Source organism: Oncorhynchus kisutch, linkage group LG30, assembly GCF_002021735.2.
Source record: "Oncorhynchus kisutch isolate 150728-3 linkage group LG30, Okis_V2, whole genome shotgun sequence".
Classification (NCBI taxonomy): Eukaryota; Metazoa; Chordata; class Actinopteri; order Salmoniformes; family Salmonidae; genus Oncorhynchus; species Oncorhynchus kisutch.
In genome coordinates, this window is record NC_034203.2 from 10052604 (window position 1) to 10124242 (window position 71639).

The 71639-nt window shown below is 41.6% G+C and overlaps 3 protein-coding genes and 2 long non-coding RNA genes across 8 annotated transcripts in view; 3 read left to right on the forward strand and 2 right to left on the reverse strand.

Moving 5' to 3' along the window:
- LOC109874892 (uncharacterized) overlaps positions 1–711 on the forward strand; it is a 1532-nt gene extending 821 nt beyond the window's left edge. Inside the window, exon 3 of the long non-coding RNA XR_004206391.1 lies at positions 82–711. This is a non-coding gene — a long non-coding RNA (uncharacterized LOC109874892). The remainder of the gene's footprint in view (positions 1–81) is intronic.
- A 7518-nt stretch (positions 712–8229) lies between these two features.
- LOC109874889 (zinc finger protein 644) lies at positions 8230–28492 on the reverse strand. 3 transcript variants are annotated; one of them, XM_031810481.1, is made up of 7 exons: positions 28189–28492; positions 27378–27479; positions 13916–16490; positions 10095–10661; positions 9806–9931; positions 9491–9596; positions 8230–9222 (listed from the first exon to the last, which is right to left on the reverse strand). In XM_031810481.1, exons 3-7 carry the CDS (start codon positions 16473–16475, stop codon positions 9027–9029), a joined length of 3555 nt encoding a protein of 1184 aa, XP_031666341.1. In that variant the 5' UTR covers positions 16476–16490; positions 27378–27479; positions 28189–28492; the 3' UTR covers positions 8230–9026. The 3 variants fall into 3 exon arrangements, with proteins under 3 accessions (XP_031666341.1, XP_020322530.1, XP_031666340.1); XM_020466941.2 differs by lacking the exon at positions 13916–16490 and having other exon boundaries at positions 28189–28440; XM_031810480.1 differs by lacking the exon at positions 28189–28492 and having other exon boundaries at positions 9107–9596; positions 27378–27485.
- Positions 28493–28890: 398 nt separating this feature from the next.
- On the forward strand, positions 28891–57199 carry LOC109875318 (probable ATP-dependent DNA helicase HFM1). 2 transcript variants are annotated; one of them, XM_020467636.2, is made up of 40 exons: positions 28891–29008; positions 29866–29970; positions 30085–30197; positions 30447–30732; positions 30991–31259; positions 31570–31611; positions 31763–31833; positions 31923–32055; positions 32309–32460; positions 33046–33123; positions 38734–38889; positions 39223–39423; positions 39548–39636; positions 39743–39786; positions 39922–40023; positions 41221–41366; positions 41559–41653; positions 45505–45638; positions 46093–46140; positions 46257–46337; positions 46619–46710; positions 46886–46992; positions 47079–47126; positions 47354–47451; positions 47584–47718; positions 48634–48719; positions 48960–49043; positions 49223–49380; positions 49697–49800; positions 49978–50187; positions 50336–50398; positions 51954–52078; positions 52286–52353; positions 52689–52795; positions 54706–54789; positions 55007–55474; positions 55735–55807; positions 56336–56441; positions 56645–56781; positions 56901–57199. In XM_020467636.2, exons 2-40 carry the CDS (start codon positions 29900–29902, stop codon positions 56965–56967), a joined length of 4731 nt encoding a protein of 1576 aa, XP_020323225.1. In that variant the 5' UTR covers positions 28891–29008; positions 29866–29899; the 3' UTR covers positions 56968–57199. The 2 variants fall into 2 exon arrangements, with proteins under 2 accessions (XP_020323225.1, XP_031666344.1); XM_031810484.1 differs by having other exon boundaries at positions 29546–29970; positions 56901–57197.
- Positions 37052–38737, reverse strand: LOC116358624 (uncharacterized). The gene is made up of 2 exons (XR_004206392.1): positions 38485–38737; positions 37052–37440 (listed from the first exon to the last, which is right to left on the reverse strand). It is a non-coding gene; the product is annotated as an uncharacterized LOC116358624 (long non-coding RNA).
- Positions 57200–71054: 13855 nt separating the features above from the next.
- The window catches only part of rpap2 (RNA polymerase II associated protein 2), a 12000-nt gene continuing 11415 nt past the window's right edge, over positions 71055–71639 (forward strand). The window contains exon 1 of the mRNA XM_020467637.2: positions 71055–71462. Within this exon, the coding sequence (XP_020323226.1) occupies positions 71408–71462 (55 nt within the window). The 5' untranslated portion in view covers positions 71055–71407. The remainder of the gene's footprint in view (positions 71463–71639) is intronic.

Here is a 71639-nt window from a genome sequence, read left to right on the forward strand (position 1 = left end):
ATTATTACATATGTGTCTTTTCTGTCATTTTCAATAGTTCATAGCAGGTACAGTATATGTAACCGAATCTTGTATCTACAGTGACTCTCTGGATCAGGACCCTCACGCTGAGAATATGGCTTGCCAAATCATGTTCAGGTATAGACTTAAGATCTGAACTTCAGTCACTTTAGTGTTTTTTGTGAGTTTACAATATTTGGTTTAGCCTCGGTCACTAGCTCCCATTTACAATCATTCACAATGAATGCATCCGTATCTGCCTGTCTGCTCTACATAAAGGCCATGCAAGTTAATTTTGAGTTGTTTTTCTGTAAGCCTTCTACCAACAGAAAAGGAACATGTATTAATTTGCATGGCCTGTGTTTGGAATAGAACCATGTGGAGTTGGCAGTATTCATTTTGAGAGCATGTGGTTGGGCTTTTAAAGTAGCTTGTAGAGGCACGCAACGAGAAATTGTGAAGCTTCGGGCAAACCATTTCCTCCTTCAATGCTTCCTGCGTGACAAGAAGAACAACATGTTTTACAACACTGGATTTAGGGACTACAGTACTCTAAAAAGTGTTTTTCTGACATTACAGCCAACAGCCGAGACCATGGTTAGATGTAGTCAGGTACAGTGCTTAAACAAAACAGATGAACACACACTTAGAGTTGGCTTTAAAGGAATGAGAAGCTTCTGTATTTTCCCCTGCCAGTGCTTTCACAGATGTTATAAATGGCACAGATATAAAAATGTGTTCTCTGTCTGTCTCTATGCTGATTAGACCTCTGGTCCACACTCCAGTCCTGTTGGTGGCGGTAATGCACTTTAAAGTTGGTTGCCAGCGGCCTTAAAAAATACACAGAAGAAAAATTATCTCTATTCTGCCACCTCCTTGCTCCTGCAGGGAGAAATTGAAAGTGGTGTTGTCTAATGTAGTTTATTTGTAGCACGAGGAAAGCTTGCTAGGCTTTTAGCCACCTGCAGCCACGTAAATGAGACAGTAATGGAATAGAAATATGAATATCCGTAATGCTTTGGACCGCGACTAGGATGTTGAAGGGACATTGGGCACATAATATGTTGTTAGCTAGTTAATCAAAAATTCTTAATAGCCATGTAGTTGATGATAAAGACGTCGATTGTTTTTTGTTTTGTTTTTTAAACGCAAATATGCCAGCAAAAATAATTAATGCAATAACATTAACTGTTAGCTAGCTAGTTATTATTATGAAAGGCCAGTTAGCTAACGTAAACTATAATCAGCACCGGCCTGTACCCTACCTGCGCTAAGCTCTCTCCTGGCCCCTTAAACTAAATCTGAATTTGTCCTGCTTGGTGACCTAAGCTGGGACATGCTTAAACGACCTTAACAAGTCCTAAAGCAATGGGACTTAATCAATCTTTCTCAGATTATTACCAATCCCACAAGGTATGACTCCAAAACCCCAGAAAAGGCTACTCTCCTCAATGTTATCCCCACAAATAATCCTGATAGGTATCAGTCTGGTGTTTTCTGTAATGACCTTAGTGATCACTGTTTTACAGCCTGTGTTCGTAATGACTCCTCAGTGAAACGACTTGTCCTGATTTGTCATAGACGCTTGCTAAAAGACTTTCATGAGCAAGACTTTCTTCATGACCTGGCTTCTGTAAATTGGTATAGAATCAGCTTGATCCCCTCTGTCGAGGAGGCTTGGACCTTCTTTTTGATATTTTCAGTGATATTGTTAACAAACACACCCCCATAAAGAAAATGAGAATTAAAAACAGGTTCAGTCCCAGGTTCAACCGTGGTCTTGCAGAGTTACTCCACCTCAAGAATTGCATTTGGTGAAAGGCTCAGCACACACATACTCAGGCTGACTGGCTCTTGTTCAGACAAATGAAAAATAAGTGCACTCGGGCTATCCCGAAGGTTAAAGTTAGTTACTTTAAGGAGCAGTTCTCTCTCTGTGGGTCTAACCCCAAGAAGTTCTGGAAAACAGTTAAAGACCTGGAGAATAAACCCTCCTCCTCACAGCTGCCCATGTCCCTTAAAGTTGATGATGTGGTTGTTACTGACAAGAAGCACATGGCTGAGCTTTATAATCACCAATTCATAGTCAGGATTCCTATTTGACTCAAACATGCCTCCTTGCCCATCCAACGTTTCCTCACCTCCCACCCCTTCTAATGCGACTATCCCCGATGCCCCTCTCTCTTTTTCCTCCACTACAAAGTTTCTCCCTGCAGGTGGTCATTGAGTCCGAGGTGCTAAAGGAGCCCCTTAAACCTGACAAAAAAAACATCTGAATCAGATGGTTTAGACCCTTTCTTCTTTAAGGTTGCTGCCCCTCTAATCGACAAGTCTATCTCTGACCTTTTTAACCTGTCTCTCCTCTCTGGGGAGGTTCCCATTGCTTGGAAGGCAGCCATGGTGCATCCTTTATTTAAAGGGGGAGATCAAGATTAATCCTAACTGTTATAGGCCTATTTCTATTTTGCCCTGTTTATCAAAAGTGTTGGAAAAACTGAATTAACTGACTGGCTTTCTTGATGTCCACAGTATTCTCTCTGGTATACTATCTGGTTTCCGCTCAGGTTATGGATGTCTCACTGCAACCTTAAAGGTCCTAAATGATGTCACCATTGCCCTTGATTCTAAGCAATGTTGTGTTGCTATTTTTATGGACTTGGCCAAAGCTTTTGATACGGTAGACCATTCCATTATTGTGAGTATTGGTGTCTCTGAGGGGTCTTTGGCCTGGTTTACTAACTACCTTTCTCAAAGAGTGATGTGTATCAAATCAGAACATCTGCTGTCTCAGCCACTACCTGTCACCAAGGGTGTACCCCATGGCTCGATCCTAGGCCTCATGCTCTTCTCAATTTACATATACAACATAGATCAGGTAATAGAAGGCTCTCTCATCCATTTATATGCAGATGATACAGTCTTATACTCAGCTGGCCCCTCTCCGGATTTTGTGTAAAATGCTCCACAACAAAGCTTTCTTAGTGTCCAACAAACTTTCTCTGCCCTTAATCTTGTTCTGAAGATCTCCAAAACAAATGTCATGTGGTTTGGTAAGAAGAATTCCCCTCTCCCCACAGGTGTGATTACTAACACTGAGGGTTTAGAGCTTGAGGTAGTCACCTCATACAAGTACTTGGGAGTATGGCTAGACGGTCCTTCTGTCAGCACATATCAAAGCTGCAGGCTAAAGTTAAATCTAGACTTGGTTTCCTCTGTCGCAATCGTTCCTTTTTCACCCCAGCTGCCAAACTAACCCTGATTCAGATGACCATCCTATCCATGCTAGATTATGGAGAAGTAATTTATAGATCGGCAGGTAAGGTTCCACTCGAGAGGCTAAATGTTCTTTACCATTCGGCCATCAGATTTGCCACCAATGCTCCTTATAGGACATCACTGCACTCTATACTCGTCTGTAAACTGGTCATCTCTGTATACCCATCGCAAGACCCACTGATTGATGCTTATTTATAAAAACCCTTTTAGGCCTCACTCTCCCCTATCTGAGATATCTACTGCCGCCCTCATCCTCCACATACAACATCAGTTCTGCCAGTCACATTCTGTAAAAGGTCCCAAAAGCACACGCATCCCTGGGTCACTCCTCTTTTCAGTTCGCTGCAGCTAGCGACTGCAGCAAGGAACCATCATTTAAATAATAATGAAGACATAAAAACTATGAAATAACACATATGGAAGCATGTAGTAATCCAAAAAGTGTTAAACAAATCAAAATATATTTTAACAGTCTTTAAGGAGTTCCCACATATGCTGAGCACTTGTTGGCTGCTTTTCCTTTACTCTGCGGTCCAACTCATCCCAAACCATCTCAATTGGGTTGAGGTCGGGTGATTGTGGAGGCCAGGTCATCTGACGCATCACTCTCCTTCTTGGTCAAATAGCCCTTACACAGCTTGGAGGTGTGTTGGGTCATTGTCCTATTGAAAAACAAATGATAGTCCCACTAAGCACAAACCACATGGGATGGCGTATCGCTGTAGTAGACATGCTGGTTAAGTGTGCCTTGAATTCTAAATAAAACTGACAGTTTCACCAGCAAAGCACCCCCACACCATCATACCTCCTCCTCCATGCTTCACGGGGGGAACCACACATGCGGAGATCATCCATTCACCTACTCTGCTTCTCACAAAGACACGGTGGTTGGAACCAAAAATCTCAAATTTGGACTCCACTAGTTTCCACTAGTCTAATGTCCATTGCTCGTGTTTCTTGGCCCAAGCTAGTCTCTTATTATTATTGGTGTCCTTTAGTAGTGGTTTCTTTGCAACAATTTGACCAATTTGACCAGGCCTGATTCACGCAGTCTCCTCTGAACAGTTGATGTTGAGATGTGTCTGTTACTTGAGCTCTGTGAAGCATTTATTTGGGCTGCAGACTGAAGTGCAGTTAATTGCCGATTTCTGAGGCTGGTAACTCTAAGGAACTTATCCTCTGCAGCAGAGGTAACTCTGGGTCTTCCTTTCCTGTGGCGGTACTCATGAGAGCCAGTTTCATCATAGCGCTCAATGGTTTTTGCGACTCCACTTGAAGAAACCTTCAAAGTTCTTGAAATTTTCTGGATTGACTGATCTTCATGTCTTAATGTAATGATGGACTGTCATTTCTCGTTGCTTATTTGAGCTGTCCTTGCCAGGATATGGACTTGGTCTTTTACCAAATAGGGCTATCTTCTGTATACCAACCCTACCCTACCTAACTACAAATCCTGAACAGCCTCGCTTCTAGTTCTCTGTATTGTTTCTTACATTGTTAGCCCTGAAAATCTTAAGTGTTATTACTTACAGCCGGCAAGAACTATTGGATATCAGAGCGGTGTCAACTTACCAGCACTACGACCAGGAATACGACTTTCCCGAAGCGGATCCTTTGTCTGAACTACCCAGGTCATTTTAACTGATTCCAGAGGTTGACCCAAAACAACGCCGCTGGAAAAGAGAAAGACAGAGGCACGCACACCACCCACCGCTTCCGAGTATATTACTCGCTAATGTCCAGTCTCTAGAGAACAAGGTCGACGAACTCAGGGCAAGGGTTGCTTTCTAGAGAGACATCAGGGATTGTAATATACTCTGTTTCACAGAAACATGGCTCTCTCAGGATATGCTGTCGTAGTCGATACAGCCACCTGGATTCTTATTGCGTCACACCGAAAGGAATAAACATATCTCCTGGAAGAAGAAGGGCGGGGGTGTATGTTTCATGATTAACAACACATGGTGTAATTGTAACAACATACAGGAACTCAAGTCCTTTTTCTCACCTGACCTAGAATTCCCTTGGGTTATTGTCACAGCCGTGTATATCCCCCCTCAAGCCAATACTATGATGGCCCTCAAGGAACTTCATTGGACTTTATGCAAACTGGAAACCATATATCCTGAGGCTGCATTTATTGTAGCTGTGGATTTTAACAAATCAAATTTGAGGACAAGGCTACCTAAATTCTATCAGCATATTGACTGTAGCACTCGTGTTGGAAAAACACTGGATCACTGCTACTCTAACTTTCACGATGCATACAAGGCCCTCCCCCGCCCTCCTTTTGGAAAATCTGACCCTGACTCCATTTTGCTCCTCCTTTCCTATAGGCAGAAACTCAAACAGGAAGTACCCGTGCTCAGGACTATTCAACGCTGGTCTGACCAACCGGAATCCACGCTTCAAGATTGTTTTGATCACACGGACCGGGATATGTTCCGGGTAGCCTCAGAGAATAATGTTGACGTATACGCTGATTCTGTGAGTGAGTTTATAAGGAAGTGTATAGGGGATGTTGTACCCACTGTGACTATTAAAACCTACCCTAACCAGAAACTGTGGATAGATGGCGGCATTCGCACAAAATTGAAAGCTTGCTTGCTTTTCAATCTCTCCCTATCCCAGTCAGCTGTCCCCACATGCTTCAAGATGGCCACCATTGTTCCTGTACCCAAGAATGCAAAGGTAACTGAACTAAATGTAACACTCAATTCTGTCATTATAAAGTGCTTTGTGAGACTAGTCAAGGATCATATCACCTCCACCTTACCTGTCACTCTAGACCCACTAGAGTGACACTCTAGACCCACTTCAATTTGTTTACCTCTCCAATAGGTCCACAGACAATACAATCACCATCACACTGCCCTATCCCATCTGGACAGGAGGAATACCTATGTACGAATGCTGTTCATTGACTACAGCTCAGCATTCAACACCATCGTACCCTCCAAGCTTATCATTAAGCTTAATAAGGCCCTGGTCTCAACCCCGCCCTGTGCAAGTGGGTCCTGGGACTTCCTGATGGGCCTCCCCCAGGTGGTGAAGGTAGCAAACAACATCTCCACTTTGCTTATCCTAAACTAATACAGAATACCTGTTTTACTTGAGTGTGAAAGATCCATTAGATATCAAGTAGTTGGGGACTTTTGTTTTATGTGGAAATTTTCATGCACAAACACCCATCTTTAACTGTGGACTTTAAAAAAAAATTCAGTTGGAAATTATTTCAATAGATATTATTGAATGCAGAGTAGCGCAAATCTTCAGTGCTACGGATTGAATCAAGCCCCTAGTTAATGAATGACAGCAATCTTTCCATCAATGGCTGCGTTTACACAGGCGGCCTAATAACGATCCTTTTGCCGCTAATTCAGGGTTTCCCTAACTCGGTCCTTGGTTTTTGCCCTAGCACTACACAGCTGATTCAAATAATCAACTAATCATCAAAATTGGATCATTTCAATCAGCTGTGTAGTGTTAGGGCTAAAACCAAAACGTGTGCACCTTAGGGTCCTGAGGACCGAGTTTGAGAAATGCTGCACTAATTGGTATTTTGACCAATCAGATAGTTATCCAATAATTGGGCAAAATAATAGGGCTGCCTGTGTTAAATGTAGACAGCGAAATTGCCACGAGTAGCATCATAGCTATTTAGATGAGTGAGATGCAAGACTTCTGTGCATGGGACAAAACCAGCTGAGAAGTTGAGCCTCAACTCTCTTAGCTGTTGCAGGAATCGACCCACAATGCTGTTAACTTTCTGCATCTATGTCACATAGCCAAGTCTACCTGTAAACGCAGCCATAGAGAAAATACACTGACCAAAAATGTGAACGGAACATGCAACAATTTCAAAGATTTTGCTGAATTACAGTTCATATAGGATAATCAGTCATTTTAAATAAATAAATTAGGCCCTAATCTATGGATTTCACATGACTGGGCAGGGGCGCAGCCATGGGTGAGCCTGGGAGGGCATAGGCCCACCCACTGGGGAGAAAGGCCCAGCCAATCAGAATGAGTTTACCCAACAAAAGGGCTTTATTACAGACAGAAATAGTCCTCAGCACCAAGTCCCCTCAGACAATCCAGCAGGGGAAGAAGCCAGATGTGGAGGTCCTGGGCTGGCGTGGTTACACGTGGTCTGTGGTTGGGAGGCAGGTTGGACTTACTGCCAAATTCTCTAAAACATCATTGGAGGTGGCTTATGGTAGAGAAATTAACATTAAATTATCTGGCAACATTCCAGCAGTCAACATGCCAATTTCATTCTCCCTCAAAACTTGAGGCATCCATGGCATTGTGGTGTGTTAAACTACAGTGGCCTTTAGGTGCACCTGTGTGATGATGTTTAATCAGCTTCTTATCAACACCCATCAGGTGGATTATCTTGACATAGGATAAAATGCTCACAAACAGGGATGTAAACACATTTTTGTGCATCATTTGAGAGAAAAAAAAGCATTTTGTCTGTATGGCAGTGGTGGAAAAAGTACCCAATTGTCATACTTCAGTTAAAGTAAAGATAGCATAATAGTAAATGATGCAAGTGAAAGTCAACCAGTAAAATACAACTTGAGTAAAAGTCAAAGTATTGGGTTTTAAATATACTTACAGTAAGTATCAAAAGTAAATGTAATTGCTAAAATATACTTAAGTACCAAAAGTCAAAGTATAAATCATTTCATATTCTTTATATTAAGCAAACCAGACGGAACGTATAGCCAGAGGCACACTCCCAATTTCAAACGAAGTATTTGTGTTTAGTGAGTCTGCTTAAGTAGTACTTTTTTAAGTAGTTTATACTTAAGCACTTTACACCACTGGTGTATGGAACATTTCTGGAATCTTTTATTCAGCTCATGAAACATGGGACCAACACGCGTTTATATTTTTGTTCAGTACAACAGTTGGCAACTGCTAAAGAAAACACCAACAGGTCAATCCAGATGACAAAACCATAGTTTTATTTAGTACATCAAAAAATTGTTTCAGCATAATATCGGTATGATATACATTTAAACAAATTATTTCAAAACATTAAATACAGGTGAGTTACTCATGAAAGGCAGCAACAATCCACACTGTGACTGCATTATCGAGAACACAAACTGTGACTGATAAACCCTATTAATTTAGGAGTTTGAGTTAATATGCAGATAACTGCTGTTTGACTCTCACCCCCCCCAAAAAAAATTCCATCCATGTTTTGAACCTTATGTTCTGTGATTAACTCACACGCCATACTTACCGATATTGATAGGAAATCTGCCTGACGATTAGTTGATGACTATCCATTTTTTTTACCCAGAACCCCCTCCACGCATAAACAAATGGTAGATTGTATTTGTTCCATTTTCATGTGTAGCATAAATGTCAATATATTATTATACAGAGAAAGGGTGCTCCCAAACTGGACCAAATTGACAGAGATTCAGTAATCTGAGGTAAGAGTTGTCTCTATTGGAAATGGCTTCCACACTACATTACTGCATAAACAAAGAAAACAGTCAGCCCACATGGAATCATATTCCTAACATGGGACATTTAAAATGCTGATAAAATGTAACAATATACCAAAAAAAAAAAATGTGTTTTAAGAGATTAGGTAGTCAAACTCCTGAAAGTGTGTTGTAATAGTGGCCATTTTTTTCTTCAACTGTATAAAACTGAAGGAACATCCAATGTTCAAACACATAAACTCAGCTGAATCAAAATATATACTTTTAAAAAACATTGGCTTAGGAGGCAGTGTGAGTTGCCAGTGACGGGGTCTGTCTGTCAGAGGTGGGGTAGGACGGGTCCCTGGGCAGTGAGGTGACCTCCCTCATGCCTGCTCCTGTGTGGGGGACACTGGCGTTCATAATGTGCCTTTGTAGATGCTTTATCCAGTCCTCCTGGACCGACAAGGGGCCCTGGAAGACCAGGTCACAGAATCTGCAGAGGATCCAAACATAGTAAGACCCCCCCATTCAGAAGTGGGCCTCAAAGACAGTAGAAGCTTCAACCAACTCTTTGAAATCAAATAACTTTGGTCAGCTTAACACTCCTTTTAAAGCATCACAACAAATAATGCATTGAATAGAGCTTCGCCCCAACTTAAAATCTGAGTAGTAAAAATGTAAATGAATAATACAATAATTTCCACCAATGGCATACAGTATGTGGTCAAACTTTGTGGCATATAAGATGAGGTACAGAGTACCTGCAGGTTAGCCTATACATCTCCTCTGGTGCGTGTGGCATAGTGGGGGACATCTTCTTCTTGGAACCAGGCCTTGATCTCTGCCTCCTTTGTTTACAGTCATACGCTGAAACATTAAGAACAGGGCAAGAGCAATAGGCTCAGGTAAGTTCAGTCTTGACTGGTGACCATGTGTGCACTTACGCAGGGAGTCTGTGTGAGGCAGTGACATTAAGGAAATCATTGTGTTCACTGTACAGTAGTAAGGCTGTAAGAAATGTGCAGTAGTGATGTTACTTTGTGAACATGTGCCGCTGATGATGCGAAGGCACTTACTTGTTCCCTCCAGCAAGGCAGTGCTCTTTCGTTTTGCGTATGCCCGCAAGTGATTGGACAGACTAACACCGCTATGGAAGGTTGCCTTGCAATGGACACACACCTTCCTGTTGAATTCACCTTTCTCTGTGAAACAATATTGAATGAAAATCGGTCACATTTTTGACCACATCGGGAATGGTTTTGCACGCAAACGTAATCCATTTGGCATTCACATCTTTCATGCTAACATTTTTGTCTTTGGTTAACAGCCCTTTATCCCAAACTTTACATTTAGCCTTGGTCTCACCCGATGTAGAGTTTGAGAGTGTTGAGTTGACTTGTGCTCCTCTACCATACTCGCTGGTGGAGGAAATTGCCAGGGCGCTTCTTGCAGTTTGAGATGAAGTCCTCAACTTTGAGTCCTCCTGACACTTCCTCTTCTTCAGAATTCCTATCAAGGCACTCGAGAGTGAACCCTTTACCTCCAACTTAGTCTCTGCCTGTTTATCCAATGTTTCCCCTGATAGAGTATACATGGGCACCAGTGGTTTGGCATTGTTGTAGAGGTTCTGAATGGGATTCCGTTTAGAGGGTGTCAGGTGATTAGAGGTGACCTGCTTTGAGGGGATTCTGGAATGGGAGGGGATCCGTTTCTTGCCCAGAATCTGCAGAGCTCTCTGGAACTCTCTCTTGTCACGCATCAGCTCCCGGAGCAACAACATTGGGGACTTGGACTTCGTGGCAATGGATTTTCCGAGCCGTTTCAGATGGCCCCGAACATGGTTAGATAGCCCAGTCTTATTATCAAAAGAGTCCCCACATAGTGGACAGGAATGCCCTCGGACAGGAGCGCCCTCAGACCCAAACTTGGGTGCTGAAAACATAGCAACACAACAGAAATAATTGGTCAAAACATTCTTTGTATGCCAAGGAAATTAATTCCCATCCCAATTCAAAATTAAAAAAATAAAAACGAATTATTGAGTAATGTTTTCCACAAGTACATAGAGTAGCTAGCCAAATGTTATAAGTAACCAGCCAGGTTCCCTGTGCCGGAGGGTGAGGAGCTTTTGCCGAAGGAGCTCTATTTTGGTGGCCTCTGGTACATTCTAATGTCTTGATTCCATCCGAAATACACAGCAAAATTAATTTATTTGTTCAGTGTAGTGTAGGGTGGCCAATCAAAAGCGCATCCTGTGAACAATGGTTCAAATAACATGTTAATTGTGTAGATAATCCTCTAAGAAAACAAATGGTCCAAACCTAATATCTCTTATCATAATCCATTAAAAACTTATTGGAGTTTTTACCCTTATAGAAAGGTCAAAATTAGGGTGCTTAAATCAATGGAAAACAGAGAAAAAAAAGTGGTCATATATCAGGAAAATAGCATGGCATCAGCTAGGCTGGATGCTGTGTGAGAATTAAGGCTACAGACAGGTTCACTGTTGAACTCGTCATCTTTCTTCTCAAATCTGGAGGACATAAAACAATATATAAAAAGGTAAGCTAGATGATGATTTTGAAACAAGACGTAGTATTTTCATATTTTAGTATACACTGTTCATATTAATGTTATTTTTCAAAGACATCTCACAAAAACAAGTGTATCTCTGTGAAATGTTAACGTGTGTACCCCACGCTTTTTATTTTCAATGCCTTTTACATTTAATTCAGCTTGTGTCATGCTAAATTTGCTATTTGCGACCCACGGAAACAACTTGGAAGACACAACCACAAAATGTAAAATCCTCCAAAAATCTCTTTAAATTCACTTACAGTTTTACTGCAATATATGCATTGCCACAATGTTTGTTCTTCAAATTATGTATTTTATTAAAAATGGAAAAAATAGCCCACATTTATCTTGAAAAATGTATTAAAAGGTTAAAATGAACAAATAAAAGGGTTCTCAGTCTTAAGTATTATATCTTTCTGATGTAACATAGCCTAACTGTATATAAAATTATTAGGTAGGGCCCTATAAAATCGTTTTTATTTTTTTTCCGATTCCATTTCTTGTTTTTACAGATTTCTGTTTTCCCATTTTTTCGCTCTCAAAATCACACTTGACTAGAAAAACAACAAAATTGGAGTCCACTTTCGAGGGCTGCGAAAAATCGTAGAAATGTATTTTTGTGTGTAGTTACCCTTTAATTCAAGTGTGCAATGAACAAGAGACTGTTTTTAAGCTGTGTTTTTATAGTGCACATGTGATGGTAGAGTTTGAAAAACAAATAACCACTAGATTGATGAAAATAATCCTGATATAAATCTGCCAGGTAAACATAGGCTACTTTGTAGTTAACATTTAATTGAGAAGGTTTTTGGGAAAGCCTATCAATCTACCAGAAGACTGTCTCCATTAGCATCATCGCTAATGGTTATACAATGTGTTAGACATGCGTACTGCACGCACACACACACACAGGAATTCTCGTTGCCTCTTCAGAAAGTTGCAGGAAATACGAATCACTCATGCATTCTATTCATGTCCTATGATAAACTTGGGCAAAATAATACATTTAGTGGTGTTGGGGAAGCTACTCTGAAAATAAACTCAGCAAAAAAAGAAAAGTCCCTTTTTCAGGACCCTGTCTTTCAAAGATAATTTGTAAAAATCCAAATAACTTCAGACCTTCATTGTAAAGGGTTTAAACATTGTTTCCCATGCTTGTTCAATGAACCATAAATAATTAATGAACATGCACCTATGGAACAGTCGTTAAGACACTAACAGCTTACAGACGGAAGGCAATTAAGGTCACAGTTATGAAAACATAGGACACTAGAGAGGCCTTTCTACTGATTCTGAAAAACACCAAAAGAAAGATGCCTAGGGTCCCTGCTCATCTGCATGAACGTGACTTAGGCATACTGCAAGCAGGCATGAGGACTGCAGATGTGGCCAGGGCAATAAATTGCAATGACGCCTAGGACAGCACTACAGGGAGACAGGACGGACAGCTGATCGTCCTCGCAGTGGCAGACCACGTGTAACACCTGCACAGGATCAGTACATCCGAACATCACACCTGTGGGACAAGTACAGGATGGCAACAACTGCCCGAGTTACACCAGGAACGCACAATCCCTCCATCAGTGCTCAGACTGTCCACAATAGGCTGAGAGAGGCTGGACTGAGGGCTTGTTGGCCTGATTTAAGGCAGGCCCTCACCAGACATCACCGGGGACGTCGCATATGGGCAAATCTGGTGCAGTCCATGAGGAGGAGATGCACTGCAATACTTAATGCAGCTGGTGGCTGCACCAGATACTGACTGTTACTTTTGATTTTGACCCCCCTTTGTTCAGGGACACATTCTATTTCTGTAAGTCACATGTCTGTGGAACTTGTTCAGTTTATGTCTCAGTTGTCGAATCTTGTTGTGTTCATACAAATATTTACACAGGTTAAGTTTGCTTAAAATAAACACAGTTGACAGTGAGAGGACGTTTCTTTTTTTGCTGAGTTTATTTATGTGTCCAGGTTAAACGTGGGACGTCCCTCATTATAAACAGTCGGTTAAATTCATGGTTATTGCATAATTTTCAGATCTATTAGAAGTGATTAATAGAACAATGTAATTTTACCAATTGACTGGCCAGAGATCAGGGCATTCATCAGCAAAGACGCAGTGCAAGCTGATAGTATTTTGGACAACCAAATTGAAGTAAAATGTTATTGATGAAATCGAAGTGTGTCAGCTATACGTTGATTTGCGATTCATAACTTACATTTTACCAGTACAACCAGTAGTAGTAGGCCAACCGATAACACTACAACGGAATGCGTTTGAAGTGATGATGCGCCACCAAGAACAGCTAGCATGTCCAGCAAAGTACATCGCCAGTGGCACGCACACACTTCGTGCAAATCAGCAGGTGGGGGATTTTCGTGGCAGCAGAGACGAGACAATCGAAGGAGGATGCGGTGAGCAAAGTTACTGGGCTCGAATTTAGTCACACTTGATCTATATAGATTGATGCTTCTAATTGTGCATGTTATAAACCACTTTTTTTTGATGATATGTTATTCTCTATGGCTGGATTTATGGATTTTTCCCCCCAATGCTACATTAATTTAGATCTAGGAAAATAAAGGAAAAAGATCATGGAAAATAGTACCTTTTTTCAGTCGTATTGCACCCATCTTTCGACGGATGCGAGGTTTCCTGTCTTGAGAAGCCACCTGCTCTCGTGATACCACATGGCGTGCATTGTAATTCAGTCCAACTCTATGCAGATGCCCTCTCACGTGATTGGATAATCCCACACCCGACTCGAACTCTGCAGGACAGTAAGGACAGGTCTTCCGCTCCCCACCCCCTTCCGAATCAGCATCTAAGAAGGGTTCACTTACTGGCACCGAGTTGGGCGCAAGGTTCTCGCCAAAAACCTGTGTTTCTATGCACTCTTCCTTGACAACAGGCTTCTGCCGATAATTCCTGTCTTGACCTTTATCAGACAGGTCTTCAGAGGTTCCAAGGACTCCTTTCATAGACATTCCTCTGCTAAAGGAATTACCAATGTACGGTTTCTCTTGCTTGATTTCACTTTTAGCGAGAATTTTATTGTTGGCATCTGTGCCATCACTATACTGGAAGACATCATTATTATCACCGTCTTCCAACACCTCCACCATATTTAGCATTTTCTGGCTTTGCAAATGTTTTGGTAAAATGAAGTAAGAGTCCTGGTCAACGGTATTGCGATAAGGGGTGGACATTTTTCTTTTGGAAGGTGATTTTTTCCTGACTGGCATTTCTACGACAAGTTTAGAGACATGCTTGCTGTTGAGGTCTGCACTATTACCTTCCCTTAAACTGGAATCACAGCCAGAATTTAAGATATTATTCTCCAACTTAGATGCCAATAAATGTTTGTGGCCATTTGAAGAAGAATTTGGATTTTCTGAAATTCCTGACAATGTTCGTCCAAAATCATGATCACCATTTGTGCCCTCGACAAAAAAAAAACCTGTGGTGACATCATTTTTTTCATTCCTCTGCTTGTCACGTCTTTGTCGAGACAATAGATGATTTATTGACTTGTCAAGTTTTGACTCTGTGGTTTGAGTCTTGAAGCCTCTTTGCGCTCTGTGAACTACCTTATCCTTTTTGAAAAGATCAGAAATGTCATTTGAATCACAAGGCAAATCTGTTCTTTTTCTGAAAGCCAGTTTTTTCACAGATAATTTTGATGTCAGCTCTGAAGCAAATGAATTTACTACTGTGGGTTTCCTAATGGGGAAGTGCTTCTCAGAAGGGGATTGTGCATCCTCATTTCTTTCTCTACTCTGGAAAACGTCATGTTCCTCGTATGTCTGATTATGACGAATCTCAAGATGATTTTTGAAGATGTTTTTGCTTGATGTGCCATAAGAACAATGGTTACAGGAGTAGGAATGAGGTGTTTTATCATCTTCCTTTGACCTAAACACTCTGGGTTTATCGGGCTCGTCAAGGTTTTTACAGAGACTGTGTTCTTTGTTCATGTGTCTCTCAAGTTCCAACACAGTCACAGCCATATAGTTACAATTCTTACAGTCGTAGTACCTCTTGTCCTTCTCATGAGTCTTGGCATGTTGAACAAATGTATTTGGACAATTTGTTCCAAAAGTGCACTGGGGGCACTGTAGCCTTGCATCTGTGCCCTCATCCTTCAATTCATTCATGCCCTTGATCTCCTCCATGAGTCTCTCTCTTCTCTCCTGGTGAATGGTCATGTGACGAAGGAGAGAATTACGAAAGCGGAACGACTGTCCACACTCTCTGCATATAAAAGGCTTTGGAATGTTGATCAGACTGGGCGGATCTGTGTGAGTCCTCATGTGCCGGTGCAAATGGTTCTTCTCCTTGAAATTGATGTTGCACTTTGTGCAAGGAAAAAACAATGGCTCCTCCTCTGAACAAGAGTCAGAGAGCGGTTTCCCTTTCAGCGTTTTAAGCCTGTGAGCCACGCTCGTCTCATGTGGATTTCTTGCAGGCGCGTTGAAGATAAGTTGCTTGATGGCCTCTACAGTTCCATTAGGATACGGTGCTTTCTTCCTTGTCAGTGATTGAGGTTTGCAGCGTTCTCTCAAGGATTGGACATTGTTGATGGGAACAGGGTCTTCTAGATCCTCATCAAATATGTCCTTTGTTGACTTGAGGCTCAAATCAGAGAACAGTTCCTCTGAGGGATCTACCATGACCACCATGTCCATTTTGCGTTTCCTCCTCCTTTGGCTGTTTGGGGGAGGATCTGCCGTTGGTGGCTCCTCCACAGGAGAATCATTGTGGTCGTCCCACAGAAACTGCATGAATTCTCTCTGAGGGTCCCAGCACAGGGGATCCTCATAATTATCCATTGAGTTCTCTGAAGATTCTACATCGAAACCCCATATCCCTGTAGTGTCAATGTCCTGCACAGTCTTCAACTGAGTAATACTCTTTTCCTCCTCCTTTTCTGTTGACAAGCTGTTGAGTTCATCTGATTCGAAGGCCTGGTGTGAAGAAGGTCCATTCACAGACAACACATTTGTGTTTGAGAGAACATCAAGGACACTATTTTCTCTCAGAGAAGTCGGAGATCTGTCCAACGTTTCTATAAACAAGGGCGTCTGATTTGTCATTAGATCTTGAAAGAGATCTAAAGGGTCAATCACATCTTTCTCTTCTTCATCAATACCGGTCAGAGCAGACATTTCGGCAGCTGAACTCTAGGAAAGAAAAAAAAGAAAAAAACAGAGCAGAAAGTTGTTTACTTTGCCCATCAATCATCTAGCTGGCTACACTTGCCAAATATGGTACCTCTCCTTTAAGAACTCTCTACCACCACCAGTGGTGCCTGCTATTGGTGCACAGCAACAACAACAAATTACTTCTGAGAGCTGCTGCAAAATCTGATCAATTGTATTTATGTACAGTACCAGTCAACATTTAGGACACACCAACTCATTCAAGGGATGTTCTTTATTTGTACTATTTTCTACATTGTAGAATGATAGTGAAGACATAACACATATGGAATCATGTAGTAACCAAAAACAGTATTAAACAATCCAAATATATTTGAGATTCTTCAAAGTAGCCACCCTTTGCATTGATGACAGCGTTCACTTTGCATTCTCTCAACCAGCTTCTTCCCTATATACATCACTGGCTACTTTAATAATGGAACACTAGTCACTTTAATAGTGTTTACATATGTGCTTTACTCATCTATGTATATAATATATTATATTCTACTGTATGTTAGTCAATGCCACTCGACATTGCTCATCCTAATATTTATATATTCCTTAATTCCATTGTTTTACTTTTAGGTTTGTGTGTATTGTTGTGAATTGTTAGATATTACTGCACTTTTGGAGATAGAAACACAAGCATTTCGGTTCACCTAAAATAACATCTACTAAACGTGTATGTGACCAACACAATTTGATTTGATGAGGAAGTCACCTGGAATGCATTTCAATTAACAGGTGTGCCATGTTAGAAGTTAATTTGTGGAATTTATTTCCTTCTTAATGCGTTTGAACCAATCAGTTGTGTTGTGACATGGTAGGGGTGGTATACAGAAGATAGCCCTATTTTGTAAAAGACCAAGTCCATATTATGGCAAGAACAGCTCAAATAAGCAAAGAGAAATTACAGTCCGTCATTACTTTAAGACATTGTCAGTCAATCCGGCAAATTTAGCAAAAACCAACAAGTGCTATGATGAAACTGGCTCTCATGAGGACCACCACAGGAAAGGGAGACCCAGAGATCACTCTGCTGCAAGAGTTAACTGCACCTCACAGGCTGACCAAACTGCCTGCGTCGCGTGCGCGAGCGTTGCAAAATACATTTAGAAATCTATGTTATTCAATTATTGAACTCCCACACTGCTCGCGAGCGTCTGCGTTGCCAAGGGCTAAAATAGGAATCAGTTCTATTTCTGACCTTGATCACGCTGCAAGTCCTGCCTCTCCCATCTCCTCATTGGTTTATAGAAGCAGGTACCCACGTGCCATCTCCTCATTGGTTATACCCACGTGGGTGACTGAAAGATGAACGAGGTCGGTGGCGGTAACGCACCTAATTTATGAAAGTTGCCAATCGCAATAAAGTCAAGAGAAGAAAAAGCTTGGAAGGAAGAGAGATGACTAGAGACGATTCAGTTGACCGTTTTATGTGTGGATTAATTGGCGGAGTAGAGGACCTTGTGCATTTCAGGTACAATAACTCAATGTTTATATCCCAGGACAAATTAGCTAGCAACAGCAAGCTAGCTAGCTAAATAGGACAAATTAGCTAGCAACTGCAAGCTAGCTAAATAGGACGAATTAGCTAGCAAGTGCAAGCTAACTAGCTAAATTGCCATAAGTGTTTAATGCATTTCAACCTGTCCCCAAATTAATATAATTTGTTCAGAGTTTTTATATTTTAACCTGTGTGTCGTGATCGCGTTTGGTGTGGGGGGGACAAAATGAATTTATGCACGATGGCGCACGCGCGCAGCTGGTTTGGGTTCCGTGTCAGATTGCAGCCCCAATAAATGCTTCAGAGTTCAAATAACAGACACATCTCAACATCAACTGTTCAGAGGAGACTGTGTGAATCAGGCTTTCATCAAATCAAATTGTCACATGCACTGAAAACAACAGGTGAAAACATTACAGTGAACTGCTTACTTAAAACGTCTTTGGGATAGGGGGCAGCATTTTCACTTTTGGATGAATAGCGTTCCCAGAGTAAACTGCCTCCCACCCAGTCCCAGATGCTAATATATGCATATTATTATTAGTATTGGATAGAAAACTCTGAAGTTTCTAAAACTGTTTGAATGATGTCTGTGAGTATAACAGAACTCATATGGCAGGCAAACACCTGAGAAAAAATCCAAACAGGAAGTGGGAAATCTGAGGTTTGTAGTTTTTGAACTCATCAAATACACAGTGGGATATGGGTTATTTTGGCTTCCACTAGATGTCAACCTTCTTTAGAACTATGGTTCAGGCTGCTCCTGTGAAGGGGGGCCGGATGGGAGCTGTTTGACTAAAGGACCTGCCTGCAGCCGCATTCTCAGTCACACGCTTTCACATGAGAGGCATCTCTCGTTCCATTGCTTTTCTACAGACAACGGATTTCTCCGGTTGGAACATTATTGGACATTTATGATAAAACATTCTAAAGATTGATTCTATACTTAGTTTGTCAAGTTTCTTCGACCTGTAATATAACTTTTTGAACTTTTCGTCCGACTGGACCTGAATGGATTTGTTTACCAAACACCCTAACAAAAGAAGCGATTGAACATAAATGGACATTATCGAACAAAACAAGCATTTATTGTGGAACTGCAATTCCTGGGAGTGCATTCTGATTAAATATTTATAATGCTATTTATGAATAATGTTGACTACCCAACATGGCGGATATTTCTCTGGCTGGTTTAGGCTCTGAGTGCCGTTCTCAGATTATGCTTTTTCCGTAAAGTTTTTTTGAAATCTGACACAGCGGTTGCATTAAGGAGAAGTTTATCTAAAGTTCCATGCTTAACACTTGAATTTATCAACATTTATAATGAGTATTTCTGAGAATTCATGTGGCTCTCTGCAATATCACTGCATGTTTTGGAACTACTGAACGTAACACGCCAATATAAAATAAGATTATTGGATAGAAATATGAACTTTACCGAACAAAACATACATGTATTGTGTAACATGAAGTCCTATGAGTGTCATCTGATGAAGATCATCAAAGGTTAGTGATGAATTTTATCTCTATTTGTGCTTTTTGTGACTCCTCTCTTTGGCTGGAAATATGGCTGGGTTTTTCTGTGAGTTGGTGGTCACCTAACAATTGTTTGTGGAGCTTTCGCTGTAAAGCATTTTTGAAATCAGACACTGTGGCTGGATTAACGAGAATTGTATCTTTAAAATGGTGCCCAATACTTGTATGTTTGAGAAATTTGATTGATGAGATTTCTGTTGATTTGTATTTGGCGCCCTGCAATTTCATTGGCTGTTGGAGAGGGGTTCCGCTAGCGGAACAGGGTTCTAGACAGGTCAACTGCATTGTTGGTTAACGGCTTGTAAGAAAAATACCCCAAAAAGATAAGAAATAAAACAAATAATTAAAGAGCAGCAGTAAAATAACAAGTGAGGCTATATACAGGGGGTACCGGTACAAAGTCAATTAGCGGGGGCAGCGGTTAGTTGAGGTAATTGAGGTAATATGTACATGTAGGTAGGGTTAAAGTGACTATAAATAGATAATAAACAGAGTGGCAGCAGCGTAAAATAGGGGGGGGGGGGGGGCAACGCAAATAGTTTGGGTAGCCATTTGATTAGATGTTCAAGAGTCTTATGGCTTGGGGGTAGAAGCTGTTTAAAAGCCTCTTAGACCTAGACTTGGCATGGTCGAATTGCTGCAAAGAAGCCACTACTAAAGGACACCGTGAGGCATGAGGTGGTGGTGTGATGGTGCTTTGCTGGTGACACTGTCTGTGATTTATTTAGAATTCATGGCACACTTAACCAGCATGGCTACCACATCATTCTACAGCAATATGCCATCCCAACTTGTTTTCACAATCATTTATTTTTCAACAGGAAAATTACCCAATACACACCTCCAGGCAGTGTAAGGGCTGTGTGATGGAGTGCTGCATCAAATGACCTGGCCTCCACAATCACCCGGCCTCAACCCAATTGAGATGGTTTGGGATGAAATGGACCACAGAGTGAAGGGAAATCAGCCAACAAGTGCTCAGCATGTGGGAACTCCTTCAAGACTGTTGGAAAAGCATTCCTCATGAAGCTGGTTGAGAGACCAGCGTAATTGAGAGAGTGTGCAAAGCTATCATCAAGACAAAGGGTGGCAACTTTGAAGAATCTAAAATATATTTTGATTTGTTTAACATTTTTTTGGTTACTACATGATTTCATGTGTTATTTCATAGTTGAGGTCTTCATTATTTTTAGAAAATTGTAATAACGAAAAACCCTTGAATTAGTAGGTGTCCCAAAACGTTTTACTTTTGACAGAAGTATAAAATGTAACATGTAAAGTACTGGTCCTGTGTTTAATGAGCTGAAATAAAATATCCCAGAAATGTTCCATATACACAAACAGCGTATTTCTCTAAAATGTTTACATCCCTGTTAGTGAGCAATTTTCCTTTGCCAAAATAATCCATCCACCTGACAAGTGTGGCATATCAAGAAAATTATTAAACAGCATGATCATTACATAGGTGCATCTTGTGCTTGAGACAATAAAAGGCCACAAAACACAATGCCACGTATGTCTCAAGCTTTAAAGGAGTGTGGAATTGGCATGTAGATTGCAGGAATGTCCACCAGAGCTGTTGCCAGAGAATGTAATGTTAATTTCTCTTCCATAAGCCACCTCCAATGTTGTGTTAGAAAATTTGGCAGTACGTCCAACCGGCCTCACAACCGCAGACCAAGTGTATGGCGTCAGGTAGGCGAGCTTTTTGCTGATGTCAGCGTGCCCCATGGTGGCAGTGGGGTTATGGTATGGGCAGGCATAAGCTAATGACAACAAACACAATTGCATTTTATCTATGGAAATTTAAATGCACAGATGCCGTGACAAGATCACAAGGCCCATTGTCGTGCCATTCATCCTCCTCAACTTCGATCAGCCATTGAAGAGGAGTGGGACAACATTCCACAGGCCACAATCAACAGCCTGATCAACTCTGTGAAGGAGATGGGTCGTGATGCATGAGGTAAATGGTGGTCAACCCAGATACTGACTGGTTTTCTGATCCACGCATCTACCTTTTTAAAAAAGGTATCTTTGACCAACAGATCCATATCTGTATTCCCAGTCATGTGAAATCCATAGATTATGGCCTAATGCATTTATTTCAATTGGCTGACTTCCTTATATGTTGCATGTTGAGTTTATATTTTTGTAGGTAAGGCTCACTTTTGCATTTGTAAACACTTTCACAATGGAGAAGAAATACTGTTATTTAGCCTAGCTGTAAATAAAATAACTGGTTTACAGAAATGTTTGATATTTTGTTGGATTACATTTCATATATAGTGCCTTCTGAAAGTATTTTCAACATTTTGTTGTGTTACAGCGTGAATTTTTTTATTTTATTAAATGCACTTTGTCGTCACTGGCCTACACACAATACCCCATGATGTTAAAGTGGAATTATGTTTTTCTAAACTTTTACAAATTAATTAAATAAATCTGAAATGTCTTTAGTGACCAAGTATTCAACCCCTTTGTTATGGCAAGCCTAAATAAATTTAGGAGTAAACATATGCTTAACAACTCTCATAATACACTACATGACCAAATGTATGTGGACACCTGCTCATCACACATCTCATAACAAAATCAGGGGCATTAATATGGAGTTGGTCCCCTCTTTGCTGCTATAACAGCCTCCACTCTTCTGGGAAGGTTTTCAACCAGATGTTGGAACTTTGCTGCAGGGACTTGATCCAGTCAGCCACAAGAGCATTAGTGAGGTCGGGCACTGATGTTGGACGATTAAGCCTGGCTAGCAATCAGCGTTCCAATTCATCCCAAAGGTATTCGATGGGGATGAGGTCAGGGCTCTGCCAGTCAAGTTCTTCCATACCTATAGACAAACTATTTCTGTATGGACCTCGCTTTCTGCACGGGGGCATTGTTATGCTGAAACAGGAAATGGCCTTCCACAAACTGTTGCCACAAAGCTGGAAGCACAGAATCGTCTATAATGTCGTGTATGCTGTAGGGTTAAAATTTCCCTTTACTGGAGCTAAGGGGCCCAAGCACGAGCCAAGTTTTTCCACTGCTCCAGAGTCCAATGGTGGCAAGCTTTTGTTCGGTACGGTTACATCGCTAGGTTCTTCTTTTTGTCATGCTATGTCCTTGCATGGTGAGGATGTCGTCCCTGGTCCCGATGATTGTATACTGCAGGGTAGATTGAAAAATTCAGTAACTGGATGTTTTAGATAGCCTTCTCGCTCATCTACCTGCTGATAGGCGAGACGAGTTGGTCGGTCTGATTCTAGAACACGATATTGGCATTGGGGATGCTGACCTCATCCGTCAGCGGTTCTATAGAGTTTCTTCAGAGAAACAGCGTTGTCTGGATGCTGAGATCAGGTACATGCTGGAGAGTGATATTGCAGAGCCTTCTTTCTCTAGCTGGGCTTCTCCCTGTCAGTAAACCGGATGGGACAAGCAGATTTTGTACGGACTACCGTAAGGTAAATAGTGTCACTAAGCCAAATGAATTTCCTCTTCCTCGGATGGAGGACTGCGTTGATCAGGTCGGAGTAGCGAAGTTTGTGAGCAGGTGCCACTGACGTGTAAGGCACACAAAATCTCTACCTTTATTACACCCTTCAGTCTGTACTCGTATTTGGTTATGAGTTTCGGCCTGCGGAACGAACCTGCCACAGCGCCTTATGAATAGGGTTGTCTCCGGTCTGGTCGGGGGCACTGTTTATCTGGACAATGTATTGGTTTATGCAGATACTTTAGGAGCATCTGTCCCGTATTCAAGCCTTGTTCGACCGCCTGGCTGTGGGTCGCCTCACTATCAACTTGGCAAAGTGGGAGTTTGCTCAGGTGACAGTTACGTTCCTTGGTAAGGTGATTGGACAGGGTGAGGTGCATCCTGTTCGGGCTAAAGCGGTAGCTATTGATGCTTTTCCACCGCCAACCTCTAAAGAACTGATGTGTTTCTTGGGAAGGATTGGTTATTATCATAGTTTCAGTAGGAACTTTTCTACCATAGTCGCTCCCCTGACAGATTTGCTGAAAGCTAAGTCGGTTTAAGTATGGTCTCCTCTCTGTCGCAGGATTTTGATGACGCAGAGAGGTTGCTTACCCCAACTCCAGTGCTAGTTACTCCTCGCGTGGATTTCTCATTCCTCTGCAAATCACATGTCCTGCTGCAAGCAGATGTGTCCGGTGTTAAGAGGCCCGTTTGAAAATAAACTAAGAAGTTTAACTGTTATCAGTTGAACTACTCCGTGGCGGAAAAAGAAGTGCTAGCACTCATATGGGCGCTACAACACTTTGAGGTGTACATCAGGTCGGGTGTTGTACCTAATGTGGTCTACGCCCACCATAACCCTCTCACCTTGAGGTCTATGATGTGTCCTAACCAGAGGTAATGAGATGCTGTTTGTTTTTACAGGAATTCCATCTCGATGTGTGGCACAACAGGGGGTCTGATAATGCCGTTGCTGACACTCTCTCTCGTGCACCCTGTTCCTGAACGCGTCTGGTCCTATTGATCAGTGGACATGCATTTTCTTATGCGTGTCGTCCTTGAGTTGTGATGTATGCGTGTCATTTACATGACCAGCTACTGCTTATTTTGTGTTGTCCTCGTTTCCCCTCCCCCTCTTTAAGGTTGCTTCCTGTGCACAAAGGTTGCTGAGGTCTGGGGAGGACAAGGTTGGCTGTGGCAGATGGGTTAGGGTTAACTAGAGCAGTATTTTGTTGGTGTTATATATAGTGTTGTTGGTGTTATTTATATATTTATATATATATATATATATATAGTGCCTTGCGAAAGTATTCGGCCCCCTTGAACTTTGTGACCTTTTGCCACATTTCAGGCTTCAAACATAAAGATATAAAACTGTATTTTTTTGTGAAGAATCAACAACAAGTGGGACACAATCATGAAGTGGAACGACATTTATTGGATATTTCAAACTTTTTTAACAAATCAAAAACTCAAAAATTGGGCGTGCAAAATTATTCAGCCCCTTTACTTTCAGTGCAGCAAACTCTCTCCAGAAGTTCAGTGAGGATCTCTGAATGATCCAATGTTGACCTAAATGACTAATGATGATAAATACAATCCACCTGTGTGTAATCAAGTCTCCGTATAAATGCACCTGCACTGTGATAGTCTCAGAGGTCCGTTAAAAGCGCAGAGAGCATCATGAAGAACAAGGAACACACCAGGCAGGTCCGAGATACTGTTGTGAAGAAGTTTAAAGCCGGATTTGGATACAAAAAGATTTCCCAAGCTTTAAACATCCCAAGGAGCACTGTGCAAGCGATAATATTGAAATGGAAGGAGTATCAGACCACTGCAAATCTACCAAGACCTGGCCGTCCCTCTAAACTTTCAGCTCATACAAGGAGAAGACTGATCAGAGATGCAGCCAAGAGGCCCATGATCACTCTGGATGAACTGCAGAGATCTACAGCTGAGGTGGGAGACTCTGTCCATAGGACAACAATCAGTCGTATATTGCACAAATCTGGCCTTTATGGAAGAGTGGCAAGAAGAAAGCCATTTCTTAAAGATATCCATAAAAAGTGTTGTTTAAAGTTTGCCCAAAGCCACCTGGGAGACACACCAAACATGTGGAAGAAGGTGCTCTGGTCAGATGAAACCAAAATTGAACTTTTTGGCAACAATGCAAAATGTTATGTTTGGCGTAAAAGCAACACAGCTCATCACCCTGAACACACCATCCCCACTGTCAAACATGGTGGTGGCAGCATCATGGTTTGGGCCTGCTTTTCTTCAGCAGGGACAGGGAAGATGGTTAAAATTGATGGGAAGATGGATGGAGCCAAATACAGGACCATTCTGGAAAAAAACCTGATGGAGTCTGCAAAAGACCTGAGACTGGGATGGAGATTTGTCTTCCAACAAGACAATGATCCAAAACATAAAGCAAAATCTACAATGGAATGGTTCAAAAATAAACATATCCAGGTGTTAGAATGGCCAAGTCAAAGTCCAGACCTGAATCCAATCGAGAATTTGTGGAAAGAACTGAAAACTGCTGTTCACAAATGCTCTCCATCCAACCTCACTGAGCTCGAGCTGTTTTGCAAGGAGGAATGGGAAAAAATGTCAGTCTCTCGATGTGCAAAACTGATAGAGACATACCCCAAGCGACTTACAGCTGTAATCGCAGCAAAAGGTGGCGCTACAAAGTATTAACTTAAGGGGCCAATCGTTTTTGAAGTGTTAAAAAGGTTTGAAATATCCAATAAATGTCGTTCCACTTCATGATTGTGTCCCACTTGTTGATTCTTCACAAAAAAATACAGTTTTATATCTTTATGTTTGAAGCCTGAAATGTGGCAAAAGGTCGCAAAGTTCAAGGGGGCCGAATACTTTCACAAGGCACTGTATGTGTATATATATATATATATATATATATATGTTGTTGAATATTTACATTTCTATTTTTTTGATTGGTGTGGTGTTCCAGTTTCCTTGGTGGTCCCCGGTTTTATGAGGAGTGACGAATTCTTTCTCTCTGCTCGTTTTTCTTAATAGGATGTTGGTGTGCGGAGCTGGGAGGGTCGTCAGCGAAATGGAACACCTTTGGGCTCGGGTGTGTCCCGGGGATAAATCCCCCCCCATACACCGAGGAGACTCTCTCCACGCAGACACGCTTATTTTTGGTTGCAGCATTTTAGGGCTTCTTCGTGTTAGTTTGTTTTGGCACCCCTCATTATCACCATCGTCGCACGCATCTACTCACTTACACTACTGACTACACACACACACACACACCATTGTTACTTGTATATAGTTTTACCTCCGCGTTGTCTCCCTCTATGTTAAGGGTTACGAGCCGGTTGGTAACAGCAGTAATTAATACATTTGCAAGATTTCTTTAAACTGACAATTCTGTGAACTGTCTTGTGCAAGTTTGACACAATTCCTGTTTAGCAAAGGTTTCAACGAGAAATTATTCAGCTAGGAGCTTGCAGGGATCTGTAGTCTTGCATGATGTCTTCTTTGATGCTAATGAGCATTTCGAATCTGAGAGTAAATAGACCCAAATATATTGGTAAGTCACCTTTTCAATGAGAGATTTAGATGGTTATCAAAACATCACGCCAGTGTAAGCCTACACGAAACACAGACCTTATTTTAAGTGTTTCTAAAATCCCCCATGGGAAAAATGAATGGTGGAAAAACAATTTCCCTCTTTGCCCGCTAGGTTTTATGGGTATTATGACACCTGCACTGTGGGGCTCTATACACCCCTGGTAAGCATCCCATGAGGGTTTGAATCCCCACAACAATCTATACAGATACATTTTCAATAAATGTGAAGAAAAAAAGAATTTTTCATGTACATAACGACAGCAAGGTGAGCGATGAGTGGGCTAAATATGCCTAATATGCCTACCTGTCAAGCAAGCCATAAATGCATGAATGTCAAAACATACATTTTATAATAAAATGCTAATCGATCACCCCTTACTCAAGACCGATGGGTAACGTTGTTGATGAGCAGTTGACAGTTATGCATTCTATAATAAACTTTCTAGCTATGCGTTGCAGAACTGTAGCCCAGCTATGCCAAAGCAAAGCGCAACCTTTACACTCGAGCACCAACATAGCGTAACCAACATAATCGTGGTCTTCCTCGAGCCCCATAAAGATCCAAATGTGCTTTACTTCTCTTTAAATCTTCCTGTTGTTGGACGCTTGTAATAGCCTAACGTTACCCAGTCCATAATGTCCATACCAAAACAAAAACCTCCACCAAAACCACACAAAAAACGCCGGACATGTTTGAGCAATACCGAGAGTTGACAATATTGTTAGAGAAGACTTGAAACGTTACCTTTGAACGGTGTAAATGCAAACGATATGCACTTTAATCGTTGCATTGAATTATTGCTCACTTTCGTCTTCCATCCATTTCACAGTCGCCATTTTCCTTGGTCTACGTAGGTTAAACCATTTTTTTGAGAGGGAATACAAGAACGACACAAATGCATTAGTGAGTGCACTTTTTAATTGCACAACATTTTTCCAGTGTAGAACTAGGGATATAATATAACATTCACAATGTAAGTAATCATTTCATTATACTTCCGTGATCTTTCATAAAACTTTTGTCACCGTGATATGCTTCCCCCGCAAGTGAAAGTGGTTTGTCCCAGATAGGCGGCATGAAAAATCCCGAGTTGATGATCTTCTACCTAGTTTATTATAGGTAGAAGATTGGGTGGACGCTACTGATAGCCGGTTTGAAATGGTTATTTTATTAAAATCGAATACATTGACATGTTAGATGGTAATTTCCATTCAATGTGTGTGTATATATATATATATATATATATATATATATATATATATATATATATATTATTTTTTTTTTTCTCTGTCTGGATCACATTTGGGTTTGTGAACACCTTGCGGATACAGTTATAGCTACTCAAGTCATAGTAGCACAAGATGACTGGCAATCAAGACAAATTACAGCCTCTTTATCCTCGCTGTGTAGTTACGTGTCAGCTAGGCTACGGTTGTGAGCTCTTACCTGTTAAACGTTGTAATATTTTTTTCCACTAATTCTACCCCCCCACCACCCACCCACCCCACTCATCGTCTTATAGGATATTCAAATAACGCATAAAATCTTCATGTACCTTTGTATAGCCAACACTCAATGCATGTTGTTTTGAAACCTGCCAGTCGTTTGTGTCAAGAGGCAACCCGCAACGCGCGGCACACCAATCGATCAGCAGGCCTATGGCTTAGATATTTAGCTAGTTGTCAAATACATAAACCAACGGTCTATCGAGCAGCTTGATTCGAAATAGATTTTTACAATACATTATTTTTGTGAAAAAATGCTAATAATGTTTTGAGTTGCCGATCAATCTGAGCTGGCAAACCTATCTCCACAGATATAACAATAAGACAGATATTTCACCGGATGTATAAATGTGAAGCGTCCGCTTGGAGTTTCCACTCTTTACCAAATATGGTAGTGAGAGGAAGCCCAATGCCCAGCAGTGGAGAAGTTGGAGCGAGATGGATTTTGGCCGACATTCTGCACATTTTCTCATCGATGAAACATTTTATCTCAATACAGTTTTCTGTTCCCAAAACTAGAATATGTTATGAACAAGGTGGATTAAGTTTTAACCCTTTAAAATCGCGCTGTTTATAAGGGGTGCAAAGGCGAGGTGAATTATTGCACACGCGCACTTCACAGAGGAAGAGTCCCTAACGGAAATATGCAGATGAGCTAGAACGCGCCAATAGGATCTCGCTAGCTCGTGCTTTGCTCTGCCCACCTCGTTTCTTGTTCTGCCCACAATCACTCATTAGTTCCCGTTGGAAACGACAGGCTGTGGTCTATCTTGGTTTAGTTATAGAAATATTTGCTCTCCCTCGAGCGGGTGTCATCTCAGTGTCTAGGCTCGAGACTAGTTAGTTATAGTAGTAACCCCACTGAAACAGGTAGGCTAAAAATGATTTTACTTACTTGAATTATCTATTTACACGCCACGGGTCAGTTTGAAATATAGTACGAATTAACAGGCTGTCATTCTTATGGTCATATAATACATATTTATATTTTGTCAAATAAGTCGCTTAACTACATGAAAGTGAGCCAACTTGCCTGCCTAGTTAGCTAACGTTAGCTTGCTAGGGGGGTTCCATTAGTTACCACAGCCACAAAGAAAATTTTATTATTATTATGTTATTTTAAAATCAGGGATTTTAGGTGGTTAGGTTTAAAATCAAATTTTAAGAAGATAAATTGTAGAAATAGGCGGGGTTAATGACTTTGTGGCTGTGGTAACTAGTAACGATATTTGCTAGTCCAGACCAAGAGACTGCCATCTTGCGTTGATCTGGTGTAGGGGTTTCAACACCTTAGGCCTTTGCACAAAAAACATTTAGGCTTTACAGTATGTTTACAGTTAAGATATTTTATGTGGTCTATTCAGGCTACTGACACTTTTTTTTAACCTTTCTTACAATCTCTCCCAGTTGCTGCAAACCTAGGCAGTACCTATAAAGACTTTCCTGTTGTGGCAACATTGTCTGTCTCCTTGGTGCCCTGAAATGCCTGTCGGTGTCTGCTGCATACAGCGCGTTTGGAAAGTGTTCAGACCCCTTGACTTTTTCCACATTTTGTTCCATTACAGCCTTATTCTAAAACAGATTAAATATCCCATAATGCCAAAGCGAAAACAGATATTTAGAAAAAGCAGAAATACCTTATTCCCATAAATATTCAGACCCTTTGCTCTGAATACTTTCCGATTGCACTGTATACCATGATTACGTCTAACTTTGTAATTCTACAGATGACTGTTGCATAGGCCTACATGACCTAATGAGATGTTGGACTCAGAAGACTGCACTTTGTCCCTGGATAACCTCTTCTTTGAGAGGCCAGTTGTCCACAAAGTGTGAGTCGTCAGAAACAACCTGCATCCCACAGTCATGCCCCACTGTATTTAGCAAGAGCAAAGTTCCTAGCCATGTTAAGCTTAACCCTTTTCCTGCCCTCCTCCTGTCTCCAGAAAGCCACTTTGTCAAGAGCAGAGTTCTTGGCAGTTGGAACCCCCTCTGTCCCTCTCCCAGATCCCAGCCACTCAGGACATCCAGAAAGAGGCAGAGGGTCTTTCATCATTCAGTAAGTGGCATTTGAAGTGATTAAATCATTTGAGTAAATTCAGTCGATACTGTAAGGGCCAGTTTCCCGGACCCGGACTAAGCCGAGTCCTGGACTAAAATGCACTTTCAATGAAAATGATCTTTTGAAAAGGATTTTTAGTTCAAGACTAGGCTTAAACTGGGTCTTGTTTTAAGTCATGTCCCTTCCTGTCAATCATTGCATTATCATGTCGTCTATCAAATCCCTTTCTGACCATCTCCAATGCAGGTTTCTCTCAGAAGTCCAACAAATTCCTTCCCCCTTTGAAAAGAGCAGCTGACGGTGATGGTTTCACTCCCAAGAATAACAAATTAAATCAGAATACCAGTGATGGAAGAAAAGAACCTGAGGCACAGGGCAGGTGTGCCCTTTGGGCTCGGGAAGACTTCATGAATAAATCCCAGGATACCAAAAAGGTTAGAGGTCAAACTAAAACCCCACATGAGTCTGGTCATGCACTGGAGCAGAAACATTTCCCTCTGGAGTTCAGCCAAAGCCCACCTCTACGGAGAAGGTAAGCCGTTCAAGTGAAACTAATGAGTGTGCATACTGTGCATTCAGAATACATAGTAAATGTCAGTGTCCCCCATCATGTGTCTTCATCAGATACTATTGTTTTGAAATGTAATGGCGTCTGTCAGAGCCCTTCTGAAATGGCACCTTCTTTATCAAATACATGGCTGTACTAGTTACATCATGATTATGTGGGATATCACTGTAAGCACTTATGATCTCTCTACCTATAAATTAAATAATCTCTTTGTTGTTACAGTTTGTTCAAACCTCCCAGTGGACAGGTGTTGAACAGCAGCGCAAACTCAAACAGAGGCCTCAACCAGGCACGACCCGGAGTGCAGCAAACGTTCGACCAGGTTTCTATGGCGACAGAGCCTCGGCTGGCAAAGCAGTCGGCAGCAGACTCCGGCCCCCTCACCGATCTGGGCCTGCCTACAGCCTGGGGACCACCACAGAAGACACAGGACAAGGGCACCAAGAGGGCTCATGTTCTCCCCATGACACCCCAACCCCTTCACATACAAAGTAGTACCGCACAGACTGAACCCAACACCATGTCTGTGTTTATATATATATAAATCATATACATATTGCTATGATGAGGTCTTGTAGCTGAAGAATGTACTCAGATGTAATGGTCATGGCTGCAGCCTGTCACTGTTCGTTAGAGCTTGATGAGGTGAAATGAGGTGAACGCTACCCAATGCCCTCTTTGCTGTAATGACAGAAAAATACCACTAGGGGGTGGACAATATCTGCCATTTTGACTGGGGTTGGGTTACCACTGTCAGTGCGAATGTAAAATGAAATGTCTATGGATTTGTTTTCATATTAGATACTTCTGGGCCTGGGATACTCCGACCAATCTCTGAAATCCGTATCCTTTCGCATCTGTTTTATCATCAGTAATAACACAAGGAATGAAAAGTTAATGAATACTTGATTGATGCATGCTTGATGATGACTACATGAAATCTAAGGAACAATAGTGGGCTGTTTGTTGGGTGTCCTTAATCAAATGAACACAGCTGCTAAATTTAGATCGGTCTTCAAAGAGTTCCCTTACTTCAACTACGTTCAATCAAAAGCCCTAGATGACGTAAGCATTCAGAATTGTCATCCAATTAAGAACCTTAACAGCAAAACAGTATCCTTGAGACATTTTTATGAGCCATGTATGTTTTTCAGGTTCTATACACGGGTAAGAACTTTGTGGCTTGTGCTCCTACGGGCTCTGGTAAGACTGTGCTTTTTGAGTTGTCCATCATCCGCCTACTGATGGAGACCACAGAGCCCTGGAGAAACGTCAAAGCTGTGTACAGTAAGGCCCTCCAATTACAGTACTTAGTATCCTTCTCAAAAGCACTAGGTAAAAAGCACTAAGACATTAAGAGCTGATTCATGCTACAGCCTGTATGCAGTCTTGATATCTGGTTTGTTGCTTACATGTAAGTAATTTATGACCTGACTACACCAATACATTCTACGTGTTAAAAATGTAAATTGATAACATTTTATAAAATGAAAACTGTATGATGAGCTGCATTGATTGAGAATGCTTCTGTCGTCTTCAGTGGCCCCCATCAAAGCTCTATGCAGCCAGCGCTTTGAGGACTGGAAGAACAAATTTGGGCCTCTGGGCCTGAGCTGCAAGGAGCTGACTGGAGACACAGAGATCGACGACTTCTTTGAGATTCAAGACGCCAATATCATCATGACCACACCTGTGAGTGACACCGTATCCCAGTGTACAGTATAGCCTGTCACTGGCGGACATTTCTATTTGTGTGTAATATGTAGCGCAATGAAGTGGGTGATCCTGTGACCATAGCAGACGTGATTTCCATGTTGGAATAGGGGTTTGTTAGTGATGCGAGGATGGATAAATTCAGTTGTATCGAGACAATTCAAGACCTGCAGTCAAATTACCTAGTGGCCTCATGGGTGGATTCTTATTAATATTTTTCATAATTAGTCAACTTTTTTTTTTTTACCAGACACAAATCCGGTGTTTCTATGTCAAATGGTTTTGTTATATTTCAGTCTTCTGTGATGTGTTTTTAAAGTGTAATATTGGGATGGGAGCTCAAAATGGAATACATTTCAACTCAATATCTGACATGGTACAGGTGTTTGTTTGTTTAAGCCCAAACTATGTGTGTGATGTGTATACTTTTGTTTCAAAGTAGATTTGTTTAAGGCTACCAAGAAACACTCTGTGTGACCTAGATTTAACCCACTGCAGGAAAAGGTTAACACTTTATTAACCAGTTCATGATAAAGCACAGACACATTTCTCTGTTTCTCGCAGGAAAAATGGGACAGCCTGACGAGGAAGTGGAGGGATAACTGCCTGCTGCAGTTGGTCCGGCTTTTCCTTATTGATGAGGTCAGTGGATACGTTTTTAGTATTTGATGTTCGGTTCAAAATACCCTCTGGTAGGACTGCAACCATTTTCAGTACTTGGCCAAATAACACTCTGAAACAGCTTGGATAGAGTGAAACATTCTTTATTAACAGATTGTGATCTATAGAGGGCTTGCAGATGCGTCATGTTGGAAGACAAAAGTCAGTCTGATGGAAGTCCTCCAATCGTCCACATGGCTGGCTGGGTTTTGCTACCACCGGAAACTTTGGGAATATTGCCCATTATTTAGTTTGTCTAAGGACCCAGAAAACGGAGACTGTGGGAGAACCTATTCAAGTAAGTAAATCTATTTTGAAAATGATCGAAAACGATGTATTATTAGCTAGCTTGCACCAGAAACTTAGTGTGCAGGGTCTCTCAAATGAGCTGCTAACGTAATGTTTGCTAGTTAGAAAAGTGTACATACTGTATAGCTAGCTAAGTAAAATTAAATATCACCAGCTTGCTAACTTCATATTAGCTAGTTAGCTAGCTATTGTGATGTAATTATTGTTGTAACTCTAAATGTATTTGTAGCGAGGTAGCTAGCCAACAGGCATGGAATAGGATTAGCTATCTGTCGCTGCTGTCAGAGAATGGAGAGTAGGCTACTCTGGATAGGGCAGGTACCTTTGTTGGAGGACATTTTTGAAAATATTCTCCAGTTCCAGTCCCCAGCTAAGTACAGAGAGATATATCTACGTAATATTCAGTGCTGTCTAATTTGAGGATAATGCGGCCTGTTACTTTGTAATGTCTTCTGTCCTCAGGTACAGAGAGCTGTGAAACCCTGTCTGCAGATGGTCCCAAGAGAATAAGGGGCCATTCTTATACAGATGGTCCCAAGAGAATAAGGGGCCATTCTTATACAGATGGTCCCAAGAGAATAAGGGGCCATTCTTGTATACCATGGATTATATGTGTATGTTCAAATTTCGTGAACAAAAATACAGTCTTTGTCACACAAAGTCAAACAATGTATAAACCTATTACAACTGGAGCAGGCCAACCCTGCTGGGTGTGCAGGCTTCTGTTTCAGCCCAGCACTAACACACCTGATTCAAATCCTATTTTATTTGTCACATACACATGGTTAGCAGATGTTAACAGTTCCCCAACAAGTACCTAATACACACAAATCTAAAAGGGTGAATGAGAATATGTACATGTAAGTATATGGATGAGCGGTGGCCTAGCGGCATAGGCAAGGTGCAATAGATGGTATAAAATACAGTATATACACTACCGTTCAAAAGTTTGGGGTCACTTAGAAATGTCCTTGTTTTTAAAGAAAAGCACATTTGTCCATTAAAATTGATCAGAAATACAGTGTAGACATTGTTAATGTTGTAAATGACTATTGTAGCTGGAAATTGATCATTTTTGATTAAAGAATAAATAAAACTGGCCTTCTCTAATACTACTTGAGTATCTGGAGCATCAGCGTTTGTGGGTTCGATTACAGGCTCAAAATGGCTAGAAACAAATAACTTTCTTCTGTTTTGACATTAACAATGTCTACTGTATTTCTGATCAATTTGATGTTATTTTAAAGGACAAAAGATTTGCTTTTCTTTCAAAAACAAGGACATTTCTAAGTGACCCCAAACTTTTGAATGGTAGTGTACATGTGATATGAGTAGTGTAAGATATGTAAACATTATTAAAGTGTCATTGTATAAAGTGATTAGTGATCCATTTATTAAAGTGGTCAGTGATGTAGACAGCAGCCTCTCTGAGGTAGTGATTGCTGTTTACCAGTCTGATGGTCTTGAGATAGAACCTGTTTTTCAGTTTCTCGGTCCCATCTTTTTGGCCTTCCTATAGGTGTCATGCAGGGCGGGTAGTTTGCCCCTGGTGATGCGTTATGCAGACCGCACCACCCTCTGGACAGCCTTGCGGTTGAGGGCGGTGCAGTTGTGACACAGCCCGACAGGATGCTCTCAATTGTGCATCTGTCAAAGTTTGTCAGGGTTTTGGGTGACAAGCCAAATTTATTCAGCCTCCTGAGGTTGAAGAAGCGTTGTTGCGCCTTCTTCACCACACTGTCTGTGTGGGTGGACCATTTCAGATTGTTTGTGATGTATATAAAACTTTCCACCTTCACTGCTGTCCCTTCGATGTGGATCAGGGGGTGCTCCCTCTGCTGTTTCCTGAAGTCCACAATCATCTCCTTTGTTTTGTTGAGTGAGAGGTTGTTTTCCTGACACCACACTCCGAGTGCCTTCACCTCCTCCCTGTAGCCTGTCTCATTGTTGTTGGTGATCAAGCCCACTACTGTTGTGTCGTCTGCAAACTTGATGATTGAGTTGGAGGCGTGCATGTTCACGCAGTTGTGGGTGAACAAGGAGTACAGGAGGGGGCTGAGCACACACTCTTGTGGGGCCCCAGTGTTGAGGGTCAGCAAAGTGGAGATGTTGTTTCCTACTTTCCCCACTTGGGGGCGGCCCCTCAGAACGTCCAGGATCCAATTCACAGGGAGGTGTTGAGACCCAGGGCCTCCAGCTTGATGATGAGCTTGGAGGGTACTATGGTGTTGAATGTTGAGCTGTCGTCGATGAACAGCATTCTTACATAGGTATTCCTTTTGTCCAGATGGGATAGGGCAGTGTGATGGCGATTGCGTCGTCTGTGGACCTGTTGGGGCGATATGCGAACTGAAGTGGGTCTAGTGTGACAGGTAAGGTGGAGGTGATATGATCCTTGACTAGTCTCTCAAAACACTTCATGATGATAGAAGTGAGTGCTACGGGGCAGTAGTCATTTAGTTCAGTTATCTTTGCCTTTGGTACAGGGACAATGGTAGCCATTTTGAAGCATATGGGGACAACAGACTGGTATCGAACATAATTAGTTAATAATCAAGTGTGATATTACTGGCCTGGAACAAGTCTGCTCACCCAGTAAATCAGGAGTCAGTGGAGCGAGGTTAGCCACTTCTGGTATTGACTTTTTTTTGTTCCCTTGAAATTATGCTTTAATAGTAATAGCCTGCTTGTTACTAAAATGTCAAACCTTTACATATGAGTTAGCTTACTTATACACTTTGAAATTATATGAAATAGTGTTGATTCTTTGAAGTGTTTAAAGTGAACTATTATTCAAGAATAACTAGTGTCGATGTTGATTAATCACAATCCTGCAATAAAGAGGGGACTATGTCTCTAATTTGTGTTGTTTGTGTTGTATTCTCAAATTAACAGTACCTTTTTGTTCAGTCATAAGCTCTCCAATAAGTTTTATTTGATTGTCATAATTTTTTCAGGATATGTGAACCCATTTTTTAGCTGATAATGGCATGCAGTGCCAATGCAGCCATATGCCTACAGTAGTGGTTTCCTAACTCCAGTACTTGAGTACCCCCAACAGCACATATTTTTGCTTTAATCCTGGACAAACATACCTGATTAAATTCATAGGGCCTGATGATTAGTTGAAATAGGTGTGTTTGTCCGGGGCTACAAAAAACTACTATTGGGGGTACTCGAGGACTGGAGTTGGGAACCACTGGCCTACAGTATGATGTCATTAGCCTTATGGGCATTTGTAATGCACCCCTTGACATTGTGCATCTGAAGCAGAGAATAGCTTATTAACTCACACATTGTTTACATATTGTTCAGCTCTTTGTCTACTGGTATTGTTTTTAAATTGAGAACAATGTATGAAGCTAATCAGTGCAAATCCATGCAAATTCATGCGCTGTGCAAATCCAACCATTGTGCAAATCCAACCCTTGTAAATCTCGGTGGAAGCAGATAATGGGATCCTTCGCTTCAAACACACACAACTACTACCACCAAGTTCAATACCAGATACTTTTCTCCCAGAAGGTCTGAGTGGCTACACAGCAATTGCAGTGTCTCTGCTAAATGTGTTTAAATTGTAAAAGAAAGAAAATAGTTGGGCTATAAGAAATATTTTTTATTCAATGGGGCTAGTCAAAGCATAGATGACAACACTTTTCATTTCACCCATACAACAATACAGCCTATTATTAAAGTAGAGTATGTTTACAATATCATAAACAATAGTATTTTACACGCTCCAAAGGACATTTTATATATCCACATGGTCTAAGGAGGCACTTTTGTCATGACGACAAGGAGAAGGCGCTCTACTCAAATGACACAACAGGATTAATTGAAATTGTCCAAAGCACAGCATATGGCAACCATCTCGTATAACTGAGCGATGTTTCCTAAAGTAGTAGACGCTGATGCTGCTGCAGCACTGCTCATCTTCACAGTGGGAATCCAGTTGACGTGGGTGTCTTGATAAGAGGTCAGCTGGTGAACCTACAGTAGTACATAAACCAATTAAAAGCACCCCTAATGTTAGAATAGCACTTATTTAGGTCACCTATACCACCAGGGCTCTTAATTGTTCGATTGTGTTTAATTCATTCAGGTGTTTTAGTGTCACATAAAGATTAAATCTATTGTTGGGATGGAACAACCAATAGTCAACAAGGCAGGTTGTCCTATCCCATTGAGGCCTCTGTCCTATGATGTAATGTCCACACATTTTCCCTCTTATGAATAAAGTTCTCAACAAAATATCATTGGTTTATCATATGAATATTTTGAAGTTATTTTGGTCAATAATTGTCCTCCAATTGTCCTCCTCTATATGGACGTCATATGTTACAATTTGCATCTCCCCTTTTCATGGTCATGGCTAGAAGGGATCAAGCTTTTGTCAAATTAGTGTCATATTCTAGATTACATGGTTGCATTCGAGACAAGGTCGTTTTTCTTGATCTGTTGTCAGTAGAGTAGGCCATCGTATCAAATACTATTCTGCTAATGTCTCCAGTCCTATAAAGTGTAGAAGAATTGCATCAAATGTATATCAACGGCCACATTTTTTCCCGGTGCTAAGCGTTTATTTATAGCCTAAATGATCACTATCCAATCTACTCATCACATTAGGAATAGAATACTTACAATAGTCTGCAAATGCAATGATAGAGGCATGCAATCCCTTGTTATAAAGCTGCCTTTCTATGGTGAAAAAATTGCTTCCCCAAAATGTGAAACTCACTACACATGCTAATAGCTAGACTACAAGCTATCTAGTTAGCTACTTTTGGGTAACTTAAGTGTTGTTAACACCTGGATAGCATAACAGCTAAACTAAATTCGAAATTGATCAGACTTGATTTACCAGTGATGAAATGATCGTAGCAGACCCTGTACTGAGAGCTGTCTGGATTCAGGTATTGACGGGCAAAAAGGTTTCTTCGCATTTCTGACAGCTCTCGAGTCTTATTTCATTGGCGTAACCAATTGGGTTTCATGATTGCGGGGAACATATTTTTCCCCCGTTGTCTTTCCTACCTTGTTAGAGCAGCAAACGAATCCACAGAAAATGACCGTGGTGATGAATCAACTAGTTTTAGGCACTGTTATCGTGCAGTTTGGGGTAGCAACTCGTCTGTTGACGGAATTAATTCGGTGGTCTTCCAATATGGCCGCCAGGAGGCATCGTATGTCAACTTGCAAGCCCTCTAATATCTGTCTATTATTGTGCTATACATGTGTTAGATTGACAACTAAATATAATCCATCTTGGCTCTGTGTTTCCAGGTGCACGTGGTGAAGGACCCTATGCGCGGAGCCACACTAGAGGTGGTGGTGAGCAGGATGAAGGCGGTCCATGCCTACCGTGCAGCAGAGAACCCTCAGGAGGACGTCTCCATGAGATTTGTGGCCGTCTCCGCCACCATCCCCAATACCAAGGATGTAAGTGGCTGAGGGTCAAAGAGGGGTGATGTCACACTTTGGCCATATGCAAATACTCTAAAGAGACTTCCTTCACTATAGTCATTCTTTCCCTTTCTGTTCATCATTTGCCATTCTGACACATGCATCTCCGTGTCTTGTTATGTTGTTATTATGTCCGCAGTCCTGTCTCCTTCAGAAAGAGTAAGGGAATAGGAAATAGGAAAGTAGTATTAGCATTAGTATTAGTATTAGTAGTATATAGTAGTATTGCTAGTTACTGATTATCATTAAACTGAGCATTTATTTGAAGAAATTACTTCTCCTTACTGGTTCAATGGTTTGGCATGGCAGATAGCAGACTGGCTGTGTGACGACAGAGACCCTGCTACTTGTCTGGAGATGGATGAGAGTCACAGACCGGTGAAACTGAGGAAAGTAGTGCTGGGTTTCCCCTGCAACAGCAACCAGACTGAGTTCAAGTTCGACCTGTCACTCAACTACAAGATGGCCAACATCATCCAGACCTACTCGGACCAGAAACCAACACTTGTTGTGAGGAACACTCTTTGGGTCTCTGAAATGTAGACTTGACCAGTACCATATTTATACATTTCAGTAAGTATTGTCATTGTTAATATTTCACATATAGGATTTTTTGCCATGTATTTTTAAACAGTTTTGTTCAACAAGGAAAGGAGTCCAGCAATCGGCCACGGTTCTGGCCAAGGATGCCAGGTTCATCATGAGTATTGAGCACAAACAAAGGTTGAGCTACTTCCCTTTTCATTATTTAGAAATGTACAGGTATTCAATACACATTTCCTGCTGTTTAGTTTTATCTGATTGAATTGATGGAATCCGCTGTTTGCAGGTTGGTGAATTATGCAAACTCTCTCCTGGACTCAAAACTCAAAGGTCAGTGGAGAATTTATAATAATTTATATTCCTTCTCTTCTGTACCATGTAGGCAAACATTGCACATTGATTTGAATATAGCTATTTTTGCGTTAGAAATGTGAAATTACTAGCCCAGTGTTTTCTCTTTTCCAGACTTGGTGTCGTTTGGAGTTGGTTTCCATCACGCCGGAGTTGACGTGTCAGACAGGAAGCGAATCGAGGAGGCCTTCAACATGGGAGACCTGCCTGTGCTGTGTGAGTATCTGCGTCGTTCCATGAGTAGAGTACACGCTAAAACAGTTACAGAGTTTAATTGCTGTTCGCCAGACATTGGGAGATTCATCCACCTTTCAGCAGGACAATAACCTACAACACAAGGCCAAATATACAGTGGAGTTGCTTACCAAGAAGACAGTGAATGTTCCTGAGGGGCCGAGTTACAGTTTTTACATAAATCTGCTTGAAAATCTATGTCAAGACTTGAAAATGGTTGTCTAGGAATTATCAACAACCAATTCGAAGAATTTTGGAAAAAAATATTGCCAAATATTGTACAATCCATGTGTGCAAAGCTCTTATTAGAGACTTATCCAGAATGAGTCACAGGTGAGTCACTCAGTGCTCTAAATAATGAGGTAAATGAGATATTTATGTATGTAATTTTCAATACATTTGCATACCTTTCAAAAAAACGTTTTACTTTCTCATTATGGGGTATTGTGGATAGATGGGTGAGGAAAAAACATATTTAATCCATTTTGAATTCATGCTTTAACACAGGAAAATGTGGAATAAGTCAAAGCTGGTTCTACTCTTTTTGGCAATTTTCTGGGGTTTTGTGGTGGAAATCTGAGAATAAAGAGAATAACACTTCCCATAGGCTAGAAATTTAAAAAAAAAAAGGATTTTTCTTTTTTTTAAGCTGTTACACACAACAAGCTTCACAAGGGGATTATGGCTGGTTTAAAATGAAAACTGTAATCCCGGTTAGTTTCATGGCACTTACTGAAGTCCTTTTATTTAACCCCTTGAGACGGGAAAGCATGTTTTTTATGAAGTTGAACATCTGCTCTTTATGAGAGAATGTTAAAATGAGATTAAAAGAATAGTTGTGTTTTTTTTTTGTATGAAGTTACACTACCTAAAATGTACTCTATTCGTGGAACGACCCTTCTATCCTCCATTACAGGCCAACCATATGTGTTACCAGTCACAGTCATGCCAGTAAGAGAGGGTTTAATAAAGATTAGTGTCAAAATATACTGTGGATGTGGCTAAATATAGAAAAGCTTTTTGTTATCTCAGCCTATATTTAGTGCATCCTTCACCGACAATCTTCCTCCATACTTCAGGATCAGAAACATTATTGACCTTAACATTGTCATGGCACATGTTTATGTAATATGAAATACCAAAGAAATATTGTGTAAAGTTATTGGGGAAATGTCTCAGTTACAACTAGTACTCTGGCGATGGGGGTGAACCTGCCAGCCCACCTGGTGGTAATCAAGTCCACCATGCACTACATCGGGGGCGCCTGTGAGGAGTACAGCGAGGCCGACATGCTGCAGATGATTGGCCGAGCAGGCCGGCCACAGGTACGGAGCACAGACAAACCCTCAAGTAGCCCCAGACTCCCAGCATGCTTAGCTCGTCAGTGTACTGTACAAGTGCCCAGTCTTAAAACAGCCCTTTTTGCATCTTTTCAGTTGCTTTGTGATCTGTTTGTGTACCGCTCACAAAAAGCATAACCTCTATCTCCAGCTTTGCCTTCGATGTCTCCTCTCTAGTTTGATACATCAGCGACCGCAGTGATCATGACCAAGACTCAAACCAAAGACAAGTACATGCAGTTCATGAATGGAGCGGAAATCATCGAAAGCAGGTATGGGGACATTACTTTTTACAGACCACCAAAACCTAATTCGACTTAATTTTGTGTTAAATTAATTTACAGGTGAAGTCGAAAGTTTACATACACTTAGGTTGGAGTCATTAAACCTTGTTTTTCAACCACTCCACAAATTTCTTGTTAACAAACTATAGTTTTGGCAAGTCGGTTAAGACATCTACTTTGTGCATGACAAAAGTCATTTTTCCAACAATTGTTTACAGACAGATTATTTCACTTATGATTCACTGTATCACAATTCCAGTGGATCAGAGGTTTACATATACTAAGTTGACGGTGCCTTTAAACAGCTTGGAAAATTCCGGAAAATTATGTCATGGCTTTAGAAGCTTCTGATAGGCTAATCCTCCAATTGACATTATTTGAGTCAATTGGAGGTTTACCTGTGGATGTATTTCAAGGCCTGCCTTCAAACTCAGTGCCTCTTTGCTTAACGTCATGGGAAAATCAAAAGAAATCAGCCAAGATGTCATGCCCTGACCATAGAGAGCCCTCAGGGTTTTCTATGGTGTTTTAGGTCAGGGGGGTTTCTAGGTATTATATTTCTATGTTGGTGTGTGTATGGTTCCCAATTAGAGGCAGCTGTCCTTTTTCCCACCTGCTATGTGGGATATTGTTTTGTATTTCACGATCGTTATATCTTTGATGTTTTGGAAGTTTCACTATCGTTAAAATGTGGAACTCTACTCATGCTTCGCCTTGGTCCAATTATTCATACGACGGTTGTGACAGAATATCCAACCTAAACAGGACCAAGCAGCTTGCCCAGAAGGTGATGGAGAGTTGGTCATGGGAAGAGATATTAGGTGGATACGAGACTCTTCCTTGGCGGGAGTCGCCGAGGAGTAAAGGAGGACAGCGACGACGCCGGGGTCCGCAGCCATAAACAACCCAAGGGCAACCCTAAGATTTGTTTTGGGGGGGCACAAGGGGCGGTCGGCCGAGCCGAGGAGAGAGCCAGAGACCGTCTGGGAGTCGATGGAGCAGTTTGAGGAGGGATATCGGAGAGAGATGTTGGCTAGGACCATGCTGCAGCGCAGGTGTTTTGAGGAGCCTGTCATCAGTCCGCTGCAACCTGTGCTAGCTCCACGCACCAGGCCTCCAGTGCGCCTCCCCAGCCCGGTATGTCCTGTGCCGGCTCCCCGCACTCGTCCACCAGTGCGTGTGTACAGTCCGGAGTCTCCAGTGACGGTCTACAGCCCGGAACCTCCAGCGACGGTTCACAGTCCAGAGCTTTCAGCAACGGTTCACAGTCCAGAGCTTCCAACGACGGTTCACAGTCCAGAGCTTCCAGCGACGGTTCACAGTCCAGAGCTTCCAACGACGGTTCACAGTCCAAAGCTTCCAGCGACGGTTCACAGTCCAGAGCTTCCAACGACGGTTCACAGTCCAGAGCTTCCAACGACGGTTCACAGTCCAGAGCTTCCAGCGACGGTTCACAGTCCAGAGCTTCCAACGACGGTTCACAGTCCAGAGCTTCCAGCAACGGTTCACAGTCCAGAGCTTCCAACGACGGTTCACAGTCCAGAGCTTCCAGCGACGGTTCACAGTCCAGAGCTTCCAGCGACAGTTCACAGTCCAGAGCTTCCAACTACAGTTCACAGTCCAGAACTTCCAGCGACGGTTCACAGTCCAGAGCTTCCAGCAACGGTTCACAGTCCAGAGCTTCCAACGACGGTTCACAGTCCAGAGCTTCCAGCGACGGTTCACAGTCCAGAGCTTCCAGCGACGGTTCACAGTCCAGAGCTTCCAACTACAGTTCACAGTCCAGAACTTCCAGCGACGGTTCACAGTCCAGAGCTTCCAACGACGGTTCACAGTCCAGAGCTTCCAACGTCGGTTCACAGTCCAGAGCTTCCAGCGACGGTTCACAGTCCAGAGCTTCCAACGACGGTTCACAGTCCAGAGCTTCCAACGACGGTTCACAGTCCAGACCTTCCAGTGACGGTCCATGGCCAGAGCCTTCCACTGTGCCGATGCCCAGTCCATGCATGGCGTTCAGTCCTGCTCCATGGCCGGATCCGCGGTCTGAGCGGGTGCTACGTCCCGCACCGGAGCCGCCACCGACGCTAGTTGCCCACCCTAGCCCTCCCCATCTAGTTTCAGGTTTTGTGGTCGGAGTCCGCACCTTTGTACTGTCACGCCCTGACCATGGAGAGCCCTCTGGATTCTCTATGGTGTTTTAGGTCAGGGCGTGACTAGGGGGATTTCTAGGTATTCTATTTCTATGTTGGTGTGTGTGTGTATGGTTCCCAATTAGAGGCAGCTGAATATCGTTACCTCTAATTGGGGATCATACTTAGTGTGTCCTTTTTCCCACCTGCTATGTGGGATATTGTTTTGTATGATTGTTATATCTTTGTTGTTTTGGAAGTTTTACTATCATTAAAATGTGGAACTCTACTCACGCTGCACCTTGGTCCAATTATTCATATGACGGTCTTGACACAAGACCTCAGAAAAAAAAATGTAGACCTCCACAAGTCTGGTTCATCATTGGGAGCAATTTCCAAACGCCTGAAGGTACCACGTTCATCTGTACAAATAATAGTATGCAAGTATAAACACCATGGGACCACGCAGCCGTCATACCGCTCAGGAAGGAGACGCGTTCTCCATGAGATGAATGTACTTTGGTGCAAAAAGTGCAAATCAATCCCAGAACAACAGCAAAGGACCTTGTGAAGATGCTGGAGGTAACGGGTTAAAAAATATCTATATCCACAGTAAAACGAGTCCTATATCGACATAACTTGAAAGGCCACTCAGCAAGGAAGAAGCCACTGCTCCAAAACCGCCATAAAAGAGCCAGACTAGGGTTTGCAACTGCACATGGGGACAAAGATCATACTTTGTGGAGAAATGTCCTCTGGTCTGATGAAACAAAAATAGAACTGTTTGACCATAATGACCATTGTTATGTTTGGAAGAAAAAGGGGATGCTTGCAAGCCAAAGAAAACCATCCCGTCCGTGAAGCACGGTGGTGATAGCATCATGTTGTGAGGGTGCTTTGCTGCAGGAGGGACTGGTGCACTTCACAAAATAGATGGCATCAAGAGGATGGAAAATTATGTGGATATTTTGAAGCAACATCTCAAGACATCAGACAGGAAGTTCAAGCTTGGTCGCAAATGGGTCTTCCAAATGGACAATGACCCCAAGCATACTTCCAAAGTTGTGAAAAAATGGCTTAAGGACAACACAGTCAGGGTATTGGAGTGGCCATCACAAAGCACTGACCTCAATCTCATAGAAAATTTGTGGGCAGAACTGAAAAAGCGTGTGCGAGCAAGGAGGCCTACAAACCTGACTCAGTTATATCAGCTCTGTCAGGACGAATGGGCCAAAATTCACCCAACTTATTGGGGGAAGCTTGTGGAAGGCTACCCAAAATGTTTGACCCAAGTTAAACAATTTAAAGGCAATGCTATCAAACACTAATTGAGTGTATGTAAACTTCTAACCCACTGGGAATGTGATTTAAAGAAATAAAAGCTGTTTGACCCAAGTTAAACCATTTAAAGGCAATGCTATCAAACACTAATTGAGTGTATGTAAACTTCTAACCCACTGGGAATGTGATTTAAAGAAATAAAAGCTGAAATAAATAATTCTCTCTACTATTATTCTGACATTTCACATTCTTAAAATAAAGTGGTGACCGTAACTGACCTAAGACAGGGAATTCTTACTAAGATTAAATGTCAGGAATTGTGAAAAACTGATGTATTTGGCTAAGGTGTATCTAAACTTCCGACTTCAACTGTATATGATACTTGTGTAGAGGATGGTGATGGTGATGTCCTATTGTTTGACCACTCAGCCTGCATACCCACCTGGTGGAGCACCTGAACGCTGAGATTGTCCTCCACACCATTTCAGACGTCAACATGGCCTTGGACTGGATCCGCTCCAGCTTCCTCTACATCCGAGCTCTGAAGAACCCCAGACACTATGGTCAGGGAAAAGGAGAGACACTGGACAGACCCCGGTCTCTATTAGTATTAGCCAGCAAATGTACAGCATGGATACAGCATTAGCATGGGTGCTAGTCTATTACATTACAGTTATTAGCCTGTGCTTACATCTCACAACATAGTGTCAAACAGTTGCTCAAAAGACCTGAGGACATACAGTACCAGTCAAAACTTTGGACACACCTACTCATTCAAGGGTTTTTCTTTATTTTTACTATTTTCTACATTGTAGAATAGTAGTGAAGACATCAACACTATGAAATAACACAAATGGAATCATGTAGTAACCAAAAAATTTGTTAAACAAATGAAAATATTTTTTATATTTGAGATTCTTAAGTAGCCACCCTTTGCTTTGATGACAGCTTTTCACACTCTTGACTGGTACTGTACATGAGGAGAAAACAACTTACTGTCCGTGCGTTTTTATGCAGGCTTTTCCACTGACTTGGACCGATGTGGAATCGAAGCCAAATTGCAAGGTGTGGCATTGCTGTTTTTGTCTTTGTTGTATGGACTTCTTATCTGAGAAGACAGAATATCTCCATCACGATAGCATTTGTGTGACTGAAGAATCTCTCTCCCCATCCTGCTTCAGAGCTCTGTCTGAAGAACTTGAATTCCCTGGCCTCCATTGGTCTGATCTCCATGGATGAGGATGTTAACATCAAAGCTACAGGTTGAGAGCGGCTGACCATTTTGGTTCAAGAGGCTACTAATGGCCATTTACTGTTTGTTACATTGTTTATCGTCAGAAGTGTAAAACAACGTGCAAACCCTGTACATGTTTGGTGTTATTCAATGATACAGATAGATATCTCCTTAATCTTGGCATATTTCGAATTTCGTCAGGGGAAGGGAACATTTGACCCATAGACTTGCATGTGCTTTCCAGCATCCCAAAGCCATTAACTGACATCTGTTATATCCTTGACATGTAATTGTGTTCATCCCGTACAGAGGCAGGCAGGCTGATGGCAAGGTACTGTGTTGCGTTTGACACCATGAAGCAGTTCAGCAAGGTGACAGGCACTGAGACCTTACCTGAGCTGGTAGGTATACAGTAACACTGTAGCGTCTCTCATTATGCACATACACTGTTTATATTGAGTGTCTGTATTGTGTTGTTTGTGGCATTTGTGTTGTTTGTTACACAGGACATTTCAATAGATGAGTTGAGTAGATTCTGTATTCCACTCAAATGGAAGCTGGGTCTTCTTCACACAGATAGAATTGATGGTGAAGGGCAGAGAGTTCACTGACGTGCAGCTGAGAGTGAACGAGAAGAGAACCCTGAACACGTTGAACAAGGACAAGAACAGGATCACTATCAGGTTTTAGTGGAATTCAATCAATGATATTCCAATAAAATGCCCTGAAGATGGTGTAAATGCTGATATCTGGGCTTTTGTTTATCCAGGTATCCCATGGAGGGAAAGATCAAAAACAAAGAGATGAAGGTGAACTGGTAGGTCAAGCAGAGACCCCTACAGTGTACCAGCATGAGAAAATGGAGGGTGACATTGGAGAAGGCCATGTATTCTCTTTGGGTGAATCTCAAAAGTCTTTCCTTGAACCTTGGGTCTTTTCTTCCCTTGCGTTTTGAGGCGGAGACGAGGAATTAGGCACATGAGGAATCAAGGAAAGACCTTTGAGATTCATCCCTTCTGTCTCTCTACCGGTCTTCCCCCTCAGTTTGATTCAAGCCCAGTTTGGCTCCATTCCAATCCAAGAGTTTGGACTTGCACAGGACACAGGGAGAATCTTCAGAAATGGAGTCCGAATCAGCAGATGTAAGTCATCAATCACTTCACATTAACAATAGATGATTAGCAGTGAGCCTCATTTGATAGACAACCTTGATAGACAACGCTTGAAAAACACTCTTCAGTAAGATAATGTCTATGTGTTTTGAACTACATTAGGCTTGGCAGAGTTCCTGAACCAGCGCTCCAAGACAGGCTTCTCTGCTCTACTCAACTCCCTGATACTGGCCAAGTGCTTCAGGGCCAAGCTGTGGGAGGACTCTCCTTACGTCTCAAAGCAGCTGGAGAAAATAGGTAAGGAGACATAGAATACTGTCAATGAATACAGAACGTGTGTGCAAAATACTGTCAATGCTTGTAGAACAGTAGTATGTTATCCTACTGTTGCTACGAGACCACAGGAGGTTGGTGACACCTTAATTGGGGAGGACGGGCTCGTGGTAATGGCTGGACGCGGAATAATGGAATGGTATCAAATACAGCAAACGCACGGTTTCCACGTGTTTGATGCCAGTCCTTTCGCTCCGCTCCAGACATTGAGTTGTCCTCCCCTCACCAGCCTCCACTGTCAGACACCCCTTTTACAAACGGAGTGACTGCAGTTCCGACATATTTTTTTTTACTCCTGCGCATTTATATATTCTCTACTTTACGCACAGAGAACAGGCTACTCAGGCGAATGGGGCTTGTTTAGTCAAGCTAGATCAAAGCCGAATCAATGTCTGCAAGGTCACATAAAGATAGTATTCTACATAACAGAACCCAACATAATAGCATAGTGTAACATTACCGGAAGACTGGAAGCATTTCACTGTAAGCATTTTCTCTCATGTGGCCAATACTCAACAGCGCGCCAATACTAGGAAAATACACAGGTCGGCTAATCCATCTGCTCCGGAATTCGCTCACTGTACATCATTCGCAACGACACTGTAGGCTACTTCGAAGCAACACGGTGTATCTCAAGAAGATCTAAATGTGTATCGCCATCAAACTGATTGAGATCAAATGGTCGGTATGCAGATGCCGCATCCGCAGCCTTTTAAAAACCCATTGACTAACTGATTTTGTTCCCAGACAAATCAAAGGCATGAAAATTGCTGTAACCATAGACATATGACACTGAGATTGAGTTGCTAAAAACTGAGATTTTATTTATAATATCATTTTATATATATATGGCTGTAATAACACAGATATCTGATCCAGGGTTGTCTCTGTCGACGGCCATGGTGAACGCTGGGCTCACCACCTTCAACAAGATAGAGCAGACCAACGCCAGGGAACTGGAGCTGGTGAGAAGAGCATCAACTGAGAATGACTGTAACTACAAAGTCATTAAACAACACTGTTGTCTCGATATCTCCAAATGGTTTATTGACATTTCCCCTTGAGACCAACATGCAGTGTCACGGCTTTCGATCAAATCAGTCAGTTAAATGTTTTGCTTAAAGACCTTTTTACATCAACAGTTGTCACAATGTGCTTTCAAGTACAATAAAAGCAAATATTTGTTGTCTGTTTATGTTTTCTAGATTGTCAACAGACATCCTCCGTTTGGAAACCAAATCAGAGACGCTGTCATCAATCTACCCAAATATGAAGTTAGTTTGGAGCAGGTAAAAATGTTTGCTTTGGTAGAATTGTAGTTTGAACGGAAATGGTCATCAAGGTGAATCGTTGTAGAAATATTTGGTAGCAGGACGTAGCAGAATATTTTCCATACTTGTATCATTTAACATCAATGAATACATCTCCCCCACAAGCTTTAATTTCGTTTTTATTTTTCACGTTTTAGCTTCCAAGATACAACATCGCCACCGCAGAGATTGTCGTGACCGTGAATGTGAAAAACCACGAACAGCTACTGTCAAAGAGAACCACTCATGACCACCACTATGTCACAATGATCATCGGGGACTGTGACAACAACGTGGTCTTCCTGCAAAAACTCACGTAAAGATTAGGACTGGCATTTCCAGAAATGTCGTCACACACAGACACGACCTGATACACACATGCATAGAGACACACTTTACCTAAAGCTTGTAGGTGGAGACAGAACATATTAAAAGTGTATTATAAAACATTTTAAAGGGTCATACATGCTTATAACAAGTTATAAAGCATTGTACCTGCAGGCTTTAAGTAAAATGTTACTGTTATACACTTATAGAAGGAAAACAGTGAAGGAAAGAGAGCAGAAGAGAGAGAGAACATGAAAGGGAAAGAAATATGTAAGGGAGAGCGACTGTATTGTGTGTTCATCCAGAGACTTGATGCTGTTGAAGTCGGGAAACTGGTCAAAGAAGATCGAAGTGGCGAAAGCCTTCAAAGGAGAGGAGATCAGCGTGAATCTAATCAGCTCAGAATACGGTCAGGCAGTTAACTGTCAGGATTTTACGTTTGTTATTGTTCAAAATACACTTGTACAAACTACATAAAACTTCTAAAAGGCAGTTTAAGTCTAATTAAATTGTTTCAGTGAGAATTGTAAAAAGTAAGAATATACACCTCCTTCTATTAACTACTCTGAGATCTTCCTCTCTGCAGTGGGGTTGGACATTCAGCAGAAGTTTAGTGCCTTCTACTCTGGACCAAAGAGGTACGGAGGTGAATCATTCACACCTGAGCAACATGACACGATGCACATAGCACAGGCTAACGCTCAGAGATCACAGGGTGCAACACAGAGAACACAGCCAACAGGTCAGCAAACACAGGCTACGGCACAGAAGAGAAACTCCACATCCACAGAAAATGGTAGGCTGATTTTACACCAAACATTAGAATGCTTTGAGCTATTACTAAGTTGTACTTGCAGACTCACAGGACTGTTTTTGTTGTTGTTTTGAAACAAAATGTGCAATATCTTTTTTCCCCCGCTGAAATTCCGGTTCCTCACAACCAGTTCCAGGCAAAAGACAATGTAACCACTTCTGCAAAAACAAGGATCAGTGTGGCCACGACTGCTGTGAGTCAAGTTTTTAGTCCTCAAAAACTGTCCATTCCATTTCTCAATTGACACTTAGAATAATTTAAATGTTTGATGAATGTATTATAGTGTACCATGCCTTCAAAGTATTCATACCCCATGACTTTTTCCACATTTTGTTGTTGTACAGCCTTCTCATTGATTTACACACGTTATTTACCCCATAATGACAGTGAAAATATGTTTTTAGACATCTTTGCAAATGTATTTAAAGTTAAATACAGAAGTGTTCACACCGCTAATACTTTGTAGAAGTACATTTGGTGGAAATTACAGCTGTGGGTCTTTCTGGGTGAGTTCTAAGAGCTTCTCACACCTGGATTGTGCAACATTTACCCATGTATTATTTTCAAAATTCTTCAAGCTCTGTCAAATTGCCATAGATTTTCAACTCGCCCACTCAGGAACATTCACTGTCTTCTTGGTAAGCAGCTCCAGTGTAGATGTGGCCTTGTGTTGTAGGTTATTGTCCTGCTGAAAGGTAAATTCATCTCCCAGTGTTTAGTGGAATGCAGACTGAACCAGGTTTTCCTCTAGGATTTTGCCTGTGCTTAGTCCTTAACGATTACAAGCATACCCATAACATGATGCAGCCACCACTGTGCTTGAAAATGTGGAGAGAGGTACTCCCTAATGTGTTGTATTGGATTTGCCCCAAACATAACACTTTGTATTCAGGACAAGAACTTAATTGCTTTGCCACATTTTTGCAGTATTACTTTAGTGCCTTGTTGCAAACAGAATGCATGTTTTGGAATATTTGTGTTCTGTACAGGCTTACTTCTTTTCACTCTGTCAATTAGGTTAGTATTGTGGAGTAACTACAACATTGTTGACCCATCCTCAGGTCTCTCTTATCACTGCCATTAAACTCTGTAACTGTTTAAAAGTCACCATTGGCCTCATGGTGAAATCCCTGAGCGGTTTCCTTCCTCTCCGGCAACTGAGTTAGGAAGGATGCCTGTATCTTTGTAGTGACTGGGTGTATTGATACACCATCCAAAGTGTAATTAATAACTTCACCATGTTCAAAGGGATACTCAATGTCTGCTTTTTTTCATTTTTACCCATCTACCAATAGGTGCCCTTCTTTGTGAGGCATTGGAAAACATTCCTGGTCTTTGTGATTTAATCTGTTTTTTAAATTCACTGCTCTACTGAGGGACCTTACACATAATTGTATGTGTGGGGTACAGAGATGAGGTAGTCATTCAGCAGTCATGTTAAACACGTACTGCACACAGAGTGAGTCCATGCAACTTATTATGTGACTTGTTAAGCACATTTTTACACCTGAACTTGTTTAGGCTTACCGTAACAAAGGGGTTTAACACTTATTGACATATTGAGTAAACTTTTCTAAAAACACAGTCATTCCACTCTGATATAACGGGCTATTGTGTGTAGGCCAGTGACAAAGAATGTAAAATGAATACATGTTTTATTCATGCTGTAACACAACACAATGTAGAAAAGGTCAAGGGGTCAACTTCCTGAAGACGCTGTATTTTCATCTCCTAATTATGTTTCCCAGGTCAAAATGGAGTGCCGGTGGTTCTGAAGAGGCCTATGAATCAGCATTCGAGTTTCTCCTCCTACCTCCAAGACCTGAAGACCAGGAGTGATACACTGACGGAGACTCCAGTCAAACGCCTAAAAGTGAGAGAACACCTGACAAGAACTGCAGCAGTCCTTTAAAATATAACCCCTTTGGGCTGAATTCTAACTTAAGAGACTCACACAAGACTCATTCATACTTTGGCATAAATCATGCATTGAAATCAAAAGCGTGACATGTTTTAGCTTTTTTAAATGTTTTATGTGTCAACTGAATGTGTTTTGTCTGCCTGTTGCTTGTTCTTTTAGATGAGAATGAGTGGTAGGACTGGGGCTACGAACATTCAGCACTTTTCTTATACGCCTGCTGCTTGCAGGTACATACACTCTTTTTCCACACCCAAAACATACAGTTCATCAGGTTGGAGTTAAAATAAAATAAAAATGTCTAAAGTGTTTACCTTTATTTTACTAGGCAAGTCAGTTAAGAACAAATTCTCATTTTCAATGACGGCCTAGGAACAGTAGGTTAACTGCCTTGTTCCGGGGCAGAACGACAGATTTGTACCTTGTCAGCTCGGGGATTTGAACTTGCAACCTTTCGGTTACCAACGCTCTAACCACTAGGCTACCCTGCCACCCAGATGTTAATTGATTACCAATGCAAACTGCATCTGACACTGTCCTCATCGTTTCTTAAAATGTTTTGAAGGTTTGTAGGTAATCATTATGGCGCTTCAACAATACAACAGAGTGTGGAATCAGCTGAGGACTTTGCAATGCCCCAAGAGATGGCATATCTTGAGAACTATGACCATGGTAGGTTTAGTATCAGAATCCTTCTAGAGAAGAGATGGGCAACTTTGATGGGGTGGGGGCCACAAAAAATCTGAACTCATCATGAGGAGCCGCAGTGGCTCTGCGTACCCTCATCCATACCCACACATGCAGTCAGAGCTGGCCCTAGCTTTTTAGTGGCCCCCCAACTCGACAGTGAGAAGAAAAAAATAAGTTTTACAGTTCATTTCCTGCAATCCTACACATTTTGCCATGGGCGTAGAGAAACATTGAGTTTTTAATACGATATCTGAGTGAAAGTAACTAGCAACATCAATGGGGGTTCCCCAGTGGGTAATTTGACCATGATTACTACAAGTTTAGATAGCTTTCCACTAACTTACCAATCTATACTGAACAAAAAATATAAACACAACCTGCACAATTTCAACGATTTTAGTGAGTTACAGTTCATATAAGGAAATCAGTCAATTGAAATAAATTCATTAGGCCCTAATCTATGGATTTCACATGATTGGGCAGGGGTGCAGCCATGCCCACCCACTTGGGGGCCAGTCCCACCCACTAGGGAGCCAGGACCAGTCAGTCGGAATTATTTTTTCCCCACAAAAGGGCATTATTACAGACAGAAATACTCCTCAGTTTCATCAGCTGTCCGGGTGACTGGTCTCATACGATCCCGCAGATGAAGAAGCCAGATGTGGAGGTCCTGGGCTGGCGTGGTTACAGGTGGTCTGCGGTTGTGAGGCCAGTTGGACGTACTGCCAAATTCTGTAAAAAAAAACATTGAAGGTGGCTTATGGTAGAGAAATGAACATTCAATTCTCTACCAACAGCTCTGATGGACATTCCTGCAGTCAGCATGCCAATTGCACACTCCCTCAAAACTTGAGACATCTGTGGCATTGTGTTGTGACAAAACTGCACATTTTAGTGGCCTTTTATTGTCCCCAGCACAAGTTGCACCTGTGTAATGATCATGCTGTTTAATCAGCTTGTTGATATGCCACAAGTGTCAGGTGGATGAATTATCTTGGCAAAGGAGAAATGCTCACTAACAGGGATGTAAAAAAAAATGTGCACACAAAATGTGAGAATCATTTCTGGGATCTTTTATTTCAGCTCACAAAAGATGCAACCAACAATTTACATGTGTGTTGTGTTGTGTTTATGTTTTTGTTCAGTATACATTTTCTTTGCTTTCAGTGACTGACATAAGAGAAAAGATACTGATGCACAACCAAATTTCGAAAATTGCACCTTGTGTATTCTACTATTGTAACTCTTTACTATTTATATTTGACTACTTTTACTTCACTACATACCTAATGAAAATAATGTTATTTTTACTACATACAATTTCCCTGACACCCAAAAGTACTCAGTCATTGCATTATGAATGCTTAGCTGGACAGGAAAATGGTCCAATTCACGCACTTATCTAGAGAACATCCCTGGTCATCACTACTGCCTCTGATCTGGTCGACTCACTAAACTTTGTTTGTAATTTATGTCTGCGTGTTGTATTGTGCCCCTGGCTATCTGTACATTTAAAAAACTAGATAATGGTGCCAGCTGGCTTGCTTAATATAAGAAATTTGAAATTATTTATACTTTTGATACTTAAGTATATTTTTGCAATTACATTTACTTTTGATACTTAAGTACATGTATATGTAAAAACCAAATACTTTTAGACTTTTACTCAAGTAGTATTTTACTGGGTGACTTTCACTTTTAATTTAGTCATTTTCTTTTAAGATCTACTCTCAACATATTTCTATTAATTATTCTTTTCTTTTTTTGGGGGGGGGGGGGGGGTTGATTGACAAAAAAGGGGCCATGCGGGCTGCCAGTATACAGCAGTGTGGGAAATTAATGGTAGTTAATGGACCCTTGAGAGGAGTAACTCAAAAGATATCTCTCTACAGAGTATAATGACTACCTGGAAGACATATATCAGACAATGGGAGAAGAGGAACCACCACCTATTCAAACCCCTACAGAGTCACAAAGTAGGTCTTCTAAGTTACTAAAACTATGTCATACTATATATATATTTTTTTTTTACAATCAGATCCCATGATTCCAAGTCGTACTCCATTGTAGATTCAATACTGTATGCACATCATATTATTTCCCAGTAGACTACTTACTTCAAACACTGCAAACATACATACATTTTACATCAACATCTCATCTCTCACCATTAATCAACATCTATGTTTTCAGGCACTTCAATGTGGAGGAAACCCAGTGCATACAACGGAGGGTCACTCAGCCACAGCACCCCCCAAAGCCAGGGTATGGGTTACTCCCAAAGCCACAGCACTACTCAAAGCCAGAGCACGGGTTACCCACAGAGCCACAGCACCCACCAAACCCATAGCATGGGTTACCCCCAAAGTCATTTTCCCCTTCAAAACCAGAGTAGGGAGGAAACCCAGAGTCACAATACCCCCCAAAGCCAGACTAGCGGTTACAGCACTCCCCAAAGCCAGAGCAGGAGTTACTCTCCGAGTCCCATCGTAGACTTGACCGATGACAGTGGCTTCCTCTCGTCGTCACACACCCCCAGCGTGACCTTTGACCTGGGAGACGAATGGGATGATTTTGACGACGACAACTTAGTTCACGCCAGTGAGACATCATGCACCACTGTAGCTAACACTCAGGGGATTGACCGTGACAAGCTGAAAGGTATTCTACTACAGAACATCCAGGGTTGGAGTCAATTTAATTAAAATTCTGTCAATTCAGGAAGTAAATATTCATTCCAATTCTTCCTCATTGATAAGAATTAAGAAAAATTGGAATTGATATCAGAATTTCACTTTACTTCCTGAACTAACTGAATTGAAATAGAATTGACCCCAACCCTCTGTTCATCAATTACAGTTTGATTGGTAATTTTGATCTGGTCTTCAATTAATTATGAAATGATGGACACGTGTTTTCAGGTCACTCAACACCACTACCATCCACTTATGTACAACCCAAACCCCGCTTCACTGTGTCCAGTGCCCCACTCAGGTGAGTTCTACTTGTACCAAACTTCGCTGTGTCACAAGATGTCAAACCACTGTCATTACACTGAATTAAATATGATCTTTGCCAGCAGGCTATATTTAGCATGGGACGTGATAGTGATGTTATTTCCCGGTTGTATGCCAACTAGTTTCTGGTTATAGAGATGTCAGCAAGTAGAAACTTGGTACTGTTGTACAGATGTAGGATCTTAATTTGAGCCAGTTTGCTACAGCAGGAAAATAATCCTGCAGCAACAGGAAATGTGATTTATAATGAATGCAATTTTTTGAGCGTTGATACATTTTTCATAAGGGGAAATCAAATCTGAAATTTCAAAGTGGAAATGACTAACTTTGGAAGCCTTTTTTAATCCTCAAATACACTACTAGTTTTACATTTCCTGCACTGCAGGAAAGTTCTCCTGCAACACGGCGATCAAATTAAGATCCTATATCTGTAAATACTTGATAAATGTGTCCTAAACCAAATGATTATCAATGTAAAATGTCATGTTTTATTTGTGTGTCCCAGGTCAACCTCCCCAGTTATTCCTCAGATAGCAGTTACTAGTCTCTCAGTCAGACCACATAACCTCCAGGCTTCTGCTCCCTGGAGCCACTCTGACAACAAGGCCACAGTGAGTTACTAACTACCCCTAGCAACTCAGTTGACTTCATCTCAATGCTGAATCTGACATCAAAATTAAACTGACGACAAAGCCAAGGCTTCTGTTATGATATTGAATGACATTTTTATTTTTTTACACAAATCACATGATTTTAAATGTTTTAGCCCATTTGTTTCCAAACACATTTGAAAAGTAATATTTTCCCTCTGCAGAGGACATTCAGTGAACCCTCTGTGAAAGCACCCTCCTTCCCAAAACAGACTGATACAAGCATGGCTCCGCTGGGAGGACAGTTTGATTTCTTCTCAAAGACGACTACCCTAAACAATGGCAATGCGACTGGCAAAAGGTGAGGAACTATAGCGAAAGAATAGTTCATTTCCTTTACTTTTTATCAATACAACTTGTAAGCAGATTATGCATTAACTTTAAATCATTGATAGATAGCATGATTCCTCATCATTGCAGGCTCCAGGGAGAGGACGACAGCAAGGAAGTGGATGCATTCATGGGTATATTTGATGGACTATTTTAGAAGTGTTTATAGTTGTATGGACGGGTTCCATGACAATGTTTCATGTTACTGTGTATGTTATACTTTATTTATACTGTTTGCTGTTTGAGATGAACTTTTAGATTTACTGTTGATCCTATTTGAAAATGTTTCTATCATTCAGGAGTAGGAACAGTCGATCATCATTAGCAAGTGGTCAAAAAAGTATTATAAATCTATGTACTTAATTGAATAAACACAATATTTATTCAGAGGAAGTCTGAGGGGATTATATCTTAATATTATCATTTTTATATTGATATCTAGGAAAGTATCAAACCTTAAAAACGTGTGTGTGTGGACAATCCTATGGGTGGAGTGTTTCCGCATGATATGGGTAAAGTTTAATGTGGTAGGGGGGCTGGCGAGTGATATTTTGTTTTCTGGGGGGGGTAGAAGTTAGTAAGGAATTATTTGGTTTTGAATTTTATTGTCATGGTTGTATAGAATTGGGCAGATCATGATTGTTCGTACACAGTGGCGACTCAAATGTTATTTGTTGTTGTTGATGCATGCCAGCAAAGCCACTACACAACACATTAATTGCACTATGATGATGACACACGGTGCCCACAAACTGTTAGGGCCTACATAAACCTGTCCCAACAGCAGAGCTTTCTTTCCAGCACAATGGAGTGAATCCTTACCACTGCTACACCTGGTCAACAGCGGAGCCTTGTCTGGCAGCGAAACAGTTAATTCATTCTCATTTACTGCCTTTTTTTAAAACATAGCTGATATGGCTGACTTGCAACAAGTGTGGTTTCTACGGACAATTGAGATGTACAAACAATGGCATAAGGGAACGATAAGAGGCTATACGTAATTTCAATGAAGACATTAATGAGCGAGCTAAGACGGATGTTGTCAATAGAACTATTCTTTCAGCACTTTTGAAATATACAGTGACAAAATTCAGAACATGGGGCGTTCTTACAGAATTATCACTGTACACCAAGTCAGAACCGTAGGATAAGTAAAGGGGGCATATAAGAAGACAGTGAAAGCTCTTACAATATTCGATGATGACATTTCTCTAAAACAGGCTATATGATACATGTGCACCACCAAGTCAGAACAGTAGGCTAAGTTATGAGGGGGAAAGGGACCAAATTATTAGTGTGAGGCACATGGGCTACTAACAGCTTACTACACAACATATACTTAGTATTCTTTTCTTAACCACATATTCACATATTACATCATTTCTGCAGCAGCATATAAGACATTTTTGGACTCACCTTGTGCAGTGCCCACTTGAACAGGACAGTGGCGCGGCAGTCATTCTTGTGGTCAAATTTTGTAATCAAAGTCTGGCATTCTCTGGATTTATGGTGCTTTCAAGACAACTGGGAACCTGGGAAAAGGTTGCTCTAAAAAGAAGCCCACGTTCCCTTGGAATTCCGAGTTGGATGACTGTTCAAAACTTATTTTCCCAGTCAGAGCTTGTTTTTTCCGGGTTCCCAGTTGTCTTTAACTCACTGAAGTCTGAGATTTTCCTGCTCCTATTTATTCAGTTGTTTTGAACATGGCAGAAGTCATGCAGGATTGACAGCATGGCAAATGTATTTAACATTTTCTGGCCCATGGTGTTGCATGTGAATGTTTATCCTTTTAAACTTGGAAAAGAGACTCTTAAACCCAGACTTGGACCACACACCCTCTTCACTGAATAGCAGGCTAGTGATTGCTTTGCAACGCTTACAGTTATCCACTGATTCCTTCCAAACCACTCATTGTTGAATTTCTGATTTCCAACGGCCAATGAGCACCGATACGGGGCGCAGGTAGCCTAGTGGTTAGAGCGTTGGGCCAGTCACTAAAAGGTTGCTAGATCAAATCCCCGAGCTGACAAAGTACAAATATGTCGTTCTGCCCCTGAACAAGGCGGTACACCCACTGTTCCTAGGCTGTCATTATAAATAGGATTTTGTTCTTAACTGACTTGCCTAGTAAAATAAAAGGTAAAAAAACAAATCTGATTTCTCTTCATATGAAAAGGATTTGCCAGTAGATTGTCGACTTGATTCATGATGACTGCTTGTCTAGCTCTCTAGCTAAGATTTTACCAACCCCTACACTCCGTATTGTCTGCTGGCTGCCCCACCACCACAGACCACACTGAGCTAGGCTGAAACACCTGCATTTTGGAGCTCTATTACTCAAGAAAGCAACAAAGAAACCATGTGTGCATATGACTTTATTAACAAATTAGTACTTTTTTTTTTTACATTGTTTGCAAACTTATGTGACACGTATTAATGTCAAAATAACATGCAAATATATATATTTTTTTTTTAGCTAAACAGGTGGGGCTCAAAACATCTGAGTGAAAATCAATGGGGGTCCCCTGTCCATAATTAGCTGGCCGCTAATTTACCAATCTATACTGAACAAAAGTATAAGCTCAACATGCAACAATTTCAACTAGTTACAGTTCATATAAGGAAATCAGTCAATTGAAATAAATTCATTAGGCTCTAATCTATGGATTTCACATGAATGGGCAGTGGTGCGGCCATGGTGGGCCTGAGAGGGCATAGGCCCAGCCACATGGAGCAAGGCCCACCCGATCAAATTTAGTATTTCCCCACAACAAGCTTTGTTACAGACAGATATACTCAGTTTGATCAGCTGTCCCAGTGGATGGTCTCTTACGATCCCAAGCGTTTCTCCATTGCCAAGATAATCCATCCACCTGACAGGTGTGGCATATCCAGAAGCTGATTAAACAGCATAATCATTACACAGGTGCACCTTGTGCTGGGGACATTAAAAAAGGCCACTCTAAAATGTGCCGTTTTGTCACACAACGCCACAAATGTCTCAACTTGAGGGAGCATGCAATTGACATGCTGACAGCAGGAATATTCAACAGAACTGTTGCCAGATAATTAAATGTTAATTTCTTTACTATAAGCCACCTCCAACATCATTTTAGAGATTTTGTCAGCATGTCCAACCGACCTCACAACCGCAGACCATGTGTAACCACGCCAGCCCAGGACCTCCACATCCGGGGGGGGGTGCTGCTCAGGAGTATTCCTGGGCCTGGCTCCCAAGTGGATGGACCACCCAGTCATGTGAAATCCATAGATTAGGGCCTAATGAATTTATTTCAATAGACTGATTTCCTTATAACTGTTGTTCAGTAAAATATTTGAAATTGTTGCATGTTGCGTTTATAGTTTCTACACTTAAGAGTAAAAATATAGAGCAAAATATTTTGAAACTTTTTTTTGTTTTTATAGACAACTACAAACTTCAAGAATTGGTTTGATGGGTTTACTCCAGTTGTCATCGTCCTGCTTAAATTGTATTTCAAACAAATGACATTTTTCACATTTTACAATCATAAATAGTTAACATAAATACAATTCAACTTTCACATCAATACGTTTGAGTTCGTAATTACATAACATGATTTAATAGTGTCCATGGAAGGTTTTAGAGTCCAGCTTATTTTTAGTTCCATTTTGACAAAAAGTAGTTTTTATAGTCATAATGCATCTTGTTTCCCAAAGTATACTGTTCACAATATTATCAACCATAGTTATTTAGTAAAGTCAATGCATATTGTCCACAATAATTATTTAGCTATGTCATCCATGTGAATCTGAGAAACAGTGAAAGACAGACTTATGATTTATACATACAGTGCCTTCAGAGAATATTTATATTCAAATTTGTACAAGTTCATTAGTAATGAAAAGCTGAAATGTCTCAAGTCTAAGTATTCAACCCCTTTGTTATGGCAAGCCTAGGTAAGTTCAGGAGTAAAAAATATGCTTAACAAGTCACATAATAAGTTGCATGGACTCACTCAGTGTGCAATAAGTGTTTAACTTGATTTTTGAATGACTCGCACATCTCTGTACCCCACACACAGAATTACCTGTAAGGTCCCTTAGTTGAGCAGTTCTTTTTAAAACAGATTCAACCACAAAGACTAGGGAGATTTCAATGCCTCGACAAGAAAGGGCACCTATTGGTAGATGGGTTAAAAAAATAAAAAAAAGCAGACATGGAATATCCCTTTGAACATGGTGAATTTACTAATTACATTTTTGATGGTGTATCATCACACCCAGTCACTACAAAGATAAAGGCGTCCCTTCTAGCTCAGTTGCCGGAGAGGAAGGAAACCGCTCAGGGATCTCACCATGAGGCCAATGGTGACTTTAAAACAGTTAGAGTTTAATGGCTGTGATTGAAAGCTGAAGATGAAGCAACATTGCTGACAGAGTGAAAAGAAGGAAGCCTGTACAGAATAAAAATATTCCAGAACATGCATCCTGTTTGCAATAAGGCACTAAATACAGCCAAAAATGTGGCAAAGAACTGAAATTGGTCCTGAATACAAAGCGTTATGTTTGGGGCAAATCTAACAACATATCACTGAGTACCACTTCCTATTTTCAAGCATGGCGATTGCTACATCATGTTATGAGTCATCGGCAAGGACAACAAGGAAAGGGAGCTAAGCACAGAGGAAAACCTGGTTAAGTCTGCTTTCCAACCGACACTGCGAGACAAATTCACCTTTCAGAAGGACAATAACCTAAAACACAAGGCCATAAATACAGTTGAAGTCGGAAGTATACATACGCCTCAGCCAAATACATTTAAACTCAGTTTTTCACAATTCCTGACATTTAATCCTAGTAAAAATTCCCTGTATTAGATCAGTTAGGATCACCACTTTATTTTAAGAATGTGAAATGTCAGAATAATATTAGAGAGAATTATTTATTTCAGCTTTTATTTCTTTCATCACATTCCCAGTGGGTCAGAAGTTTACATACACTCAATTAGTATTTGGTAGAATTGCCTTTCAATTTTATCACTTGGGTCAAACGTTTCAGGTAGCCTTCCACAAGCTTCCCACAATAAGTTGGGTGAGTTTTGGCCCATTCCTTCTGACAGCTGGTGTAACGGAGTCAGGTTTGTAGGCCTCCTTGCTTGCACACGCCTTTTCAGTTCTGCCCACAAATTTTCTATAGGATTGAGGTCAGGGCTTTGTGATGGCCACTCCAATACCTTGACTTTGTTGTCCTTAAGCCATTTTGTCACAACTTTGGAAGTATGCTTTGGGTCATTGTCCATTTTGAAGACTCATTTGCAACCAAGCTTTAACTTCCTGACTGATGTCTTGAGATGTTGCTACAATATATCCACATAAATTTCATGCCTCATGATGCCATCTATTTTGTGAAGTGCACCAGGATCTCCTGCAGCAAAGCACCCCCACAACATGATGCTGCCACACCCGTGCTTCACGGTTGGGATGGTGTTTTTCGGCTTGCTAGCCTCACCCTTTTTACTCCAAACATAACAATGGTCATTATGGCCAAACAGTTCTATTTTTGTTTCATCAGACCAGAGGACATTTCTCCAAAAAGTACGATCTTTGTCCCCATGTGCAGTTGCAAACCGTGGTCTGGCTTTTTTATGGCGGTTTTGGAGCAGTGGCTTCTTCCTTGCTGAGCGGCCTTTCAGGTTGTGGATATAGATACTTTTGTACCCGTTTCCTCCAGCATCTTCACAAGGTCCTTTGCTGTTGTTCTGTGAGTTGTACTTTTCACACCAAAGTACATTCATCTCTAGGAGACAGAACGCGTCTCCTTCCTGAGCTGTATGACGGCTGCGTGGTCCCATGGTGTTTTTACTTGCGTACTATTGTTTGTACAGATGAACGTGGTACCTTCAGGCGTTTGGAAATTGCTCCCAAGGATGACCCAGACTTGGAGGTCTACACATTTTTTTCTGAGGTCTTGGCTGATTTCTTTTGATTTTCACATGATGTCAAGCAAAGAGGCACTGAGTTTGAAGGTAGGCCTTGAAATACATCCACAGGTACACCTCCAATTGACTCAAATGAGGAATTTTCCAAGCTGTTTAAAAGGCAGAGTCAACTTAGTGTATGTAAACTTCTGACTCACTGGAATTGTGAAACATTGAATTAATAGTGAAATACTCATCTGTAAACAATTGTTGGAAAAATGTATTGTCATGCAAAGTATATGTCCTAACATACTTGCCAAAACTCTATTTTAACAAGAAATTTGTGGAGTGTTTTAAAAACTAGTTAATGAGTCCAACCTAAGTGTATGTAAACTTCCGACTTCAACTATACACTGGAGTTACTTACCAAGGCGACATTGAATGTTCCCGAGTGGCCTAGTTACAGTTTTGACTTAAATCTGCTTGAAGATCTATGGCAAGACTTGAAAATGGTTGTCTAGCAATGAATAACCACCAATTTAATAGAGTTTTAAGAATATGCAGATATTGTACAATCCAGGTGTGCAAAGGTCTTAGAGACTTACCCAGAAAGACTCAGTTGTAATCACTGCCAAAGGTGACTAACATTTATTGACTCTGGGTTGAATATTTATATAATCAAGATATGTTGGTTTTATTTTTCATGAATTAATCACAAATGTAAAAAAAAATCCTCCATTTTTTGTAGATTGTTGACAAAAAAATTACAATTAAATCAATTTGAATCCAACCTTGTAACACAATGTGGAAAAAGTCAAGGGGTGTGAATACTTTATTTAACTAGGCAAGTCAGTTAACAACAACGTCTTATTTACAATGACAGCTTACCAAAAGGCCTCCTGCGGGGTTGGGGGCTAGGATAAAAAATTCAAATAAATAGGACAAAACACATCACGAGAGGAGACAACACTACATAAAGAGAGACCTAAGACAACAACATAGCATGGGAGCAACAAGACAGCACAGCATGGTAGAAACATGGCAGCAGCATAACATGGTAGCAGCACAAAACAGTGTACAAACATTATTGAGCAGACAAAAGCAAAGGGCAAGAAGGTAGAGACAACAAGACATCACACAAAAGCAGCCACAACTGTCAGTAAGAGTGTCCATGATTGAAGCTTTGAATGAAGAGATTGAGATAAAACGGTCCAGTTTGAGTTTGTTGCAGCTCGTTCCAGTCGCTAGCTGCAGCAAACTGAAAAGACGAGTGACCCAAGGAAGTTTGTGCTTTGGGGACCTTTAACAGCATGTGACTGGCAGAATGGGTGTTGTATGTGGAGGATGAGGGCTGCAGTAGATGTCTCAGATAGGGAGGAGTGAGGCCAACGAGGGTTTTATAAGTAAGCATCAACCAGTGGGTCTTGCGACAGGTATGCAGAGATGACCAGTTTACAGAAGAGTATAGAGTGCAGTCATGTGTCCTATAAGGAGTATTGGTGGCAAATATGATGGCCCGAATGGTGAAGAACAGCACCCGTATCTGCCGTACTATAAATTACGCCTCTAATCTAGCATGGGTAGGAAGGTCATCTGAATCAGGGTTAGTTTGGCAGCTGGGGTGAAAGAGGAGCGATTATGATAGAGGAAACCAAGTCCAGATATAACTTTAGCCTGCAGCTTTGATATGTGCTGAGCGAAGGACAGTGTACCATTTAGCCATACTCCCAAGTACTTCTATGAGGTGACTAACTCATGCATTCTTTTTACCAAACCACATGACCTTTGTTTTGGAGGTGTTCAGAACAAGGTTAAGGTCAGAGAAAGCTTTGTTGTAAAGCGTTTTACACAAAATCCAGGGAGGGGCCAGCTGAGTATAAGACTATCTGCATATAAATGTATGAGAGAGCCTTTTACTGCCTGAGCTATGTTGTTTCTGAAGACACTGTACATCAAACTGATAATTCTCATCAGATCGCATATTTCTTTAGTTCTGTAGCAGTCACTAAAAAGGTGTTCCAAACTCTCCATCATGAGAATTAGGCATAGAACACAATTTACTTTTGACAAAACAACTTCAATTTACTACAGCACCGAATGGTAAACGTCGTATGGATATCAACCTGGCAGTATCACCGAGTAGATTTTTAACATTATTTTGTTTCTACATGGGTCAGGTGACTTCACCTCCATATACTGAATAAGAGATCACTTTTTAAATAGTTTTGTTCAAGACACTGTGTTCCAGTTAATATTTATGTCTGAGATACCCGATCATTTGCTTCCGTCACCATATTAAAATCCCCACATATAATTACTGAATATCCCACACATGAATAGCCCCATAGTTTCATCATTAAATTGTTTTCTTATTTGCATCATTTGCTGTATAGACATTTAAACACTCATGTTGGTTTCTCTAGAGAAGCATTGATGATGTTAAATCATCTGGCTGCAAAGTCTTATTCTAAGGTCTTTTTAGATTACTTATTATTTTGCTTACCTTCGGGATTTGGCTTCTCATCTTTTTTGTTGTTGTAATTGTCACCCCCTTTTTCGTGATTACGATCTCGCTGCAACTTCCCAACGGGAAAGGCGAAGGTGAAGTCATGCGTCCCCCAGAAACATGTCCCGCCAATCCGCGCTTCTTAACACCCACCCACTTAACCCGGAAGTCAGCTGCACCAATGTGTCGGAGAAAACACCATTCAACTGACTACTGAAGTCAGCCTGCAGGCACCAGGCCCGCCACAGCGCGATGACCCAAGTAAAGCCCCACCGGCCAAACCCTCCCCTAACCCGGATGACGCTGGGCCAAATGTGCGCCGCCCTTTGGGACTCCCGGTCATGGCCGGTTATGACACAGCCAAACCCCAGGCTGTAGTGACGCCCAAACCCTGCAATGCAGTGCCTTAGACCGCTGCGCCACTCGGGAGGCCCCTCATATTCATTTTTAAACTTGGCTTTGGATTGGGAAGTGTGGGAGGCGTTTCACTCTGCCTGCTTGAGTGGTGGGGGGGAACTAACTCTGGCATGGAAGGAAGCAGAGGGAGATTAGATCGCTCTCTTTCGGGGGTCGGGAGATTAGCACTGAAGTCTGACTTGCTCGCGTGCTCAAAGGACTCTTCTTCTTCACTCTCGCTGCGGCTGAACCTGGAGGATTGGATACTCTCGTCAACACCTTCCTCAGAGATCTGGTCGACCTCACGTTTGGATTCAGCTCCCTCAGCTTCTCTCTCATTCACTTGCACCTGCCTCTCAGCTGCACTTTGACCTGTAGTGGTAACTCACGCTCTGCCGTCGCGCAGGGGATGGAACTCACTCTCGGGTCTAACTCTCTCTCCCGAGTGGTTCGAGTCCAGGCTCTGTCACAACCGGGAGACCCATGGGGCGGCACACAATTGGCCTAGCGTTGTCTGGGTTAGGGGAGGGTTTGGCCGGCCAGGATGTCCTTGTCCCATCGCGCTCTAGCGACTCCTGTGTCGGGCCGGGAGCATGCATGCCGACACGGTCGTCAGGTGTACAGTCTTTCCTCTGACACATTGGTATAGCTGGCTTCCGGGTTAAGCGGGCATTGTGTCAAGATGCAGTGTGGCTTGGCTGGGTTGTGTTTCGGAGGATGCACAGCTCTCGACCTTCCGTACGGGAGTTGCAGGGATGGGACAATTGGATACCACGAAATTGGGGACAAAAAGGGATCAAATAAAAATAACTCTCCCTTCCGGCGCTTACCCTGAGCTGGATTGGGGACCCGCCCTAATTTATAGTCATAAGACGGGACACTTGAAAAAGTCATGCCCTTCTTTTGCATACAGGGTGCACTAGCCTCTGGCAGATGTAACACTGAGGGGTCTGTCCAAGGTAGGAGATCTTCCCGTTGTAAGGGCCCAGAGTTGGAGTTAGGGATTGTTTCATGAATGAGCCTAGTCAGTAGGACTTGATGACTCATCCAGTCTCCAGACAGAACTCTGGTAACACTGAAACAAGAAAGATCAAGAAGAAGCAGGAGGACAGGAAGAGGCCTCAACCACAACGGCTGGAGTGCAGCAAAACCCAGTCAAAGGCAGAGAGGAAATGACGGGTGCGGGTAGACTGTATGCAGATGTTCCTCTGCCCGGAGGGCATAGGTTCATCTTATATGGCGAAACCCCCATAACATCTCAGCCCTGGGATGGAGCTGGTAGAGCTGCTTGATGGCACGTGGGCCTACCATGAAGCAGATGACACCACAGATTGTCGTCACCTACGAAGGAACCAATGTGTTACCTGACTCTGTGTAGTCATCACGTGTAAAAGGTGACAATGTTTTATGTAACTTTGCTGAAATGTCACTTGTAGGGTGGGAGGATGTGTTGTGTGGCTGTAGTCAAGAGGCATGGGTATAAAAACCAATGTAAAAGATAGGGAAAGGGCGGAGATTCTGGGGAAGACCGATCAGGAGCTGATTGATGCGTTAGCAGACTTTGAGTAAGGTAAGAACGGAACTTTATTTCTATCGTTAGAAGTCCCATTGTAATTGCAGTCTTTAAAAAAATAAAATAAAAACACTAAATCCATCAGTTGTGAAGCTGTGGAACCAAAAGGGAAGTGTTACTGGTTTTTCATTCACTAGTTAAATAAAGTGCTGAAGAAGAAAAGTAGCATTATTACAATTATAGGCTCAGGGGGTTCACCTTAGGTGGCCCAAGGCCAGACCATATTGTGGGCTCGAGCAGGAAACCACAGGGGAGCACTAGGGTAACTGTGTAAAAAGTACACAAAAGGAGTACTGAGTATCTATAGTTTGTCCTTACTCAAGACGAAGTGCTAAACCCCTGCGTGAATTAATTCAAAGAAGTTAGTTTTAGCTGAAACTCTATAACCTGGGATTTGTGACTCACCCGCGATGGTGTTGTCCGGTCAACTAGAAAAGGGGAAGACCAGTCACTAGAAGGAGTGTCTGAGATTATGCCACGATTATTTTAAAAAAGAAAAATAGTTTAACCCCTTCGCTGAACGTATCCTGCGTGAATGGCGAGATTACATGCCCGGACCACGCTAAAATAGTTTATGGTAGAAAGACAACCCGCGGTGGGAGTTTCCCCACCCTGTTTGGTAAAGAGAAGATCCACATGCAAAGGCTACCCGCACGTGTGTGAACCGAGTAGGGCCGTCTGGGAGGCGGACCATACTGGTCACATTGACAATTGGTATTGGCTGCCCGCTTGTGGTTTTGTACTTGCGTACTCCATACCAGATCCCAAATTTATCCACAGGTTTCACTGCAGGTTGTAAAATAGTGCAGTATCCGTTTAGAAACAGTTCATCGTGATCTGGCACTTTTCCCATCCAGAACTTTACAATTACCATATTCACATCCAGCTCAATGGAAGACTCCACTTTACAGCCATCTCTTTGGCTGACTGGACTACTAGGAAGTGGCATAATGGGGGTTCTTCCTTAAAGACGAGCTATAGCTCTCCTATTCGTGCAATGAATACATATACAGCGCATTCCGAAAGTATTCAGAGCCATTCACTTTTTCCACATTGTAATACATTTTTGAATCTGGCTGTATGGACATAGTTTTTTCCCCTCATCAATCTACACACCATACCCCATAATGACAAAATAAAAAAAGGTAAATATTAGGTTTACATACACTAACGTTCAAAACTTTTAGAACAACCTACTCGTTCAAGGGTTTTGCTTAATTTTGTACTATTTTCTACATTGTAGAATAATACAGAATAATTGAATAATATAGTCAATACAGAAAATTTCAAGAACTTTGAAAGTTTCTTCAAGTGCAGTCGCAAAAACTATCAAGAGCTATGATGTAACTGGCTCTCATGAGGACCTCCACAGGAAAGGAAGACCCAAAGTTCCCTCTGCTGTAGAGGATAAGTTCATTAGAGTAACCAGCCTCAGATATTGCAGCCCAAATAAATGCTTCAGAGTTCAAGTAACAGTAACATCTCAACTTCAACTGTGTGAATCAGGCCTTCATGGTCGATTTGCTGCAAAGAAACCACTACTAAAGGACACCAATAATAAAAGACTTGCTTGGGCCAATAAACACAAGCAATGGACCTTAGACCGGTGGAAATGTGTCCTTTGGTCTGGAGTCCAGATTGGTTCCAATCTTTGTGAGACACAGCATGTGTATTTCCCACTGTAAAGCATGGAGGAGGTGGTGTTATGGTGTGGGGGTGCTTTGCTGGTGATACTGTCTGTGATTGATTTAGAATTCAAGGCACACTTAACCAGCATGGCTACCACAGCATTCTGCAGCAATACGCCATCCCATCTGGTTTGTTTTAAGTGGGACTATCATTTGTTTTTCAACAGGACAATGACCCAACACACCTCCAGGCTGTGTAAGGGCTATTTTGCCAAGAAGGGAAGTGATGGAGTGCTGCATCAGATGACCTGGCCTCCACAATCCTCAGCCAGATTGAGATTGTTTGGGATGAGTTAGACAGAGTGAAGGAAAAGCAGCCAACAAGTGCTCAGCATATGTGGGAACTACTTCAAGACCGTTGGAAAAACATTCCAGGTGAAGCTGGTTGAGAGAATGCCACGAATGTGCAAAGCTGTCAGCGGCAAAGGGTGGATATTCACCTGGAATGCTTTTCCAGCCGTCTTGAAGGAGTTCCCATATATGCTGAGCACTTGAAGGCTACTTTTCCTTCACTCTGCGGTCCGACTCATCCCAAAACGTCGCAATTGGGTTGAGGTCGGGTGATTGTGGAGGCCAGGTCATCTGATACAGCACTCCATCACTCTCCTTCTTGGTCAAATAGTCCTTACATAGCCTGGAGGTGTGTTGGGTCATTGTCCTGTTGAAAAACGAATAATAGTCCCATTAAGTAGAGCGGGAGGTAGCCTAGTGGTTAGAACGTTGGGCCAGTAACCGAAAGGTTGCTAGATCGATTCCCTGATCTGACAAGGTAAAAATCTGCCGTTCTGCCCCTGAACAAGGCACTTAACCCACTGTTCCTAGGCTGTCATTGTAAATAAGAATTTGTGCTTAACTGACTTGCCTAGTTAAATACAAGGTTAAATAAATACAACATTTTTAAAAGTGCAAACCAGATGTGATGGCGTATCGCTGTGGTAGCCATGGTGGTTAAGTGTTAGACAGTGTCGCCAGCAAAGCACCATCACACCACCACCTCCATGCTTCACAGTGGGAACCACACATGCAGAGATCATCTGTCCATCGCTCATGTTTCTTGGCCCAAGCAAGTCTCTTCTTCTTATTGGGGTCTTTTAGTAATGGTTTCTTTGCAGGTAATTTGACAATAAAGGCCTGATTCACAGAGTCTCCTCTGAACAGTTGATGTTACTCGAACTCTGTGAAGCATTTATTTGGGCTGCAATTTCTGAGGCTGGTAACTGTAATGAATTTATCCTCTGCAGCAGAGAACTATGGGTCTTCCTTTCCTGTGGAGGTACTCATGAGAGCCAGTTTCATCATAGCGCTTGCGACTGCATTTGAAGAAACATTAAAAATTCTTGATATTTTCCTCTTAAAGTAATGATGGACTGTCATTTCGCTTATTTCAGCTGTTCTTGCCATAATATGGACTTGGTCTTTTACCAAATAGGGCTATGTTCTGCACACCAACCCCACCTTGTCACAACACAACTGATTGGCTCAAACGCATTAAGGAAAGAAATTCCTCAAATTAACATTTAACAAGGCACACCTGTTAATTGAAACGCATTCCATGTGACTACCTCATGAAGCTGGTCAGGGATTCCCCAATGCCCGACAGGATGCCCTGCGGAACACACACAATTACAGGAGAAGTAGGGTTAGCCCTATATTAGTTATGCCTACCCCTATACAGGGTGAAGTTACCTCTAGTTGAATGAGAACTTGTGTGAAAGACAAATATAATTATCAAGAATAGTATGAAAGAGCTAGCCTGTTTCCAGATCTGTTTGTGCTGTATAGCCACAATTAACCGGCCCCTACGGTCCTTGTCAATGGCCGTAGGATTTGGATATACCTTATATCATATGCAACACAAACAGATCAGGAACCAGGCTATGGTCACAATCTGAGCAGGATTCTTACCAGAATCTATGTGGCAAAGTTCCTGAGGGGAGATTCTGCTAGGGTTTCAGGATCCTGGTGCTTGCTGTCGATGTAATGTAAAAATTAGCACAAAACCAAATATTTGTATAACTAAACCAAGATAGAACACAGCTTGTCGATTCCAATGGGAACAAATGAGTCATAGTGGGCATACTAGAACAAGCAAGGAGGAGGGCAGAGCCAAGCACGCTCTAGCGATATCCAATCAGCATGTTCTAGTGACGGCTGCATATTTCCGTTAGGGAACGCCTACTCTGAAGTACGCGTGTGCAATAACTCACTTCGCCTTTGCACTCCTAAACCGCGCGATTTAATAAAAAACACTTTTGCAAAGGGTTAAGTCTACAAAACTTAGTCCGTTCTGTTCATAACAGATTTTAGTTTTGGGAACCGAAAACTGTATTGACATCAAATGTTTAGTTGATGAGAAGATTTGCAGAATGCCGGCCAAAATCCATCTCGTTCTATCGTCTCCCACTGCCCGCCAGTGGACTTCCACTCACTACCATATTTGGTAGTGAGTAGAAACGCCAACCGGATGCTTCACATTTATACGTCCAGAGAAATATCTGTCTCATTGTTCTATCTGTGACAAAACATTTTACCAGCATGGAGAACGAGCCACGAAAAAGAGTCGCTCGCTCTTCAAAACCAGGCAAAAGGGGTTTGTTTTTATAAGATATCATCAGAGCGGTATTAACATTGTGTTTAGATATTGTTGGGTCTCTGTGGGTCCTCAAAAAGTGATGGAAACGAAGCTATCGTTCTTTCAACTAACGTTACGGTTGTGTTTACGTAGCTCTAGCTAATTTAGCTAGCAAGCTGCAAATGCAACCATAGC

What these genes read in the sequence shown, in the direction of transcription:
- LOC109874889 (XM_031810481.1), bottom strand. Translation starts at nt 16,475, where the DNA reads ATGTCTGCTCTGACCGGTATTGATGAAGAAGAGAAAGATGTGATTGAC. An exon ending in TGCAATACGACTGAAAAAAG is followed by an intron (nt 10,662 to 13,915) that starts GTACTATTTTCC and finishes CTATGTTTTCAG; the next exon opens with CACCCAAGTTTGGGTCTGAG. An exon ending in ATGTATAGGCTAACCTGCAG is followed by an intron (nt 9,223 to 9,490) that starts GTACTCTGTACC and finishes GATCCTCTGCAG; the next exon opens with ATTCTGTGACCTGGTCTTCC.
- LOC109875318 (XM_020467636.2), top strand. Translation starts at nt 29,900, where the DNA reads ATGTTGGACTCAGAAGACTGCACTTTGTCCCTGGATAACCTCTTCTTT. An exon ending in AATCGAAGCCAAATTGCAAG is followed by an intron (nt 46,141 to 46,256) that starts GTGTGGCATTGC and finishes ATCCTGCTTCAG; the next exon opens with AGCTCTGTCTGAAGAACTTG. An exon ending in ACTCTGACAACAAGGCCACA is followed by an intron (nt 56,442 to 56,644) that starts GTGAGTTACTAA and finishes TTCCCTCTGCAG; the next exon opens with AGGACATTCAGTGAACCCTC.